The sequence below is a fragment of the Cajanus cajan genome, chromosome 8 (assembly GCF_000230855.2).
Source record: "Cajanus cajan strain Asha chromosome 8, NIPB_CcT2T_4, whole genome shotgun sequence".
Classification (NCBI taxonomy): Eukaryota; Viridiplantae; Streptophyta; class Magnoliopsida; order Fabales; family Fabaceae; genus Cajanus; species Cajanus cajan.
The window spans coordinates 43,499,234-43,571,322 of NC_138524.1; positions in this window are offsets into that span (position 1 = coordinate 43,499,234).

Consider the following 72,089-nt stretch of genomic DNA (forward strand, 5'->3'; position numbering starts at 1 on the left):
AATCAACTTTGGCCATTACAACCAGAGTCGGGTAAGGGAGTCGGTTACGCGTGGGGAAGGTGTTAGCACCCCACAGCGCCCCTTTCGGGTTCCCTATGACAGATTATTTCTAAAATAACAGTGTAAAATTACTAAATTACCCCTATTTATTATAAGCGATTATAAATTAACTATCTACATGATGACAGTTAAATATACACACAGAAAGCAGTAAAAGGAAGGATTTTGAAGAAGAAACCTTTGAAGCGTGCTTTTTATATATTTCGTAAAACTGGGAAGCTTTGTGGCGTTCCCTCGCTCTACAAGCCCGCTCGCTCCCTTCCTATAAAATTTTAACTATGGAAATCCGGAGGATTTCCCTTCGACTAGGTTCGATCCTCAAGCAAAAAGGCTCGGGGCTCAAGAACTTCGTCGGATCAACTCTCCAAGTGATTTCTAGGGAGAGCACTGCTCAAAAAACCCCAGAATACTCAAGGAGAGGGTTAAAACTGTGTGTGAAAGTGTCAAATGACGTCCAATTGACGTCATATTTATAGGGAACAGGCGCAATACGGGCCCTGGAGCCAATACGGCCGTATTGAAATTTTTGAACTTCAATACGGCCGTATTGAGTTCAATACGGCCGTATTGAAATTCATAAATTTCAATACGGCCGTATTGAGTTCGCCGCGGCTGTATTGAAGCTTCAATACGGCCGTATTGATTTCAGTACGGCCGTATTGAAGTTTCAGAAACTTCAATACGGCCGTATTGTGTTCACTGCGGCCGTATTGAAGCTTCAATACGGCCGTATTAAGTTTAGTACGGCCGTATTGGGCTTCATTCCCTCCACTTTCTTATTTTGAGCTATTCTAAGACCTCTAGACCTACAGAGAACCCTCCTAGGGCCTTCCAGGAGTCCTTCTGGCTGATCTTCCTTCAGTCTTCGAGAGTCTTCAAGCTTTATTTCCGACCCGGACAATTTTAGGGGTCTACAATGACACTGAAGCACACTTCTACAAAGAAGAAGGTAAGAAGGCTTTTCAACAATTAGGGTTTGTTTTAAAGTTTCTTGTTGAATTCCTTCTATAGAAAGAGATTTCTCTTCCTTCTTCTTTGAAGACTTATGCTTCTTTTCCTTTTTGTTTTTTTTTTAATCAAGTTTTTTTTTTCTTCTTCTCTTTTCAATTTCATTTGTACTTGATCCTCTATCACTTGTGAAGGAGAAAAGGATGAAGTATAAATTTCTTTTCTTTATGGGTGAAAGTGATTTCATTGGTAAGGCCATTATGCATGGTTTTCTTGTCAAATTGCCATGGCCTTCCCAACAAAATATGGCAAGCTTCCATTGGAACTATGTCACAAACCACTTGATCTTCATAGTTACCAATAGAGAACTTGACTTTCACTTGATTATTAACATTAATATCCCCATCTTCATTAATCCAATGAAGTTGATATGGTTTCGGATGGGGAATAATAGTAAGACCAAGCTTCTCCACCAACCTTGTACTACAACAATTACAACAAGACCCACTATCCACAATGAGAGAACAAGCATTATTAAGAATTTTACACCTTGTGTGAAAAATATTCTCTCTTTGTGAAAGGTAAGACTCATGAGGTTGGTTTCCTAGAAGCCTGCTAATCATTAGAAGTTGACCATCACAAGGATATGCACTTTCAATGGGATGGTCTTCCTCACTTGATTCACTGTCACTTGAAGTAGTGGAACTAGATTCATCAACACTACTATAAATGTCTTGCCCCTTCAAAATCATCACCTTTTTAGTTGGGCATTGAGAGGCTATGTGTCCTCTCCCAAGACACTTAAAGCATTTGATATCACTAGTTTTGCTACTAGAAGTGACAATATTTTTATTTTTCTCATTTTCTTTTTCTTTTTCTTTTTCTTTTTCTTTGCCAAATTTCTTAGAGGTATCAAATTGACCCTCCCTCTTGTAGTCTTTCTTAACATAAGAGCTAGATTGAGTTTTACCTTTAAAAGAAGATTTTCTCAAATTTTGTCGTTCCACCCTTATACAAAGTTGGACCAAATCATCAAGGTCCCTATAAGGGAGTAACTCAACTCTATCTCTTATGTCAAAATTAAGACCACTTAGAAATCTAGCAATGGTCAATCTTTCTTCTTCCCTTATCCCAGCCCTCATGAGATACAACTCCATTTTTTGCCTATACTCCTCAACACTCATACCCTTTTGTTGGAGTCTTTGGAGCTTATCCATAAGCTCCCTACTATAATAAGAAGGAATATGCCTTCTTCTCATAGCACTCCTCAACTCATTCCAATAAGTGATGGGAGGATCATTGTGAAGCCTTCTCTCTCTTTCCAAGGATGTCCACCAATACATGGCTTGTCCTTGAAAAGCTAGGGTGGCTAAAGGAACTTTTCTTTCCTCACCTACTTGATGACAAGTGAAGATTTGCTCCACTTTCATCTCCCAATCCAAGTAGGTGTCCACATTATCATTTCCATGAAAGTAAGGGAGATCAACCTTTGATTCCCTCACTTTGTGTTCTTTAATGACTCTCCTAGGTGGGGGTTGATAGTAAGCATTGTCGCCACCCGCCGAAACGGACCTTGGCATTCGCGACGATGGTCGGACTCTTTTTAAGAGTTTGAAAAAATGGTGGATTGTTAGAACGACTTATTCTCAAACTGAGACCTTGTCGAACTAACAATTTTATTAAATGATTCACCAATCCATGTTAATCTCAAGCGAGACCCTCCATGGATTAGTGGTTTTCGCAAAAGGTAGGGTTCTTGGAGTCGCCACCAATGTTTTACTCAAAACATTGGAAAAAGATATAAGGCAATTGATTTCATAAATCAACTTTGGCCATTACAACCAGAGTCGGGTAAGGGAGTCGGTTACGTGCGGGGAAGGTGTTAGCACCCCACAACGCCCCTTTCGGGTTCCTGTCGCCACCGGCCCGAAACGGGCTTTCGGCATTCGCGAAGGATGGTTGGACTCTTTTATTTGTTTAAAAATATGGATTGCCAGAATGACTTATTCTCAAACTGAGACCTTGTCAAACGAGCAATTTTATTAAAAGGCTCACCAATCCATGTTAATCCCAAGCGGGACCCTCCATGGATTAGCGGTTTTCGTAAAAGGAGGGTTCTTTGGAGTCGCCACCAATGTTTTACTCAAAACATTGGAAAAAGGGATAAGGCAATCGATTCAAAAATCGACTTCGCCCATTACAACCAGAGTCGGGTAAGGGAGTCGGTTACGCGTGAGGAAGGTGTTAGCACCCCACAGCGCCCCTTTCGGGTTCCCTATGACAGATTATTTCTAAAATAACAATATAAAATTACTAAATTACCCCTATTTATTATAAGCGATTATACTTTAGATATCTACATGATGACAATTTTTAATATGCACACAGAAAGCAGTAAAAGGAAGGATTTAAGAAGAAACCTTTGAAGCGTGCTTTTATATATTTCGAGTAAAACTGGGAAGCTTTTTGGCGTTCCCTCGCTCTACAAGCCCGCTCGCTCCCTCCTATAAAATTTTAACTATGGAAATCCGGAGGATTTCCCTTCGACTAGGTTCGATCCTCAAGCAAAATGGCTCGGGGCTCAAGAACTTCGTCGGATCAACTCTCCGAGTGATTTCTAGGGCAGAACACTGCTCAAAAACCCCAGAATACTCAAGGAGAGGGTTAAAACTCTGTTCCAAAAGTGTCGAATGACGTCCAATTGACGTCATATTTATAGGGAACAGGCCCAATACGGGCTACAGAATCAATACGGCCGTATTGAAATTTTTGAACTTCAATACGGTCGTATTGAGTTCAATACGGCCGTATTGAAATTCAGAAATTTCAATGCGCCCGTATTGAGTTCACTGCGGCTGTATTGAAGCTTCAATACGGCCGTATTGGTTTCAGTACGGCCGTATTGAAGTTTCAGAAACTTCAATACGCCGTATTGAGTTCACTGCGGCCGTGTTGAAGCTTCAATACGGCCGTATTAAGTTTAGTACGGCCGTATTGGGCTTCATTCCCTCCACTTCCTTATTTTAAGCTACTCTAAGACCTCTAAACCTACAGATAGCCATCCTATGGTCTTCTAGGAGTCCTTCTGGCTGGCTTTCCTTCGATCTTTGAGGGTCTTCGAGTTTTATTTCCGACCCGGACAATTTTAGGGGTCTACAGCTGCCCCCCCTTTACTTAGTCAAACGGTCTTTTGGTGTACCGGCTGACAAGTAAAGGAGTTGACCCAATTGTCCGGGTGATGTGCCAACCTTCTGACTTGTAGCGTCTTCCGGTGGAAAATTGTCGAGTAGCCTCTCCAGGTTTTGCTTTGCTTGCTGCCCAAGCTGGAAGCTGTGAGTACCGCCTCTCCAGGCTTAGCTTCACTCTTTGTTCGAGCCGGAAGCTAAGTACCCTTGTGACAACGGTAGCAGTGTGAGTTTCGCCTCTCCAGGCTTAGTCTCGCTCTTTGTTCGAGCCGGAAACTAAGCACCTTTGTGACGACGGTGAGCAGTGTGAGTTTCGCCTCTCCAGGCTTAGTCTCGCTCTTTGTTCGAGCCGGAAACTAAGCACCTTTGTGACGACGGTGAGCAGTGTGAGTTTCGCCTCTCCAGGCTTAGTCTCGCTCTTTGTTCGAGCCGGAAACTAAGCACCTTTGTGACGACGGTGAGCAGTGTGAGTTTCGCCTCTCCAGGCTTAGTCTCGCTCTTTGTTCGAGCCGGAAACTAAGCACCTTTGTGACGACGGTGAGCAGTGTGAGTTTCGCCTCTCCAGGCTTTGCTTTGCTTGCTGCCCAAGCTGGAAGCTGTGAGTACCGCCTCTCCAGGCTTAGCTTCGCTCTTTGCTCGAGCCGGAAGCTAAGTACCTTTGTGACGACGGTGAGCAGTGAGTACCTCCTTTCCAGAGATAGCTTCGCTCATTGCTCGAGCCGGAAGCTGCATACCTCCGTGTTTGTGACGACGGGGTAGCGTGAATATCTCCTTTCCAGGGATTTGTGATGATTTTGTCTCCACAGTCCACGATGCTGCTTCGACGGTTGTTTTTTGATTTTTGTGCCACTGAGGGCTGGATAACGCAGGGATCCGTCTAGGGGATGTGCAGTTACTCATAGGTTCTTGTGTCCCAACTTTTCATTGCGTAGTTGGTGCCCACTGGGGAATTTCTGATTCCTTTGGGGTGCAGACACAAAGATGCTCTTTCTGATGTGAGCGATGCCTTATGATTGGCTGACGTCCTTTCGACGTTGGTGGAGTATCCCGGTTATCCTTATTCGGGTGTCTCTTTTGGTTTTCTGATTTTGCTGCCTCTGTGTAGGCTGTTATCCGCCAGGGGATTTTGTCATTGGTTGTGATTGGCCTCTTCTGTTAGGCAGATCATCTTGATGTTCAATGATAGGCTGAGAGCCAGATTCCACTTGGGGAATGATTATTGATCTTTTTATGATTTTTCCTTTTGAAGGAGTGCCTCTTAAGTAGGCGATTGGGGAATGGGGTTCAGTGTTCGGCTGAGTGCCAGATTCCGCTTGGGGAATATTTATTGATATTTTTGATTTTTTCTCTTCTTGCAAGGATGCCTCTTGAGTAGGCGACTGGGGTTTTGGGTATCTTATGTATCCCAGAGTATTTTTTAGGAAGCCTCTGCAGGCTTAGCCTCACTCAACGCCTGAGTTGAAGAGCTATCTTCCACTGAGGAAGTTTTAAGTCCTTTGACTAGATATTTTGCTTGGATGATCGCGCTTCCATTGGGGATTTTGACGATCTTGCTTTGATAGCTCTCGCTGGGGATTTGTTCCATGAGCTTAAGCTGAGGTTTCTCTGGGGAGTATTATTTCTGCGAGCCTCTCCAGGCTCAATTATTCTGAGAGAGTATTATTTCGGCGAGCCTCTCCAGGCTCAATTATTCTGTAAGAGTATTATTTCGGCAAGCCTCTCCAGGCTCAGTTATTCTGAGAGAGTATTATTTCGGCAAGCCTCTCCAGGCTCGGTTATTCTTGTACGTTTTATTGATTTTTTGTTCAGCCCAAGAGTGCAAGCGGAGATGTCTCTTGGGGAGTATTATTTCGACAAGCCTCTCCAGGCTCAATTATTCTGTGTGATGAGGGAGTATTATTTCCGCAAGCCTCTCCAGGCTCAATTATTCTGTGGGAGTATTATTTCGGCAAGCCTCTCCAGGCTCAGTTATTCTGTATGATTTTTGGATTTTCTGTTCAGCCCAAGAGTGCAAGTTGAGATGTCTCTTGGGGAGTATTATTTCGGCAAGCCTCTCCAGGCTCAATTATTCTGTATGAGTATTATTTCGGCAAGCCTCTCCAGGCTCAATTATTCTGTACGAGTATTATTTCGGCAAGCCTCTCCAGGCTCAGTTATTCTGAGAGAGTATTATTTTAGCAAGCCTCTCCAGGCTCAATTATTTTGTGAGAGTATTATTTTGGCAAGCCTCTCCAGGCTCAGTTATTCTGAGAGAGTATTATTTCAGCAAGCCTCTCCAGGCTCAATTATTTTGTGAGAGTATTATTTTGGCAAGCCTCTCCAGGCTCAGTTATTCTGTATGGTCAGAGAGTATTGTTTCGGCGAGCCTCTCCAGGCTCAGTTATTCTGAGAGTATTATTTCGGCAAGCCTCTCCAGGCTCAGTTATTCTGTGGGAGTATTATTTCAGCAAGCCTCTCCAGGCTTAATTATTCTGTGGGAGTATTATTTCTGCAAGCCTCTCCAGGCTCAATTATTTTGTATAATTTGTTGGATTTTCTGTATTTTGCCTTTTTGTTGATTTTGGCTTTTTCTGTGTTTTTGCCTTTTTTGTTGATTTCAGCTTTTGCTGTATTTTTTGTTAATTTTGGCTTTTTCTGTATTTTTGCCTTTTTTGTTGGTTTTGGCTTTTTCTGTACAGAAATGTCTCTAAGGAGTATTATTTTGGCAAGCCTCTTCAGGCTCAGTTATTCTGAGAGAGTATTATTTCGGCGAGCCTCTCCAGGCTCGATTATTCTGAGAGAGTATTATTTCGGCGAGCCTCTCCAGGCTCAGTTATTCTGAGAGAGTATTATTTCGGCGAGCCTCTCCAGGCTCAATTATTCTGTATGATGCTGTTGATTTTCTGAACTTCTTCATTTTGTTTGCTGCTGTCATACACAATCAATTTTTCTATTTTTCTATTTTATGTAATTGCCTCATGAAGAGGTCTTTGAAAATTTCTTTGTGGCCAATACGGCCATATCCATTTCAGTACGCCTGTTTTGAATTGAAAATTTTGTTCATAACCCTGATTTTAGCACGGGTGTACTGAACGTGGTACGGGCGCATTGTTTTTTCTGAAGTTTATTTTTTTGTTTTTTTGTTTTTTTTTTTTTTGTTTTTTTGTTTTTTTTTTCTTTTTTTTTATTTTTTTTTTTTGTTTGTTTTTTCAATAAACAGAGAATAAGTGATCTTCCAGTACACCTATCATCTGTATGCATGTATGCGGTATGATGCACCTAATTCTATTTGATTTATTTTTTCAAAAGAATTAACCGATGCGTTTCTGTGTGGATTCTGCCATTCCTCAAGACGGACTGTGCGCTGCCGACTTTTATAACCGAGGAACGATGCGTATTAAGATTTGGTGTTATCGACCAAATGATTCTTTCCTTCCTTTAAAAGATGTGTCAACCCTCCTATTGACCACTATATCTCCATGTTTCTATTAGATTATTCTAAAATCGTTTGGGACAAGAGAGAAAAGAAAGGAAACGGTATATTTTTCAAAAGTTTGTGTTTTAGAGGGGATTATTTTATTTTTTGAAAAATGGATTTTGTAAGAATGGCTGGCCAATGGTAGGCTTAAATGTTTAGGTTTGTTCGATTAAACACTTATGAGGTTAAGCACATCTTTGTTATTAATGATTGTGCTTTGACAACTTGGATAGCTTTTCTTGAGCCCCTTGTTGAATTCAATTGATGGTACCATCATGGATTTATTTTGTTTTTTTTTCTTTTTTTTGACGGCCCTAACTTTTGCCTAAAACACCCTTTTGTGATGTCTTAGCGGGCTTTTGTATTCATTTTGTAACCCTAACTTTTGCCTAGGTCACCCTTTTGTGGGATTCCTAGCGGGTCTTTTGCTCTTATTTTTGCGCAGTCCTCTTTTTGGGTTTCCTGCCGAGCTTATTATCTTTAGGATTTCTTTTATCCATGATGGCACTTATTGATGCCAAGAAAAGGTGCTCCAAGCTGTCATGCACATTTCCACATAAAAATGATGCGGGTTTATTGTTATCAAGATGATTTTAACCTCATTTATGCTTATTCAAACAGGGTTAAAATAATGTGGTCTAGAATTTTATTGCAAGCAAGAAAAGAAGCAATAAAGAATTAATGAAGAATGATTTTATTATAATCGCAGCGGAAACATGTGCCCTATCGAGGCTCGGGGGTCGGGCTGTCCCCGAGGAGTGATCTCTAATAGTCACTGAGTCTATACATCCCTATCGGAAGGAGAAAAACATTTTGACGACGACGACCGGCCTTGACGCTTGTGAACCGGCCTTCCTAAAGATCTGGCTTAAAGAACGTCGAGAAGGATCTTGATTCCTCTTCGTTCTTTGATCTTTAACAGGGTTGTATCCTAACCCTTGTTTTCCCGGATTGTCCTTGATAATGGGTAGCTCCGGGATTCCTTGGGAGTCCTTGCCTAATCCTTGTCCTGGCAAGTATCCGTTCTTTGTGAGCATATGAGCTACCTTCTTCATTTCTCGGGGAAACGTTTCAACATTGGCAATTTCCAATGCTTGGAAGGCGGTTTCCAAAGCTTCCTCTGCTGCATCCACATAAGGTATGGTGGATGGCTTGCTGATGAGTATGTCATCTTCAGCTTGCACGGTCACCAGCTTGTCACCCATCTTGACTTTCTGGTGGAGCGTAGAAGGAACAGCTTTCGCATCATGAATCCAAGGTCGGCCGAGGAGACAGCTGTATGCGGGAGTGATGTCCATCACTTGAAATTCGACGTTGAAGATAGTGGGTCCAATTTGGATTGGAAGATTGATCTCTCCCACCACTTCTCTTTTAGATCCATCGAAGGCTCGAACGATCATGTTGCTCGGGCGCATTTGGATTCCCTTGATTGCCACTTGCTCGAGCGCTCTTTTTGGCATTACGTTCAAGGAAGATCCATTATCTACCAAGACTTTAGCGATGTGATACTCCTTGCACTTTATAGAGATGTGCAAGGGCTTGTTGTGGTTTGATCCCTCGGCGGGGATTTCTTCATCGATGAAGGTGAGGTGATCATTAGCCTTGATGTGACTAACAATCCCCTCAAACTCGTCTTGGGAGATAGTGTGCGACACGTATGCCTCGTTCAAGACTTTCAACAGAGCTTGCCGATGCGGTTCGGAGCATAGGATCAACGACAACAGCGTAATCTTTGCTGGCGTCCTATGAAGTTGATCCACGATGGAGTACTCGCTCTGTCGGATAAATTTTAACAGCTTGTCAGTCTCCTCCTCGGATTCTTTTTCCTCGGTTTTCTTTTCTTCTTTTTCTTTATTCTTGGGGGCTTTGTTATGAAGATCATCGGGAGTGTAGATCCTACCACTCCTAGTCATGCCCCCAAGTCCAGCGATGTTGGAGATATCGCTGTCGGCAGAAGAGTGGATGTCGTATATCCACGGCACAACCTTATTTGATTTGTAAGGGAAAGGCCTTGGAACTGTGATCCTTAATGGTGTTGGACCTTCCCCTTTGTTTGTCTTGATTACCAACAACGGAGTTGACGTGTGCTCGCTTGGCGCGGTTGTTGGCTTACACTTGATAACGAACGGCGTGTGATCCATTCTTTGAATATACGCATCGATTATTTCTTTCTTTTTATTAATGTTTATTAATGGATTACTAGGAGAGATGTATGAATGACTCCTAGATCTCTCCATGATCTATATGCATGATATGAGATGATGAGGTTGAATATGCATGCATAGTGTTTATTCAACTAAGCATTATCATGTTTTTAGGATGTTCCTAAGATGATGCATGATATTGCTTGGTTTGGATAAATAACCCTTTTTTCTCTTTTTTTTTTTTTTTTTTTTTTTTTTTTTTTTTCTTTGGGTATTTTGTATCTTTTTTGTATTTATTTTTTTGGGTGAAAAGGGAAACTACCTATATGAATGTGATGAAGGTAGATGTTAACACCATGTAACGGAAGATTCTTATTCCTATTTATTCTTATTTTAAAAAGGAATGTTGTATGTTTAAAGAATGCAATGTATGCTCAAACAATGTCACATAAACAATGCACAAACAATTCACTCATCCACGAACAGTCACGAGCGAATCACGAGGTAGGGGTCTCCTGCAGAAAAGTGCATATTCAAGGAGGTTCTAACTGTTCTCACTTGGTCAAAGGCCCCCAAGGTGCCCCCATTATAGGGACCCAATTCCTCTCGTCGTAAGTCGATGGAAAGTTCCAACGCACTGTCGGACTTGAGTTCATGGTTATCACCTTGAGTGATGCTTTCCGACAACGGTCTACGGGCACCTATAGACCCATTCGACAACCGGCCGTACTAACATCCACTCCCTATGGATTACCACTCATGCCCCCGGGTATAGAGGGAACTGTTGTGTGCAAAGGTTTGTGTGCAATTTATATTTCAAACAATTGCGGAAATTAAACATACAACAGTTATTTAAGCCAAATAGATAAACATGTTATCATACAAGTAAGGGGTAATGAAGTAATTTTTAACTACTATTTGTTAAAAATAATCTGTCACTAAATGGGACTGACTCTCGAGGCTTCCCCAGTGGAGTCGCCATCTGTCGCCACCGGCCCGAAACGGGCTTTCGGCATTCGCGAAGGATGGTTGGACTCTTTTATTTGTTTAAAAATATGGATTGCCAGAATGACTTATTCTCAAACTGAGACCTTGTCAAACGAGCAATTTTATTAAAAGGCTCACCAATCCATGTTAATCCCAAGCGGGACCCTCCATGGATTAGCGGTTTTCGTAAAAGGAGGGTTCTTTGGAGTCGCCACCAATGTTTTACTCAAAACATTGGAAAAAGGGATAAGGCAATCGATTCAAAAATCGACTTCGCCCATTACAACCAGAGTCGGGTAAGGGAGTCGGTTACGCGTGAGGAAGGTGTTAGCACCCCACAGCGCCCCTTTCGGGTTCCCTATGACAGATTATTTCTAAAATAACAATATAAAATTACTAAATTACCCCTATTTATTATAAGCGATTATACTTTAGATATCTACATGATGACAATTTTTAATATGCACACAGAAAGCAGTAAAAGGAAGGATTTAAGAAGAAACCTTTGAAGCGTGCTTTTATATATTTCAAGTAAAACTGGGAAGCTTTTTGGCGTTCCCTCGCTCTACAAGCCCGCTCGCTCCCTCCTATAAAATTTTAACTATGGAAATCCGGAGGATTTCCCTTCGACTAGGTTCGATCCTCAAGCAAAATGGCTCGGGGCTCAAGAACTTCGTCGGATCAACTCTCCGAGTGATTTCTAGGGCAGAACACTGCTCAAAAACCCCAGAATACTCAAGGAGAGGGTTAAAACTCTGTTCCAAAAGTGTCGAATGACGTCCAATTGACGTCATATTTATAGGGAACAGGCCCAATACGGGCTATAGAATCAATACGGCCGTATTGAAATTTTTGAACTTCAATACGGTCGTATTGAGTTCAATACGGCCGTATTGAAATTCAGAAATTTCAATGCGCCCGTATTGAGTTCACTGCGGCTGTATTGAAGCTTCAATACGGCCGTATTGGTTTCAGTACGGCCGTATTGAAGTTTCAGAAACTTCAATACGCCGTATTGAGTTCACTGCGGCCGTGTTGAAGCTTCAATACGGCCGTATTAAGTTTAGTACGGCCGTATTGGGCTTCATTCCCTCCACTTCCTTATTTTAAGCTACTCTAAGACCTCTAAACCTACAGATAGCCATCCTATGGTCTTCTAGGAGTCCTTCTGGCTGGCTTTCCTTCGATCTTTGAGGGTCTTCGAGTTTTATTTCCGACCCGGACAATTTTAGGGGTCTACAGTTCCCTATGACGGATTATTTCATAAATAACAGTGTAAAATTACTAAATTACCCCTATTTATTATAAGCGATTATAAATTAAATATCTACATGATGACAATTTTAAATATGCAACAATCAGAAAGCAGTAAAAGAAGGGATTTTAAGAAAGAAACCTTTGAAGCGTGCTTTTATATATTTCAATGAAGTTTAGGAGGCTTTTTGGCGCTCCCTCCCTCTACAAGCTCGCTCGCTCCTTCCTAAAAATTAATCTTTACTATGGAAATCAAAAAGATTTCCCTTCGACTAGTTCGAATTCTCAAGCTAAATGCTCAGAACTCAAGAACTTCGTCGGATCGGCTCTCGGAGAGAATTCTAGGGCAGAACACTGCTCAAAAACCCCAGAATACTCAAGAAGAGAGTCCAAGAAGTGTGGAAAAGTGTGGAATGACGTCCAAATGACGTCCTATTTATAGGGGTGAGGCGCAGTACGGCCTCTGACATCAATACGGCCCGTACTGAAGATTTGAACTACAGTACGGCCGTATTGAATTCAGTACGGCCGTATTGAAGTTCAAAAACTTCAATACGGCCGTATTGGTTTCAATACGGCCGTATTGTAGTTCAAATTGTTCAGTACGGCCGTACTGAACTTCTAGGAGGCCGTATTGAGCTTCAATCCTCCCACATCCTTATTTTAAGCTACTCTAAGACCTCTAAACCTACAGATAGTCATCCTATGGTCTTCTAGGAGTCCTTCTGGCTGACTTTCCTTCGATCTTTGAGAGTCTTCGAGTCTTATTTCCGACCCGGACAATTTTAGGGGTCTACAAGCATCCATTTGTATACTACCATCATTATTTTGACTTTGAGAATCATTGGAGCTCTTGGTTGAGCTCCTAGAAGAACCTTTTGGACTTTTATTTTTATTTAATCTTTTCAAAAGTTTTTCTTCTCTTTGCTTAATCTTTTGAATCTCTTGTTCTAAAGCCATGATTTGTACTTCTTTTTCAAGTTTTTCTTTTTGTTTTTGAAGTATTTCATCATGCTTCCAAAGTTTTAGTGCCTCAACCTCCTTGACAATTCTTTTAAAACTTTTAGGAGATTTAAAGTCACTACTACTTTGAGAATGTTGACTCATGATTAAGTAATAAGATTTTATATGCTATGCAAAAAAGTTATAAAATGTTTTTGGTATTTTCTAGGAATGAAAATAACACTTGGAAGTCTAAGTGTACAAGTTGCACTATCAAGGGAGGTGAGCTACAAAGAGCCACTTAATAACCAAGCCTTTTCAAGTGGAAATCACTAAACTCCTTTGTGGTACTTCCAATTCCCCAAAACTTTTCACAAAAATTTTGAATGCTTTTTCACAATTTGTTTGTTTTTGAGACTAAACTAAACGTGAACAAGTAAAACTACACAAGTCTAGACGTTTCAAGGCAGCAAAATAAAACAATTAAAAGACAAAGAACTTAAAGGAAGCAAGATAAGTAACTAGTCGGGTTCCCTAAGTGGAAGCTTGAAACATATGAAATTGCCAAGCCACTTCCACTAGCACTACACGTGAGGATGCTAACAAGGATTTAGATATACCTGACCAGCTTCTTAATACTCCCTCCAAGCTTTACAAATTGATTTTAAAATACAAGAGAGATTGCAAAATTTAAACTAGCCTAGAAAGCAATAAATGGCGGTTTTGGTGACCAATTAGTGACGGTTTTGTGTTCACTTTTCTAACACTTGTTTAAGTGTCTTAATCCGCCACTAATCCTTCAAATTTAATGCTCCTGGACCTGCAAAGAAACACAACAAAAGAGGTTAATGGTGGCTGCCTCACAAAGTGAAAGGAATGGTCACTCAAGTGAAGGAAGTTTAGGAGAAGTTTTGGTCACTAATTTAGGTCAAATTTTTAGGTCTTAGTGTCCAAACTTTTCCTACTCTTTGTTGAGCAATGCTTGATCCTTGAGCAAGTATTTGAGGCCACTTCCAGCACAGGGAAATTATTGAAAGAAAACTAGACAAGCAATAAAGCACAATTTGGAAAGCTTATACCAAAAGTTAAGAGTAATATGTATATATGACAAGACTCAAAGAGGTTCAACAAGTAAAACTGGAAAATAAGACTCCAAATAAAGCTATCACTCAGTTAGGAATGTTCCTAGATAGGTACTAGAGTAGATGAACAAAACAAAAAAAAATGAAAGCAATTGGATAAGTATAGAACAAATAGTAGTCAAAACAAAAACAAGGAATCAAATGAATTTTTATCAATGAACACCTCTCGGCTTTTTCACTTTAAAATGCTTTCTCTATTTTTTTTTAATTCTTTCTTTTTCTATATTCAAGTTAAGAGTCCAGAGAGTATATTTGCCTTTTGTTTCAAATTTTTCTAAGATTCCAAGCTATAGAAACCGAGACTACAAGTTAGCCAAAAATTAGGTCAAAATTCAAGTAAACTTGAGAAACTAGTGCACTAGTCTTTAGGTTTTGGTTTGGATTCCTTTTGAACTCTTTTTCTTTTGAACTCTAGGTCTTTTCTTTTGTTTTAGGCTCTGTTTTATCTCTGTTTTCAGCCTCTAATTTTTTTTAAAATTGAATCCACAAGAAAGAGTGCACTAGAAGTAGAATTAAGCACTTGAAATTTTGAGTCAAAATTTTTTATAAGATTTTCAATGGAAAGTGATTCGAAAACTTAAGAACACAATGGAAACCTAACTCTAAAGAAACTTGCTAGGACTAATAGCAAATTATGAACACAATAAGGTAAAAGAAAAAGCACATATAGGTAGGCAAAAGAGAAGCAAAACCGAGAGCAATATGTAGACACAAATTCAAAATAAAACTAGGTTAAACATGCTATTCAAGGAATTTGCAACATATAAAGACTAAACACAAACTTCTAAGACAAAACATAGATTCAAAACCAAAATCTAAATGCAATGCATGAGGTCCAATCACGGACACATACAAGGAATGGAGAGACTTAAAAATAAACTCAAAATAAGCACAAGCAAAAAGTTCCTAAAACATTGATTGTGGAAGAAAATCAAGAACAATCAACAATGGATCTATGGAACAAATTTGATTCAAAACACTTAGATCCGAATAGAAACTCAAAGAAGACAAGAAGAACACAATGAACAACACAAATTCGGACACAAAAAGATGAAGCACTTATCTCCTTGAAGAACCTTGCTCTTGATACCAAAATTGATAGAAAGAGTAGGAGAAGTGAAGAACTAGCTCCTCCTAAGCTCCTCCTAGGCACGGATCCTCTTCAATGGAGATGGAACTCAGATGTTGAACTCCTTGGACGAAGTTCTCCAGCTGAAGACAAGGTCAAGACCTTGAAGGAAGTATCCAAGCTCAAGCCTCAAGGGATTGCACACTTCAAAGTGTAGGAAACTAGGGTTTTCCTAAGAAACTATGAAGGCACTCTCTATAGCTCTCTCTTGGGGAATTCGGTGACTTAAGAACTGGCTGAAGCAAATTCAGATTATCATATATTCAAAAGTGTTTTAACATGGTAGGAAAAGTTACATTTATAATAAGGAATTAGGTTAAACTTGGCGGCACCTTTAGCAAACCTAGTTGGCGCCAAGTTTGAATTTCAAATTTGAATTTGAAATTCAAACTTTGGCCAACTCACAAGCTCACACCGGATGCTACCATCATTTAGGTGTCATTTAGGAGTGATTTGAGGTGAATTTGGAGCTCACATGGCCGGAACCACTCCATGCCATCCATGTGACTCAAATTCAACTCAAATTACTTCTAAATGATGCATAAATGAAGCCTAATTCTCCTATTAATGTATTCTTCCTATAACCCTAATCTAATGACCGAAATACATTGGTCTAATGAATACAATGAATAGGAAAAAATATAAGAAGAAGAATGAGCCCAATACTGGGTATCAAAAGCCGAAAGCCCAAGAAGCCCAAAATTAAGCCCAAGATACCTAAACCCTAATCTATGGTCAAAATACAAGACCAACAACAAAGTAAATTCCTATACTAAGAAAATACAATTAAACATGGTGTTCAATCAATCAAAGCCCAAGTGAGAAGCACCCTAGGCCCACCAAGCCCATTGGGCCCACTAAGCTCTGAAGCAGTCAAATCTTCAAGTAACCTCCTGGCCATTGCTCTAGTGGTTGGGCCTTTAGCCCGTGCTCTTCCATCAGTTAGATTCCTTGCACTCAAGCTAATCGTCCTAGTTACTTGGAAGCTTGTGGAACAAGTTTAGCTTCAAAGCTTAGGGAGCAAGCCAAGCTAGAAGCTTGTAGCACAATCTAACCAAGTGTATGGGAGAAGCTTGGAGAAGGAATCCGACCATAGTGAGCTTAGGCGGCTAAGCTAGTTTTCCCCACTTAAACCAATTCAAAAATGTTGGAATTGGCTTAGTTAGGTTCACCTAATGAAGGTGAGACCTAGCTAAGTTAATTCCTTGGATTAAATGGAGCAAAACAAGCCCAATTGCAAAAAATTAGCCTAGGCATACTACAGGCCCAATTTCTAGCTTCACCTACACACTTTACTATTTGTCACCCCACTTCTACTATTAAAATAATGAAAAACAATGACCCTTAATACAAGGTCAAATGGAGAAAAAGTCTCCAAAAAATATACCCTAAAATCCTAAAGGGATGACCTATAATAAAGGGAAAAGGTGCCTTACAAATACAAAGGAAAAATAACCTATACAAGTACTTCTATGTACAAATATTTACAATGTATATACAATGGAAACTAAGGGACTAATAAGAGGAATCATACTTAATGCTCATGAATAGCATAGGTCTATGAAGCACCTCCTCTATAGGTCACCACCACATGGTACTTCCTCACTAGAAATAAGGCTTGCATCTTCTTCATTTGAGGATGATGAAGAATATGAAGTGTTTTCCTCACTTAGGATTTCATTGCCTCTAAAGATCATTGTTTTCTTTATGGGGCATTGGGAAGCTATGTGTCCCCTTCCTAAGCACTTAAAGCACTTAATGGAGCTAGTCTTAGGTTCATTGGAAAATTTTTCTTTTTGTTTTTCTAGTGGTCTTTCCTTTGAAAAGGAGGAGTGATCCTTCTTCTTGAAGTCCTTCTTAGGGTAGGGGGTAGATTCCTTCCTAAATCTAGGCTTTCTCCTCAGTTGTTGTTCTACCCTCATACAAAGTTGAATTAGTTCATTAAGGTCTCTATAAGGAAATAGTTTAACCTTGTCCCTAATCTCTAAGTTAAGACCACTTTGGAACCTTGTAATGGTGGTCTTTTCCTCTTCTCTTATTCTAGCCCTCATCATAAGCAACTCCATTTGTTGCCTATATTCCTCCACACTTTGGTTTCTTTGTTGGAGTCTTTGGAACTTGTCCATCAACTCCCTCTCATAATAAGGAGGAATGTGCCTTCTCCTTAAGGCACTCCTAAGCTCATTCCAATATTGAATTGAAGGCTCATGATGAGTTCTTTTTTCCCTTTCAAGGGAAGTTCACCAATACTGATGTTAGAGGAAAAACACATAGAAGGGGGGTTGAATATGTGTGTGTGAACAAAGGTATTTTTAAAATCATTTTTGCAAGACTAATGTTCTTTGTCCAATATACTTTTTGATGTCAGACAGTTGTGCAGAATTTTCTTAACACAAGGTCATTGCATCTGAAAGATTTATCATTTGCTGAGGAAAATAGTTTATAATAATAATTAAAGTTCTTGCATTTTCCTTTTCAAGATAGTTTCATTTAAGGATAAGCAGTAGATAAAACTTTTCAATATAATATGTTTGTTAAACAAAATTTGTGTCTTCGTCTAAAAAATGGTTTTAATGAGGAATAGACATTAGACGAAATTTTCAACATGATTTGCCAATTAAGAAGAGTTTGCATCTGAAATATAAATAAAACAGTGTAATCATTTTTATATTGGTTCGCTCAATTGAGCTACATCCAGTCTTCTTCAGCTGAAGGATTCCACTAAATATGCAAATAACTACAAAAGTATTGTTGACCACTTATGGCCCGTTGACTTCACTCATCAATGCTAGTATCTTCTTATCAGCCTCTTCAGGCTAGCATTGAGTATTATGGACCATCGAGGTCAGAACCACTCTTGGTCCAAGTATTCTCGACCTCTCCAAGCCTTGAGTATTCTAGACCATCCTGGTCACGGCCACTCCTGGTCACGAGTATTCTTAACCACTACTGGTTGGCTAGCTTCACTCACTAGCTCTAGTATTCTTAAACCACTTCTAGTTCCCCAAGTATTCTCAACCACTCCCGGCCCACCAGCTTCAGTCACCAGCACTAGTATTCTTAAACCACTTCTGGTTCCCCAAGTATTCTCGACCACTCCTGACCTGCTAGCTTCACTCACCAGCGCTAGTATTCTTAAACCACTTTTGGTTCCCCAAGTATTCTCGACCACTCCTGGCCCGCCAGCTTCACTCACCAGTGTTAGTATATTCTTATCAGCCACTTCTGGCTAGTAGTGAGTATTCTTTGACAAGCCCCTCCAGGCTTTACAAGTATTCTTTTCCTAGCCTCTTCAGGCTTTGCATATGATAGACGTACAGTCATCTTTGAGTGTTTGGGTTACTCTCACATAGAGGATACATATATGATCTAAACTCACTAAGGTTTGCATCCTTAGTTTTTACAATGATTGAGTGTTTGGTTTACTCTCATGGAGAGGATATATAAGTTGGTACACTCCCTAAGGTTATGTTCCTAAGATACATTTGTTTTGAACTCCTTAGTTTACCGAGATGAATACACTATGGCATATTTGACTCTATACGCTCTTTCTCTGGTTTCGTTGCATCATGGGCTGGATATCACTCTTTTTCTTGCTTGAACCGTTTCGGGCCAAACAGCCAACCTTTTAAGGTTTGATGTTGAGAACTATATATAGTCTTGTGAAATCTTCTCGTTGCAAGTGTCCGTTGAAGCAGATATATTCGTTCACGACTAGTTTTATTTTTTTATTTAATGCTCAGATTCTTGCATTAAATGTTATTTCTTGTGATAGACCTTGCGTGAAGTATTCTTTGTCTTGGTAGTAGCAGTGTCTAAGTTTAGTAGAGACTTAGTGATGGAAATCTAATCCCCAAGGATCCCTTTGGAAGAGGTAAGACCAAGAAGGGTGAAGGTTGATCCAAGGAGGCTCACCCATGAAGACCATTGGGCCTTTAACTAGGTCCATGGTTAGGAGGCTAGAGGAGGCTTCTACAGAGGAGGTGTTTCTTAGACGTATGCTCAATATGAGTATTGAGTATGATTCCTCTTATTAGTCTCTTGAGTTTCCATTGTACATACATTGTATAGTTTGTTTTCTTGTATCTTATATATAGTAGATACTTGTATAGGTGTATTTTTGCCTTTGTATTTGAGAGGCACTTTATTTCCTTTTAGTAGCTATTGTATATTGTTTCTAGGGTAGGTTACTTGGGCACTTTGACTCGATTTAACCTAATCTAGAAATACACTCTTTCCTTATTTTTCTAGTAGTAGGATTGGGAGTGGCATTAGCAAGCTAGAGAGTGTAACTAGCAAGCTAGAGAGTGTTACTAGCAATTGGGCCTAGAGATGGGCCTAGGCAAAATTTTACATATTAGACTCATTTTACTCCTAATTTTTCATAGATTTGATTTCGCTAGGTTTCCTTCACATTGGATGAACCTAACTAAACCAAATCAACATTTTTTTAAAACCGGTTAGAGTATAATAAAGTCCATGAGCCGCCCACCTTGATTTGTGTTCACATTGCTTGTTCACACTCAAGCTTAGAAGCTTGAAGCACAAGCTTCTCCTTAGCTTGCTTACCAAGCAAGCTAAGTGAGTAGCTTGCTCTCCAAGCCTCTAGACCATGGATGGTTAGCTAGACCTTACCATGGTTCCTAGTGAACCATGGTTAAGGCTAGCTTACTCTCCAAGCTTCCTACTCCTATATTTTCATTTTTCCTTCATTGTAAAACATTTTTGGATGATATTTTTGAGTGAGATCAGAATTTGCACGAAAATTCTCTCTTCCAAAAGTCTTTAACCTCTTTGATATTCATCCAATTCTCTTATCCCTTCAATAGAAGAGTGTGGTGAGAATTGAAGAGACTTATCTCTTCACCAAGCATCTCTTGAGAGAGTTACCCACCAAACCGTGGTGGTTCTAAGGTCTCTTCCTCCATTGGAGACCTTAGAGAAGCTTAAGAAGAATCAAGGAGCCAAAGGTCTAGGGAGGAACTTGAAGAGGATTCACATCAATCCGGATTCTCCATCAAGATTTCCATCATTTGGTATCAAGAGCTAGGTCTCCTTGGTAAATTCGTTCTTAAGCTTTCTTGTCTTGTTTTGTTCGGTTCAAATCATGTTAAAATGTGTCTAAACTGTTCCTACATGTATTTTCTTTTATTGTCTTGTGTTTGTGTGCCTTGAGTGGTTCTTGTGTCACATCTATAAATCTATAGAACACACTCACTTTGTCTTGCTTGTTTTTGGTTCATGTTCTAAATTCTTGTGAATCAATCTTTGTGTGTGCCTTAGGTATTCTTTGTATGTCTTTTTAAATGTTTTAGGACTGTTTTTATCTTCCATTGGACTCCTATTAATTTCGGACTAAAAAGAAACTCCTAAAAAGAAACAAGAATACAAGCATTTTTCATTTCTTAATCTTCAAGTTTTGTCTTAGAGTCATGTGTAGTTGTTTTACTTGTCATTAAATCCTTGTTGTGCCTTTTTATTTTTGAATCTATATGAATTGATATATGTTCTTGTATGGTGTCATTGCTGGCTGAACATTAATAATTCTTAGAGTGCTCATAAAATGATTCCAATGCATGTTGTTAGACCTAACATGTTCTAGAGTCAATTTTTTCTGAACTTCAATTGCTATTTGTTTCTTAGCAATTTGTGACCAGCAATTCCTTGTGTGTCTTGTGCTTGTTTTGAAAAAAAAAAGAAAACAGAGTTAGAAGTGTATTAAAAACGAAAATCAAAGTGTACAAAAGATAAGAACAAACTAGTATCAAAACTAGTAACATTTTGTGGTTGAAATTTTTGACTAGTACACTTACACTTCTACTCTTCTTACTTCTCTTTTCTCCACTACTTGGAAACCTCTTTATTAATTGTGTGGCCTCTGTTTTAAGTGCTTACACTCTGTATTCAAAGAAAATAAAGAAAGAAAAGAGACAAAAATACAAGAAAAATAAAAGAAAACAAAAGAGAAAAAACCTAGAAAAAGAAAGGTGAAAACAAAACATTACTAGTAGCACTTGGCCTTGAAATTTTTGTGTGATTTTTCTTGAGGTTTGCTTGCTGTCCAGTGGTTGGAAAAAGAATTTTAAACACTCAAAACAATTGCACAAATTTTGTTTTGGTTTTTGTAATCCATTCTAGTACCATTCCTAGGACTAATCTTTTGTGTGTTAGCTTTTGAAATTAGCCTTTAATTGTTGCTTTGTGTCTTCTTGGCTCTCTTTGTTTTGTCACATTAATTCCTATATGAGTGTAGCCTATTCTAATTGTGCTTTTAAGTTTTAATTTCTTGGCCTCTACTCTCTCTTGATTGATTGTTAATCCTTGGTGAGATATAATTCTTTTCAAGCCATTACACTTGGAAGGAAGGGCTAATTGAGACATGTTGGGTTAATCTCAAAGGGGTCAACACTTGAAGGAGATTGAGGTACAGATTACTTGAGTGAAACACCTTGGAAAGGCTCACTTGTTTGTTCATTTTGCAGCCAAGACATTTTTTCTAATTTTAGGTCAAAGTTAGAGACGGATTTTGGAAGCAATTTAGAGACGGATTTGAAGAACTTAGTGACGGATTTGGACACTTAAAGAAGGATTGGTGGAAACCAATTTGGGACGTTTCACTTGAATCCAAGGCTGTCCAAGCTTGCTTCCAAGCACCCTTGGTGGAAGTTCTTCAAGCATTCTTGTTTAGTGTTGTTTCCATTGTTTGTAACTCCTTAACCTACCTTGGGTTAACCTTTTAGTTTCCTTTTGTTAAAACAAACTTACATTTAGGAGTGGTTGTTTGGGAATTTGATTAAGTCCCACCACTTCCTAAATAGTTTTAAATAAATATTCCTAGATACGTTTAGTACTTGTGGAAGGGTCCCCAAAGGCTTCAAGTGCCATTTGGGCTTCCACTAGGATACGCCTAGTTTACTTGCTTTCATATGTAGACCCCTAAAATTGTCCGGGTCGGAAATAAGACTCGAAGACTCTTGAAGACCGAAGGAAAGTCAGCCAGAAGGACTCCTGGAAGACCCTAGGATGATTATCTGTAGGTTTAGAGGTCTCAGAGTAGCTTAAAATAAGGATGTGGGAGGATTGAAGCTCAATACGGCCTCCTAGAAGTTCAGTACGGCCGTACTGAACAATTTGAACTACAATACGGCCGTACTGAAACCAATACGGCCATACTGAAGTTTTTGAACTTCAGTACGGCCGTACTGAAACCAATACGGCCGTACTGAAGTTTTTGAAACTTCAGTACGGCCGTACTGAATTCAATACGGCCGTACTGTAGTTCAAATCTTCAGTACGGGCCGTATTGATGTCAGAGGCCGTACTGTGCCTCACTCCTATATATAGGACGTCATTTGGATGTCATTCCACACTTTTCCAGACTTCTTGCCCCTCTTGCTGAGTATTCTGGGGTTTTTGAGCAGTGTTCTGCCCTAGAATTCTCTCCGAGAGCCGATCTGACGAAGTTCTTGAGTTTTGAGCATTTAGCTTGAGAATTCGAACTAGTCGAAGGGAAATCTTTTTGATTTCCATAGTAAAGATTAATTTTTAGGGAAGGAGCGAGCGAGCGTGTAGTGGGAGGGAGTGCCAAAAAGCCTCCTATTATTTGAATATATAAAAGCACGCTTCAAAGGTTTCTTCTTCAAAATCCTTCCTTTTACTGCTTTCTGATTGTTGCACCGCATGTTTAAATTATTCATCATGTAAATATTTCGCTTATAATCGTTTCTAATAAATAGGGGTAATTTAGTAATTTTACACTGTTATTTATGAAATAATCCGTCATAGGGAACCCGAAAGGGGCGTTGTGGGGTGCTAACACCTTCCCCGCACGTAACCAACTCCCTTACCCAACTCTGGTTGTAATGGCCAAGGTTGATTTGCGAAAATCAATTGCCTTATCCCTTTTTCCAATGTTTTGAGTAAAACATTGGTGGCGACTCCAAGAACCCTTCTTTTTGCGAAAACCACTAATCCATGGAGGGTCCCGCTTGGGATTAACATGGATTGGTGACTCATTCAATAAAATTGTTAGTTCGATGAGGTCTCAGTTTGAGAATAAGTCGTTCTAACAATCCATCATTTTCCAAAACATTAAAAAGAGTCCAACCATCGTCGCGAATGCCAAGGTCCGTTTCGGCGGGTGGCGACAGATGGCGACTCCACTGGGGAAGCCTCGAGAGTCAGTCCCATTTAGTGATGGATTATTTCTAAAATAATAGTTTAAAATTACTTCATTACCCCTCACTTGTATGATAGCATGTTTTATCTATTTGGCTTTAATAACTGTTGTATGTTTAAATTTCCGCAATTGTTTGAAATACAAACTGCACACGAACCTTTGCACACAACAGTTCCCTCTATACCCGGGGGCATGAGTGGTAAGCCATAGGGAGTGGATGTTAGTACGGCCGGTTGTCGAATGGGTCCAGGTGCCCGTAGACCGTTGTCGGAAAACATCACTCAAGGTGATAACCATGAACTCGAGTCCGACAGTGCGTTGGAGCTTTCCATCAACTTACGACGAGAGGAATTGGGTCCCTATAATGGGGGCACCTTGGGGGCCTCAGACCGGTGAGAACAATTAGAACCACCTTGAATATGCACTTTTCTGCAGGATACCCCTACCTCGTGATTCGCTCGTGACTGTTCGTGGATGAGTGAATTGTTTGTGCATTGTTTATGTGACATTGTTTGAGCATACATTGCATTCTTTAAACATACAACATTCCTTTTTAAAATAAGAATAAATAGGAATAAGAATCTTCCATTACATGGTGTTAACATCTACCTTCATCACATTCATATAGGTAGTTTCCATTTTCACCCAAAAAATACAAAAAACAAAATACTCAAAGAAAAATATCCAAAAAAAGATATTTATCCAAACCAAGCAATATCATGCATCATCTTAGGAGCATCCCGAAAACATGATAATGCTTAGTTGAATAAACACAATGCATGCATATTCAACGTCATCATCTCATATCATGCATTCTTATCAAAGATCATGGAGGGATCTAGGTTTGCATTTCATACATCCCTCCTAGTAATTCATTAATAAACATTAATAAAAAGAAAGAATTAAATCGATGCGTATGTTCAAAGAATGGATCGCACGCCGTTCGTTATCAAGTGTAAGCCAACAACCGCGCCAAGCGAACACACGTCAACTCCGTTGTTGGTAATCAAGACGAACAAAGGGGAAGGTCCAACACCGTTAAGGATCACTGCTCCAAGACCTTTTCCCTACGAATCGAATAAGGCTGTGCCATGGATATACGACATCCATTCTTCTGCCGACAGCGATATCTCTAACATCGCTGGACTTGGGGGCATGACTAGGAGTGGCAAGATCTACACTCCCGAAGATCTTCATGACAAAGCTCCCAAGAATAAAGGGAAAGAAAAAGAAGAAAAAACCGAGGAAAATAAAGAATCCGAGGAGGAGACTGATGAGCTGTTAAAATATATCCGACAGAGCGAGTACTCCATCATGGATCAACTTCATAAGACGCCAGCAAAGATTTCTCTGTTGTCGTTGATCCTATGCTCCGAACCGCATCGGCAAGCTCTGTTGAAAGTCTTGAACGAGGCATACGTGTCGCACACTATCTCCCATGACAAATTTGAGGGGATTGTTAGTCACATCACGGCTAATGATCACCTCACTTTCACCGATGAAGAAATCCCCGCTGAGGGACCAAACCACAATAAGCCCTTGCACATCTCTGTAAAGTGCAAGGAATATCACATCGCTAAAGTCTTGGTGGATAACGGATCTTCCTTGAATGTGATGCCAAAAAGAACGTTTGATCAAATGGCAATCAAGGGAATCCAAATGCGCCCGAGCAACATGATCGTTCGAGCTTTCGACGGTTCTAAAAGAGAAGTGGTGGGAGAAGTCAATCTTCCAATCCAAATTGGACCCACCATCTTCAACGTCGAATTTCAAGTGATGGACATTACTCCCGCGTACAGCTGTCTCCTCGGCCGACCTTGGATTCATGATGCAAAAGTTGTTCCTTCTACGCTCCACCAGAAAATCAAATTCATAGTGGGTGACAAGATGGTGACTGTACAAGCTGAAGATGACATACTCATCAGCAAGCCATCCACCATACCTTACGTGGATGCAGCAGAGGAAGCTCTAGAAACCGCCTTCCAAGCATTGGAGATTGCCAATGTCGAAACGTTTCCCCGAGAAATAAAGAAGGTAGCCTACATGCTCACCAAGAATGGATACTTGCCTGGACAAGGACTTGGCAAGGATTCCCAAGGGATTCCCGAGCTACCCGTTATCAAGGATAATCCGGGGAAACAAGGGTTAGGATACGACCCTAATAAAGATCAAAGGACGAAGAGGAACCAAGATCCTTCTCGACGTTCTTTAAGCCAGATCTTTAGGAAGGCCGGTTCACAAGCGTCAAGGCCGGTCGTCGTCATCAAGTGCTCTTCTCCTTCCGATAGGGATATATAGACCTGATGACTGTTAGAGATTACTCCTCGGGGACAGCCCGACCCCCGAGCCTCGATAGGGCACATGTTTCCACTATGATTATAATAAAATCATTCTTTATTATTTCTTATTGCTTCTTTTCTTGCTTGCAATAAAATTCTAGACCACATTATTTTAACCCTGTTTGAATAAGCATGAATGAGGTTAAAATTGTCTTAATAATAATAAACCCGCATCATTTTTATGTGGAAGTGTGTGTGACAACTTGGAGCACCTTCCCTTGGCCTCGACAAGTGCCATCATGGATAAAAAGAAATCCTTTAAAATAAAAGAAGCTCGGCAGGAAACCCAAAAAGGGGGCTGCGCAAAAATAAGAGCAAAAGACCCGCTAGGAATCCCACGAAAGGGTGACCTAGGCAAAAGTTAGGGTTGCAAAAATGAACAAAAACAAAAGTCCGCTAAAACGCCACAAAAGGGTGTTTTAGGCAAAAATAAGGACAATCAAAAAACAAAAGAAATCCATGATGGTACTGTAGACCCCTAAAATTGCCCGGGTCGGAAATAAAGCTTGAAGACTCTCGAAGACTGAAGGAAGATCAGCCAGAAGGACTCCTGGAAGGCCCTAGGAGGGTTCTCTGTAGGTCTAGAGGTCTTAGAATAGCTCAAAATAAAAAAATGGAGGGAATGAAGCCCAATACGGCCGTACTGAACTTAATACGGCCGTATTGAAGCTTCAATACGGCCGCAGTGAACTCAATACGGCGTATTGAAGTTTCTGAAACTTCAATACGGCCGTACTGAAATCAATACGGCCGTATTGAAGCTTCAATACAGCCGCAGTGAACTCAATACGGCCGTATTGAAATTTCTGAATTTCAATACGGCCGTATTGAACTCAATACGGCCGTATTGAAGTTCAAAAATTTCAATACGGCCGTATTGGCTCCAGGGCCCGTATTGGGCCTGTTCCCTATAAATATGACGTCAATTGGACGTCATTGGACACTTTTACACACAGTTTTAACCCTCTTCTTGAGTATTCTGGGTTTTTTTGAGCAGTGCTCTGCCTAGAAATCACTCGGAGAGTTGATCCGACGAAGTTCTTGAGCCCCGAGCCATTTTGCTTGAGGATCGAACCTAGTCGAAGGGAAATCCTCCGGATTTCCATAGTCAAAATTTTATAGGAGGGAGCGAGCGGGCTTGTAGAGCGAGGGAACGCCAAAAAGCTTCCCAGTTTTACTTTAATATATAAAAGCACGCTTCAAAGGTTTCTTCTTAAATCCTTCCTTTTACTGCTTTCTGTGTGCATATTTAACTGTCATCATGTAGATAGTTAATTTATAATTGCTTAGAATAAATAGGGGTAATTTAGTAATTTTACGCTATTATTTTAGAAATAATCTGTCATAGGGAACCCGAAAGGGGCGTTGTGGGGTGCTAACACCTTCCCCACGCGTAACCGACTCCCTTACCCGACTCTGGTTGTAATGGCCGAAGTCGATTTTTGAATCGATTGCCTTATCCCTTTTTCCAATGTTTTGAGTAAAACATTGGTGGCGACTCCAAAGAACCCTCCTTTTACGAAAACCGCTAATCCATGGAGGGTCCCGCTTGGGATTAACATGGATTGGTGAGACTTTTAATAAATAAATTGGATAAGATCGACAAGGTCTCAGTTTGAGAACAAGTCGTTCTAATAATCCAATACATTTTCAAAACTAAAATAAAAACGAGTTCGACCGTCTTCGCGACCGCCGAGGCCCGTTCGGGCCGGTGGCGACAGATGGCGACTTCACTGGGGAAGCTTCGAGAGTCAGTCCCATTTAGTGACAGATTGTTTTTAACAAATAATAGTTAAAAATTACTTCGTTACCCCTTGCTTGTATGATAACATGATTTATTATATGGCTTTAAATAACTGTTGTATGTTTAAATTCCGCAATTGTTTGAAATAAAAACTGTACACAAACCTTTGCACACAACAGTTCCCTCTATACCCGAGGGCATGAGTGATTAACCATAGGGAGTGGATGTTAGTACGGCCGGTTGTCGAATGGGTCTATAGGTGCCCGTAGACCGTTGTCGGAAAGCATCACTCAAGGTGATAACCATGAACTCGAGTCCGACAGTGCGTTGGAACTTTCCATCGACTTACGACGAGAGGAATTGGGTCCCTATAATGGGGGCACCTTGGGGGCCTTTGACCAAGTGAGAACAGTTAGAACCTCCTTGAATATGCACTTTTCTGCAGGAGACCCCTACCTCGTGATTCGCTCGTGACTGTTCGTGGATGAGTGAATTGTTTGTGCATTTTTATGTGACATTGTATGAGCATACATTGCACCTTTTAAACATACAACATTCTTTTAAATAAAAAGAATAAATAGAAATAAAGATCTTCTAGTACATGGTGTTAACATCTACCTTCATTGCATTCATATAGGTAGTTTCCCTTTTCACCCAAAAATACAAAAAGATACAAAATATCCAAAAGGAAAAAATATGTATGTACCCAAACCAAGCAATATCATGCATCATCTTAGGAAAATCCCAAAACATGATAATGCTTAGTTGAATAAACACTATGCATGCATATTCAACATCATCATCTCATATCATGCATATAGATCATGGAGGGATCTAGGAGTCATTCATTTCATACATCCCTCCTAGTAATTCATTAATAAACATAAATAAAAAGAAAGGATTAAATCGATGCGTATGTTCAAAGAGTGGATCGCACGCCGTTCGTTATCAAGTGTAAGCCAACAACCGCGCCAAGCGAACACACGTCAACTCCGTTGTTGGTAATCAAGACGAACAAAAGGGAAGGTCCAACACCATTAAGGATCACTGCTCCAAGGCCTTTCCCTTACGAATCGAATAAGGCTGTGCCATGGATATACGACATCCATTCTTCTGCCGACAGCGATATCTCTAACATCGCTGGACTTGGGGGCATGACTAGGAGTGGAAGGATCTACACTCCCGAAGATCTTCACGATGAAGCTCCCAAGAATAAAGGAAAAGAAAAGGAGAAAACCGAGGAAAAAGAATCCGAGGAGGAGACAGACGAGCTGTTAAAGTTTATCCGACAGAGCGAGTACTCCATCGTGGATCAACTTCATAGGACGCCAGCAAAGATTACGCTGTTGTCGTTGATCCTATGCTCCGAACCGCATCGGCAAGCTCTGTTGAAAGTCTTGAACGAGGCATACGTGTCGCACACTATCTCCCAAGACGAGTTTGAGGGGATTGTTAGTCACATCAAGGCTAATGATCACCTCACCTTCATCGATGAAGAAATCCCCGCCGAGGGATCAAACCACAACAAGCCCTTGCACATCTCTATAAAGTGCAAGGAGTATCACATCGCAAAAGTCTTGGTGGATAATGGATCTTCCTTGAATGTGATGCCAAAAAGAACGTTCGATCAAATGGCAATCAAGGGAGTCCAAATGCGCCCGAGCAACATGATCGTTCGAGCTTTCGACGGCTCTAAAAGAGAAGTGGTGGGAGAAGTCAATCTTCCAATCCAAATTGGGCCCACTATCTTTAATGTCGAATTCCAAGTGATGGACATTACTCCCGCATACAGCTGTCTCCTCGGCCGACCTTGGATTCATGATGCGAAAGCTGTTCCTTCTACGCTCCACCAGAAAGTCAAGTTCATAGTGGGTGACAAACTGGTGACCGTACAAGCTGAAGATGACATACTCATCAGCAAGCCATCCACCATACCTTATGTGGATGCAACGGAGGAAGCTTTATAAACCGTCTTCCAAGCATTGGAAATTGCCAATGTTGAGACGTTTCCCCGAGAAATGAAGAAGGTAGCCTACATACTCACGAAGCACGGATACTTGCCTGGACAAGGACTTGGCAAGGATTCCCAAGGAATTCCGGAGCTACCCGTTATCAAAGATAATCCGGGGAAACAAGGGTTAGGATACAACCCTAACAAAGATCAAAGAACGAAGAAGAATCAAGATCCTTCTCGACGTTCTTTAAGCCAGATCTTTAGGAAGGCCGGTTCACAAGCGTCAAGGCCGGTCGTCGTCGTCAAAATGTTTTTTTCCTTCCGATAGGGATGTATAGACTCAGTGACTATTAGAGATCACTCCTCGGGGACAGCCCGACCCCCGAGCCTCGATAGGGCACATGTTTCCATTAAGATTATAATAAAATCATTCTTCATTATTTCTTATTGCTTCTTTTCTTGCTTGCAATAAAATTCTAAACCACATTATGTAACCCTGTTTGAATAAACATAAATGAGGTTAAAATCATCTTAATAATCAATAAACCCGCATCATTTTTATGTGGAAGTGTGTGACAACTTGGAGCACCTTTCCTTGGCCTCAATAAGTGCCGTCATGGATAAAAAGAAATCCATTCAGGACAAAAATCCTAAAAAACAAAAAGCTCGGCAGGAAACCCAAAAAGGGGACTGCACAAAATAAGAGCAAAAGACCCGCTAGGAATCCCACAAAAGGGTGACCTAGGCAAAAATTAGGGTTACAAAATAATGAACAAAAACAAAAGCCCGCTAAAACTCCACAAATGGGGGTTTTAGGCAAAAGTTAGGGCCGTCAAAAAAGAAAAAACAAAATAAATCCATGATGGTACCATCAATTGAATTCAACAAGGGGCTCAAGAAAAGCTATCCAAGTTGTCAAAGCACAATCATTAATAACAAAGATGTGCTTAATCTCATAAGTGTTTAATCGAACAAACCTAAACACAATAAGCCTACCATGGCCAGCCATTCTTACAAAATCCATTTTTCAAAAATAAAATAATCCCCTCTAAAACACAAACTTTTGAAAATATATCCTTTCCTTCTTTTCTCTCTTGTCCCAACGAATTTTGAATAATCTAGTGGAAACATGGAGATATAGTGGTCAATAGGAGGGTTGACATATCTTTTAAAGGAAAGGAAGGATCATTTGGTTGATGACACCAAATCCCAATATAACACGCATCATTCCTCGGTTACAGAAATCGGCAGCGCACAGCCCGTCTGGAGGAATGGCAAAATCCAAAAAACGCATCGGTTAATTCTTTTGAAAAATGAATCAAATAGAATTAGGTGCATCATACTGCATACATGCATACAGATGATAGGTGTACTGGAAGATCACTTATTCTCTGTTTATTGGAAAAAACAAACAAAAAACAAAAATATATAAACTTCAGAAAAAACAATGCGCCCGCACCATGTTCAGTACACCCGTACCAAAATGGGGGTTATGAACAAAATTTCAACTCAATACGGGCGTACTGAAATGGATACGGCCGTATTGGCTATAAAGAAATTTTCAAAGACCTCGTCATGAGGCAATCACATAAAATAGAAAAAATAGAAAATTGCTTGTGTATGACAGCAGCAAACAAAATGCAAAGATTCAGAAAATCAACAGCGTCATACAGAATAACTGAGCCTGGAGAGGCTTGCCGAAAGAATACTCACAGAATAACTGAGCCTGGAGAGGCTTGCCGAAATAATACTCCCGCAGAATAACCGAGCCTGGAGAGGCTTGCCGAAACAATACTCAACAGTTTGTACAGAATAACTGAGCCTGGAGAGGCTTGCCGAAATAATACTCTTTCAGAATAACTGAGCCTGGAGAGGCTCGCCGAAATAATACTCTCTAAATAACTGAGCCTGGAGAGGCTCGCCGAAATAATACTCTCTCAGAATAATTGAGCCTGGAGAGGCTCGCCGAAATAATACTCTCTCAGAATAAATGAGCCTGTAGAGGCTCATAGAAATAATACTCCCCAGAGAAATCTCAACTCAAGCTCACGGAACAAATCCCCAGCGAGAGCTATCAAAGCAAGATCGACAAAATTCCCAATGGAAGCACGATCGCCCAAGCAGTATATCTAGTCAAAGGACTTAAAACTTCCTCAGTGGAAGATAGCTCTCCAACTCAGGCGTTGAGTGAGTCTAAGCCTGTAGAGGCTTCCTAAATAATACTCTGGGATACATAAGATCCCCAAATCCCCAGTCGCCTACTCAAGAGGCACTCCTTCAAAAGAAAAAAAAAATAAAAATAAAAAAAAAAATAAAAAAAAAATAAAAAAAATAAAAAATCAAAAAGATTAATAACCATTCCCCAAGAGGAATTCGGCATTCAGCCAATCATCAAGCATCAAGATAATTCGCCTATTCAGAGGCACTCTTTCAAAAAATCGAAAAGATCAATAATCATTCCCCAAGCGGAATCTGGCTCTCAGCCAATCATTGAACGTCAAGCTGATACGCCTAACAGAAGAGGCCAGCCAAGAAATAAATAACAAAATCCCCAGTGGATAAACAGCCTACATAGAGGCTACAAAAATCAAAAATCGAAAAGAGACACCCGAACAAGGATAACCGGGATACTCCACCAACGTCAAAGGACGTCAGCCAAACATAAGGCATCGCTCAATTCAAGAAGAGCATCTGTGTCTACACCCCAAGGAAACAGAAATTCCTCAATGGGTACCAACAATGCAATGCAAGTTGGGGCACAGGAACCTATGAATGACTGCACATCCCCTAGACGGATCCCTGCGTTATCCAGCCCTCAGCGGCACAAAATCAGAAAAACCGTCGAAGCAGCATCGTGGACTGTGAAGACAAAATCATCTCAAAGCCTAAGAGGCAATACTTAGCTACCCAGTTGTCGAGAGCACCGAGGTATGCACAAGCCTGGAGAGGCAATACTCAGCTACCCAGTTGTCGAGAGCACCGAGGTATGCACCAGCCTGGAGAGGCAATACTCAGCTGCCCAGTTGTCGAGAGCACCGAGGTATGCACCAGCCTGGAGAGGCAATACTCAGCTGCCCAGTTGTCGAGAGCACCGAGGTATGCACCAGCCTGGAGAGGCAATACTCAGCTGCCCAGTTGTCGAGAGCACCGAGGTATGCACCAGCCTGGAGAGGCAATACTCAGCTGCCCAGTTGTCGAGAGCACCGAGGTATGCACCAGCCTGGAGAGGCAATACTCAGCTGCCCAGTTGTCGAGAGCACCGAGGTATGCACCAGCCTGGAGAGGCAATACTCAGCTGCCCAGTTGTCGAGAGCACCGAGGTATGCACAAGCCTGAGAGGCAATACTCTGCTACCCAGTTGTCGAGAGCACCGAGGTATGCACCAGCCTGGAGAGGCAATACTCAGCTACCCAGTTGTCGAGAGCACCGAGGTATGCACCAGCCTGGAGAGGCAATACTCAGCTGCCCAGTTGTCGAGAGCACCGAGGTATGCACCAGCCTGGAGAGGCAATACTCAGCTGCCCAGTTGTCGAGAGCACCGAGGTATGCACAAGCCTGAGAGGTAATACCCAGCTACCCAGTTGTCGAGAGCACCGAGGTATGCACCAGCCTGGAGAGGCAATACTCAGCTGCCCAGTTGTCGAGAGCACCGAGGTATGCACAAGCCTGAGAGGCAATACCCAGCTACCCAGTTGTCGAGAGCACCGAGGTATGCACAAGCCTGAGAGGCAATACTCTGCTACCCAGTTGTCGAGAGCACCGAGGTATGCACAAGCCTGAGAGGCAATACTCAGCTACCCAGTTGTCGAGAGCACCGAGGTATGCACAAGCCTGGAGAGGCAATACTCAGCTGCCCAGTTGTCGAGAGCACCGAGGTATGCACAGGCCTGGAGAGGCAGTACTCAGCTACCCAGTTGTCGAGAGCACCGAGGTATGCATGAGCCTGGAGAGGCGACGACTAATACTCACCCTGGAGAGGGCAAACTCACCCTGGAGAGGGCAAGACTCACGCTACCAAAGTGACTAGAAGCGCGGAGGTATGCACCAACCTGGAGAGGCTACTCAACAATTTTCCCACCTGAAGACACTACAAGTCGGAAGGATGGCACATTACCCGGACAATTGGGTCAACTCCTTTACTTGTCAATCGGTACACCAAAAGACCGTCTGACTAAGTAAAGGGGGGGCAGCTGTAGACCCCTAAAATTGCCCGGGTCGGAAATAAAGCTTGAAGACTCTCGAAGACTGAAGGAAGATCAGCCAGAAGGACTCCTGGAAGGCCCTAGGAGGGTTCTCTGTAGGTCTAGAGGTCTTAGAATAGCTCAAAATAAAAAAATGGAGGGAATGAAGCCCAATACGGCCGTACTGAACTTAATACGGCCGTATTGAAGCTTCAATACGGCCGCAGTGAACTCAATACGGCGTATTGAAGTTTCTGAAACTTCAATACGGCCGTACTGAAATCAATACGGCCGTATTGAAGCTTCAATACAGCCGCAGTGAACTCAATACGGCCGTATTGAAATTTCTGAATTTCAATACGGCCGTATTGAACTCAATACGGCCGTATTGAAGTTCAAAAATTTCAATACGGCCGTATTGGCTCCAGGGCCCGTATTGGGCCTGTTCCCTATAAATATGACGTCAATTGGACGTCATTGGACACTTTTACACACAGTTTTAACCCTCTTCTTGAGTATTCTGGGTTTTTTTGAGCAGTGCTCTGCCTAGAAATCACTCGGAGAGTTGATCCGACGAAGTTCTTGAGCCCCGAGCCATTTTGCTTGAGGATCGAACCTAGTCGAAGGGAAATCCTCCGGATTTCCATAGTCAAAATTTTATAGGAGGGAGCGAGCGGGCTTGTAGAGCGAGGGAACGCCAAAAAGCTTCCCAGTTTTACTTTAATATATAAAAGCACGCTTCAAAGGTTTCTTCTTAAATCCTTCCTTTTACTGCTTTCTGTGTGCATATTTAACTGTCATCATGTAGATAGTTAATTTATAATTGCTTAGAATAAATAGGGGTAATTTAGTAATTTTACGCTATTATTTTAGAAATAATCTGTCATAGGGAACCCGAAAGGGGCGTTGTGGGGTGCTAACACCTTCCCCACGCGTAACCGACTCCCTTACCCGACTCTGGTTGTAATGGCCGAAGTCGATTTTTGAATCGATTGCCTTATCCCTTTTTCCAATGTTTTGAGTAAAACATTGGTGGCGACTCCAAAGAACCCTCCTTTTACGAAAACCGCTAATCCATGGAGGGTCCCGCTTGGGATTAACATGGATTGGTGAGACTTTTAATAAATAAATTGGATAAGATCGACAAGGTCTCAGTTTGAGAACAAGTCGTTCTAATAATCCAATACATTTTCAAAACTAAAATAAAAACGAGTTCGACCGTCTTCGCAACCGCCGAGGCCCGTTCGGGCCGGTGGCGACAGGTACCATGAGCCGAATTCAAAAAAGGTTCAAGGGAAGCTATCTAAGTTGTCAAAATCACAACGTCAATAACAAGATTTTCTTAACTTCATAAGTGTTTAATCAAACAAGCCTAAACACATAAGCCTACCTTGGCCAACCATTCTTACAAAAACCATTTTTGAAAAAATAAATCCCCTCTAAAACACAAATTTCAGAACAAAAATATCTTTCCTTTCTTTTCTCTTGTCCCAAACGATTTTAGAATAATCTAGTGGAAACATGGAGAAATAGTGGTCAATAGGAGGGTTGACATGTCTTCTAAAGGAAGGGAAGGATCACTTGGTTGATGACACCAATCTCGATATAACACGCATCATTCCTCGGTTACAGAAATCGGCAGCGCACAGCCCGTCTAGAGGAATGGCAAGATCCAAACAAAGAAATGCATCGGTTAATTCTTTTGAAAAAATAAATCAAATAGAATTAGGTGCATCATACCGCATACATGCATACAGATGATAGGCGTACTGGAAGATCACTTATTCTCTGTTTATCAAAAAAAAAAAAAAAACAAAAAACAAAAAACAAAAAAAAACAACAAAAAACAAAAAATATAAACTTCAGAAAAAAACAATGCGCCCGTACCATGTTCAGTACGCCCGTACTAAAATTAGGGTTATGAACAAATTTTTAACTCAATACAGGCGTACTGAAATGGATACAGCCGTATTGGCCTTTAGTTGCACATTTAAAGACCTTATCATGAGGCAATCGCATAAAATAGAAAAATAGAAAAAAATTGCTTGTGTATGACAGCAGTCAACAGAAAAAGCCAAAAAAGACAAAAAAGGCAAAAAATTCAGAAAATCAACCGCATCATACAGAATAACTGAGCCTGGAGAGGCTTGCCGAAATAATACTCCCTCACCGTACAGAATAACTGAGCCTGGAGAGGCTTGCCGAAATAATACTCCTTCATCGTACAGAATAACTGAGCCTGGAGAGGCTTGCCGAAATAATACTCCTTCATCATACAGAATAACTGAGCCTGGAGAGGCTTGCCGAAATAATACTCCCCAAGAGACATCTCAGCTTGCACTCTTGGGCTGAACAGAAAATCAACAATCAAAGAATAACTGAGCCTGGAGAGGCTTGCCGAAATAATACTCCCCAATTGCACAGAATAACTGAGCCTGGAGAGGCTTGTCGAAATAATACTCCCCAGAGACTTCTCAGCTAACTCTCGTGGATCAAATCCCCAGTGAAAGCTATCAAAGCAAGATCAGTAAGATTCCCCAATGGAAGCAATGATCATCCAAACTCAATATCTGAGTCAAAGGACTCAAACTTCCTCAGTGGAAGATAGCTTTCCAACTCAAGCGACGAGTGAAGCTAAGCCTGCAGAGGCTTTCTAAATAATACTCTGGGATACATAAAGTCCTCAAATCCCCATTCGCCTACTTAGAGGCACCCCTTCAAAAAGAGAAAAATCAAAAAGATCAATAACCATTCCCCAAGCGGAATCCGGCACTCAGCCGAACACCAAACATCAAGATAATTCGCCTACTCAGAGGCACTCCTTCAAAAAGAGAAAATCCAAAAAAGATCAATAACCATTCCCCAAGCGGAATCCGGCACTCAGCCGAACACCAAACATCAAGATAATTCGCCTACTCAGAGGCACTCCTCCAAAAAAAAGGAAAATCCAAAAAGATCAATACCCATTCCCCAAGCGGAATTCGGTATTCAACCTAAACACCGAACGTCAAGATAATCCGCCTAACAGAAGAGGCCAATCAAGATCAACACGACAGAATCCCCCAGCGGATAACAGCCTACACAGAGGCAACAAAACCAAAAAATCAAAAAGTCACCCGAATAAGGATAACCGGGATACTCCACCAACGTCGAAAGGACGTCAGCCAATCATAAGGCATCGCTCACCTCAGGAAGAGCATCTTTGTGTCTGCATCCCCACGGAATCAGAATTTCCCAGTGGGCACCAACTATGCAATGGAAAGTTGGGACACAAGAACCTATGAGTAACTGCACATTCCCGAGACGGATCCCTGCGTTATCCAGCCCTCAGTGGCACAAAAATCAAAAACAATCGTTGAAGCAGCATCGTGGACTGTGGAGACAAAATCATCACAAATCCCTGGAGAGGGCAAACTCACACTGCCAAAGTCGTCAGAAACGCGGAGGCAGACCCTGGGGAGGGCAAACCGCAGACCCTGGAGAGGGCAAACTCACGCTACCAAAGTGACTAGAAGCACGGAGGTACGCAACCCTGGGGAGGGCAAACCGCAGACCCTGGAGAGGGCAAACTCACGCTACCAAAGTGGCTAGAAGCACGGAGGTACGCAACCCTGGGGAGGGCAAACCGCAGACCCTGGAGAGGGCAAACTCACGCTACCAAAGTGACTAGAAGCACAGAGGTACGCAACCCTGGGGAGGGCAAACCGCAGACCCTGGAGAGGGCAAACTCACGCTACCAAAGTGACTAGTGTAGACCCCTAAAATTGTCCGGGTCGGAAATAAGACTCGAAGACTCTCAAAGACCGAAGGAAAGTCAGCCAGAAGGACTCCTGGAAGACCCTAGGATGATTATCTGTAGGTTTAGAGGTCTTAGAGTAGCTTAAAATAAGGATGTGGGAGGATTGAAGCTCAATACGGCCTCCTAGAAGTTCAGTACGGCCGTACTGAACAATTTGAACTACAATACGGCCGTACTGAAACCAATACGGCCGTACTGAAGTTTTTGAACTTCAGTGCGGCCGTACTGAAACCAATACAGCCGTACTGAATTCAATACGGCCGTACTGTAGTTCAAATCTTCAGTACGGGCCGTATTGATGTCAGAGGTCGTACTGCGCCTCACTCCTATATATAGGACGTCATTTGGACATCATTCCACACTTTTCCACACTTCTTGGACTCTCTTCTTGAGTATTCTGGGGTTTTTGAGCAGTGTTCTGCCCTAGAATTCTCTCCGAGAGCCGATCCGACGAAGTTCTTGAGTTCTGAGCATTTAGCTTGAGAATTCGAACTAGTCGAAGGGAAATCTTTTTGATTTCCATAGTAAAAATTATTTTTTAGGAAGGAGCGAGCGAGCTTGTAGAGGGAGGGAGCGCCAAAAAGCCTCCTAAACTTCATTGATATATAAAAAGCACGCTTCAAGAGGTTTCTTCTCTAAAAATCCCTTCTTTTACCGCTTTCTGATTGTTGCATATTTAAATTCGTCATCATGTAGATATTTAATATATAATCGTTTATAATAAATAGGGGTAATTTAGTAATTTTACACTGTTATTTATGAAATAATCCGTCATAGGGAACCCGAAAGGGGCGTTGTGGGGTGCTAACACCTTCCCCGCACGTAACCGACTCCCTTACCCAACTCTGGTTGTAATGGCCAAGGTTGATTTGCGAAAATCAATTGCCTTATCCCTTTTTCCAATGTTTTGAGTAAAACATTGGTGGCGACTCCAAGAACCCTACCTTTTGCGAAAACCACTAATCCATGGAGGGTCCCGCTTGGGATTAACATGGATTGGTGAATCATTTAATAAAATTGTTAGTTCGATAAGGTCTCAGTTTGAGAATAAGTCGTTCTAACAATCCACCATTTTTCCAAAACTTAAAACGAGTCCGACCATCGTCGCGAATGCCAAGGTCCGTTTCGGCGGGTGGCGACAACTAGAAGCACGGAGGTACGCAACCCTGGGGAGGGCAAACCGCAGACCCTGGAGAGGGCAAACTCACGCTACCCCGTCGTCACAAACACGGAGGTATGCAGCTTCCGGCTCGAAGGACGAGCGAAGCTAAGCCTGGAGAGGCGGTACTCACGCTACCCCGTCGTCACAAACACGGAGGTATGCAGCTTCCGGCTCGAAGGACGAGCGAAGCTAAGCCTGGAGAGGCGGTACTCAGCTACCGAGGTTGTAAGAAGCACCGAGGTATGCACGAGCCTGGAGAGGCGACGACTAATACTCAACCTGGAGAGGCTACTCAACAATTTTCCATCGGAAGACACTACAAGTCAGAAGGATGGCCTACTCCCCGGACAATTGGGTCAACTCCTTTACTTCACAACCGGTACACTAAAAAGCCGTTTGACTAAGTAAAAGGGGGGCAGCTGTAGACCCCTAAAATTGTCCGGGTCGGAAATAAGACTCGAAGACTCTCGAAGACCGAAGGAAAGTCAGCCAGAAGGACTCCTAGAAGACCCTAGGATGATTATCTGTAGGTTTAGAGGTCTCAGAGTAGCTTAAAATAAGGATGTGGGAGGATTGAAGCTCAATACGGCCTCCTAGAAGTTCAGTACGGCCGTACTGAACAATTTGAACTACAATACGGCCGTACTGAAACCAATACGGCCATACTGAAGTTTTTGAACTTCAGTACGGCCATACTGAAACCAATACGGCCGTACTGAAGTTTTTGAAACTTCAGTACGGCCGTACTGTAGTTCAAATCTTCAGTACGGGCCGTATTGATGTCAGAGGTCGTACTGCGCCTCACTCCTATATATAGGACGTCATTTGGACGTCATTCCACACTTTTCCAGACTTCTGGACCCTCTTGCTGAGTATTCTGGGGTTTTTGAGCAGTGTTCTGCCCTAGAATTCTCTCCGAGAGCCGATCCGACGAAGTTCTTGAGTTCTGAGCATTTAGCTTGAGAATTCGAACTAGTCGAAGGGAAATCTTTTTGATTTCCATAGTAAAGATTAATTTTTAGGGAAGGAGCGAGCGAGCGTGTAGTGGGAGGGAGTGCCAAAAAGCCTCCTATTATTTGAATATATAAAAGCACGCTTCAAAGGTTTCTTCTTCAAAATCCTTCCTTTTACTGCTTTCTGATTGTTGCACCGCATGTTTAAATTATTCATCATGTAAATATTCCGCTTATAATCGTTTCTAATAAATAGGGGTAATTTAGTAATTTTACACTGTTATTTATGAAATAATCCGTCATAGGGAACCCGAAAGGGGCGTTGTGGGGTGCTAACACCTTTCCCCGCACGTAACCGACTCCCTTACCCAACTCTGGTTGTAATGGCCAAGGTTGATTTGCGAAAATCAATTGCCTTATCCCTTTTTCCAATGTTTTGAGTAAAACATTGGTGGCGACTCCAAGAACCCTTCTTTTTGCGAAAACCACTAATCCATGGAGGGTCCCGCTTGGGATTAACATGGATTGGTGACTCATTCAATAAAATTGTTAGTTCGATGAGGTCTCAGTTTGAGAATAAGTCGTTCTAACAATCCATCATTTTCCAAAACATTAAAAAGAGTCCAACCATCGTCGCGAATGCCAAGGTCCGTTTCGGCGGGTGGCGACATCATAATACGTTTAGGACTAGTGGAAGTGTCCCAAAAGGCTTCAAGTGTCACTTGGACTTCCACCCTAGGACCCTACGACTAGTGTATGCTTTACTTTCTTTCCTTTACTTGTTTTAATTTCTAAGTTCGTTTAGAAGGCTTCCTTTGCCTACTAGGGGTTTCGTGCACACACACACAACTACTTGACTTGTTTGTGTGAAAATTTTGTTTTGTAAGAAAGGTATAAGGGGGTTTAGTAATTTCCACTTCAAAAGGCTTGGTTATTAAGTGGCTCCTTGTAGCTCACCTCCCTTGATAGTGCAACTTGTATACTTAGACCTCCAAGTACTTAGTATTGCACCAAAAAGAAAAAATCTTTTGTGAAAATCTTTATCACTCACTTTGCAAAATTCTTTAAGATTTGTGAAAACCTTTCTCTTGCAAAAATGAGTGATCATTCTCATGAAAGTAGTGTTCATGGTCATCATTCTCCTAGGATTCATAAAAGCACTAAAGATGAACTTAGAAAACTTAGGAATTATATTAGGAAAAAAGAGAGAGAAAATGAAAAAAATAATGAAACTATAAGAGAGTTGTTGAATAAGCTTGTGGTGGGGGGTGAGGCTAGCAAACCCCATGCAAATGAAGGTCATAGGCCTACTAAGCCCAAAAGACATTATGGTGAAGGGCCTTCTAGGTCCCATAGACATAAACATGAAGAAGAACCATCTAGGTCCAATAGTCACCATTCACACACTCACTCATCCTAAAGTGAAGGGTTTTATAGTAGTCACCATGATGATGGCTACTATCAAAGACCACCTAGGCAACATAGGCCTAGGCATGAAACAACATCTCTTAGAGAACCTAGGTTTGACCTTCCTCCCTTTCATGGAAAAGACAATGTTGATGATTACTTGGATTGGGAGATAAAGGTTGAACAACTCTTCACTTGCCACAATGTGAGTGAAGAGAAAAGAGTTCCTATGACCACCCTTAGTTTTCAAGGGAGTGCCATGCATTGGTGGACTTCCCTAATGAGAGAAAAACAAATTATGAGAGAGCCCTCCATTAAATATTGGAATGAACTTAGGAGTGCCTTAAGGAGAAGGCACATTCCTCCTTATTTTGAGAGGGAGTTAATGGACAAGCTCCAAAGACTCCAACAAAGGAACCTTAGTGTGGAGGAATATAGGCAACAAATGGAGTTGCTTATGCTAAGGGCTGGAATTAGGGAAGAAGAGAGAACCACCATTGTTAGGTTCCAAAGTGGTCTTAACCTAGAAATTAGGGACAAGGTTGAACTATTACCCTATAGAGACCTTAATGAACTAGTTCAACTTTGTGTGAGGGTAGAGCAACAACTTAGAAGAAAGCCTAGCTTTAGGAAAGAAACTACCCCCTACCCTAAAAAGGACTTCAAGAAGGAGTGTTACTCCTCTTATTCAAAGGATAGACCACTAGAAAAGCAAAAACAAAAATAAAAACCTTCCGATGAACCTAGAACTAGTTCCATTAAGTGCTTTAAATGCTTAGGGAGGAGAAACATAGCTTCCCAATGCCCAATAAAAAAGACCATGATCATTAGGGGCAATGAGATCCTAAGTGAGGAAAGCACTTCATCTTCTTCATCATCCTCAAGTGAAAAAGATGCTAGTCTTAGTTCTAGTGAGGAAGCACCATGTGAAGGTGACCTATTCATTGCTCAAAGGTTACTTACCAACCAACCCAATGACCAATCACAAAGAGAGAACCTTTTCCATTCTAGATGCAAAATTTTTAAGAAAACTTATTCTCTTATTGTTGATAGTGGATCTTGTAATAACTTTGTAAGCCAAAGGTTGGTTGATAAGCTTAACCTAACTACTATAGCCCATCCTAAATCTTATAAACTTCAATGGCTTAATGAGGATGGACCTATAGAAGTTAAGGACCAAGTAAATGTTCCTTTCTCCATTGGAAAATATAAAGATGAAATTTTATGTGATATAATTCCAATGGATGCAAGCTACATTTTTCTTGGAAGGCCTTGGTAACATGATAGGAAGGCCATTCATGATGGTGTTACAAACAAAATTCGCCTAGTCCACCTAGGCAAGAAACACACTTGACTCCTCTTTCACCTTCACAAGTGTTGGAGGATCAAGTATTTATGAAATCGAAAAAAAAGAAAAGAGGAGAAAGAGAAGGTTCTAGAGTTGGAGGGTAATGTCTCCTCCAAGGAAGTTGTTCCTAGAAGTCAATTTTTAATAAAACATTCTATCAAGAAATGTATTCTAGTTGAACAACCTCTTCACCTTCTTAATACTTGTAGACCCCTAAAATTGTCCGGGTCGGAAATAAAACTCGAAGACCCTCAAAGATCGAAGGAAAGTCAACCAGAAGGACTCCTAGAAGACCATAGGATGGCTATCTGTAGGTTTAGAGGTCTTAGAGTAGCTTAAAGTAAGAAAGTGGAGGGAATGAAGCCCAATACGGCCGTACTGAACTTAATACGGCCGTATTGAAGCTTCAATACGGCTGCAGTGAACTCAATACGGTCGTATTGAAGTTTCTGAAACTTCAATACGGCCGTACTGAAATCAATACGGCCGTATTGAAGCTTCAATACAGCCGCAGTGAACTCAATACGGCCGTATTGAAATTTCTGAATTTCAATACGGCCGCATTGAACTCAATACGGCCGTATTGAAGTTCAAAAATTTCAATACGGCTGTATTGGCTCCAGGGCCCGTATTGGGCCTGTTCCCTATAAATATGACGTCAATTGGACGTCATTTGACACTTTCACACACAGTTTTAACCCTCTCCTTGAGTATTCTGGGGTTTTTTGAGCAGTGCTCTCCCTAGAAATCACTTGGAGAGTTGATCCGACGAAGTTCTTGAGCCCCGAGCCATTTTTGCTTGAGGATCGAACCTAGTCGAAGGGAAATCCTCCGGATTTCCATAGTTAAAATTTTATAGGAGGGAGCGAGCGGGCTTGTAGAGCGAGGGAACGCCAAAAAGTTTCCCAGTTTTACTTTAATATATAAAAGCACGCTTCAAAGGTTTCTTCTTAAATCCTTCCTTTTACTGCTTTCTGTGTGCATATTTAACTGTCATCATGTAGATAGTTAATTTATAATCGCTTATAATAAATAGGGGTAATTTAGTAATTTTATATTGTTATTTTAGAAATAATCTGTCATAGGGAACCCGAAAGGGGCGCTGTGGGGTGCTAACACCTTCCTCACGCGTAACCGACTCCCTTACCCGACTCTGGTTGTAATGGCCGAAGTCGATTTTTGAATCGATTGCCTTATCCCTTTTTCCAATGTTTTGAGTAAAACATTGGTGGCGACTCCACGAACCCTCCTTTTACGAAAACCGCTAATCCATGGAGGGTCCCGCTTGGGATTAATATGGATTGGTGAGACTTTTAATAAATAAATTGGATAAGATCGACAAGGTCTCAGTTTGAGAACAAGTCGTTCTAATAATCCAATACATTTTCAAAACCAAAATAAAAAGCGAGCTCGACCGTCTTCGCGACCGCCGAGGCCCGTTTTGGGCCGGTGGCGACAGATGGCGACTTCACTGGGGAAGCCTCGAGAGTCAGTCCCATTTAGTGACAGATTATTTTTAACAAATAATAGTCAAAATTACTTTATTACCCCTTGCTTGTATGATAACATGATTTATTATTGGTTTTAATAACTGTTGTTTGTTTAAATTTTCGCAATTGTTTGAAATAAAAACTGCACACAAACCTTTGCACACAACAGTTCCCTCTATACCCGGGGGCATGAGTGATTAACCATAGGGAGTGGATGTTAGTACGGCCGGTTGTCGAATGGGTCTATAGGTGCCCGTAGACCGTTGTCGGAAAACATCACTCAAGGTGATAACCATGAACTTGAGTCCGACGGTGCGTTGGAACTTTCCATCGACCTACGATGAGAGGAATTGGGTCCCTATAATGGGGGCACCTTGGGGGCCTTTGACCAAGTGAGAACAGTTAGAACCTCCTTGAATATGCACTTTTCTGCAGGAGACCCCTACCTCGTGATTCGCTCGTGACTGTTCGTGGATGAGTGAATTGTTTGTGCATTTTTATGTGACATTGTATGAGCATACATTGCACCTTTTAAACATACAACATTCTTTTAAATAAAAAGAATAAATAGAAATAAAGATCTTCTAGTACATGGTGTTAACATCTACCTTCATTGCATTCATATAGGTAGTTTCCCTTTTCACCCAAAAAAAATAATAATGATAATAATAAAAAATACCCAAAAGAGAAAAAAGGGTTATTTATCCAAACCAAGCAATATCATGCATCATTTTAGGGACATCCTAAAAACATGATAATTCTTAGTTGAATAAACACTATGCATGCATATTCATCTCCATCATCTCATATCATGCATATAGATCATGGAGGGATCTAGGAGTCATTCATTTCATACATCCCTCCTAGTAATTCATTAATAAACATTAATAAAAAGAAAGAAATAATCGATGCGTATGTTCAAATGGATCGCACGCCATTTGTTATTAAGTGTAAGCCAACAACCGCGCCAAGCGAGCGCACGTCAACTCCGTTGTTGGTAATCAAGACGAACAAAGGGGAAGGTCCGACACCATTAAGGATCATCGCTCCAAGGCCTTTCCCCTACGAATCAAATAAGGCTGTGCCGTGGATATACGACATCCACTCTTCTGCCGACAGCGATATCTCCAACATCGCTGGACTTGGGGGCATGACTAGGAGTGGTAGGATCTACACTCCCGATGATCTTCATAACAAAGCCCCCAAGAATAAAGAAAAAGAAGAAAAGAAAACCGAGGAAAAAGAATCCGAGGAGGAGACTGACAAGCTGTTAAAATTTATCCGACAGAGCGAGTACTCCATCATGGATCAACTTCATAGGACGCCAGCAAAGATTACGCTGTTGTCGTTGATCCTATGCTCCGAACCGCATCGGCAAGCTCTGTTGAAAGTCTTGAACGAGGCATACGTGTCGCACACTATCTCCCAAGACGAGTTTGAGGGGATTGTTAGTCACATCAAGGCTAATGATCACCTCACCTTCATCGATGAAGAAATCCCCGCCGAGGGATCAAATCACAACAAGCCCTTGCACATCTCTGTAAAGTGCAAGGAGTATCACATCGCAAAAGTCTTGGTAGACAACGGATCTTCCTTGAATGTGATGCCAAAAAGAACGTTCGATCAAATGACAATCAAGGGAGTCCAAATGCGCCCGAGCAACATGATCGTTCGAGCTTTCGACGGCTCTAAAAGAGAAGTGGTGGGAGAAGTCAATCTTCCAATCCAAATTGGGCCCACTATCTTTAATGTCGAATTCCAAGTAATGGATATTACTCCTGCATACAGCTGTCTCCTCGGCCGACCTTGGATTCATGATGCGAAAGCTGTACCCTCTACGCTCCACCAGAAAGTCAAGTTCATCGTGGGTGACAAACTGGTGACCGTACAAGCTGAAGATGACATACTCATCAGCAAGCCATCCACCATACCTTATGTGGATGCAACGGAGGAAGCTTTATAAACCGCCTTCCAAGCATTGGAAATTGCCAATGTTGAGACGTTTCCCCGAGAAATGAAGAAGGTAGCCTACATACTCACGAAGCACGGATACTTGCCTGGACAAGGACTTGGCAAGGATTCCCAAGGAATTCCAGAGCTACCCGTTATCAAAGATAATCCGGGGAAACAAGGGTTAAGATACAACCCTAACAAAGATCAAAGAACGAAGAAGAATCAATATCCTTCTCGACGTTCTTCAAGCCAGATCTTTAGGAAGGCCGGTTCACAAGCGTCAAGGCCGGTCGTCGTCGTCAAAATGTTTTTTTTCCTTCCGATAGGGATGTATAGACTCAGTGACTATTAGAGATCACTCCTCGGGGACAGCCCGACCCCCGAGCCTCGATAGGGCACATGTTTCCACTATGATTATAATAAAATCATTCTTCATTATTTCTTATTGCTTCTTTTCTTGCTTGCAATAAAATTCTAAACCACATTATTTAACCCTGTTTGAATGAACATAAGTGAGGTTAAAATCGTCTTAATAATCAATAAACCCACATCATTTTTATGTGGAAGTGTGTGTGTCAACTTGGAGCACCTTTTCTTGGCCTCAATAAGTGCCATCATGGATAAAGAAATCCTAAAGATAATAAGCTCGGCAGGAAACCCAAAAAGGGGACCGCGCAAAAATAAGAGCAAAAAGACCCGCTAGGAATCCCACAAAAGGGTGACCTAGGCAAAAATTAGGGTTACAAAATAATGAACAAAAACAAAAGCCCGCTAAAACTCCACAAATGGGTGTTTTAGGCAAAAGTTAGGGCCGTCAAAAAAGAAAAAGAACAAAAATAAATCCATGATGGTACCATCAATTGAATTCAACAAGGGGCTCAAGAAAAGCTATCCAAGTTGTCAAAACACAATCATTAATAACAAAGATGTGCTTAACCTCATAAGTGTTTAATCAAACTAACCTAAACACTTGAGCCTACCATTGGCCAGCCATTCTTTCAAAATCCATTTTTTTAAAAAAAAAAAAAAAAATAATAATAAATCCCCTCTAAAACACAAACTTTTGAAAATATATCCTTTCCTTCTTTTCTCTCTTGTCCCAACGATTTTTGAATAATCTAGTGGAAACATGGAGATATAGTGGTCAATAGGAGGGTTGACATATCTTCTAAAGGAAGGGAAGAATCATTTGGTTGATGACACCAAAATCAAAATACGCATCATTCCTCGGTTATAGAAGTCGGCAGCGCACAGTCCGTCTTGAGGAATGGCAGAATCCACACAGAAACGCATCGGTTAATTCTTTTGAAAAAATAAATCAAATAGAATTAGGTGCATCATACTGCATACATGCATACAGATGATAGGTGTACTGGAAGATCACTTATTCTCTGTTTATTGAAAAAACAAACAAAAAAACAAACAAACAAAAAAACAAAAAACAAAAATATATAAATTTCAGAAAAAACAATGCGCCCGCACCATGTTCAGTACACCCGTACCAAAATGGGGGTTATGAACAAAAATTTCAACTCAATACGGGCGTACTGAAATGGATACGGCCGTATTGGCTATAAAGAAATTTTCAAAGACCTCGTCATGAGGCAATCACATAAAATAGAAAAAATAGAAAAATTGCTTGTGTATGACAGCAGAAAATTCGACAAAAAAGACAGAGATTCCGCATCATACAGAATAACTGAGCCTGGAGAGGCTTGCCGAAATAATACTCATACGAAATAACTGAGCCTGGAGAGGCTTGCCGAAATAATACTCCCCAAGAGACATCTCGGCTTGCACTCTTGGGCTGAACAGAAACCATACAGAATAATTGAGCCTGGAGAGGCTTGCCGAAATAATACTCTCTCATCATAACAGAATAATTGAGCCTGGAGAGGCTTGCCGAAAGAATACTCTCACAAAATAACTGAGCCTGGAGAGGCTTGCTGAAATAATACTCTCACAGAATAACTGAGCCTGGAGAGGCTCGCCGAAATAATACTCTCGCAGAATAATTGAGCCTGGAGAGGCTCGCCGAAATAATACTCTCGCAGAATAATTGAGCCTGGAGAGGCTCGCTGAAATAATACTCTTCTTCATCAAAGAATAATTGAGCCTGGAGAGGCTCGCCAAAATAATACTCCTCAAGGACATTTCTGTACAGAAAAAGCCGAAACTAACAAAAAAGGCAAAAATACAGAAAAAGCCAAAATCAACAAAAAAGGCGAAATACAGAAAAAGCCGAAACTAACAAAAGAGGCAAAAATACAGAAAAAGCCAAAAAACGACAAAAAGGCAAAAGATTTACAAAATCAATCGCCTCATACAGAATAATTGAGCCTGGAGAGGCTTGCTAAAATAATACTCCCACAGAATAATTGAGCCTGGAGAGGCTTGCCGAAATAATACTCTCAGAATAACTGAGCCTGGAGAGGCTCGCCGAAACAATACTCTCTGACCATACAAAATAATTGAGCCTGGAGAGGCTTGCCAAAATAATACTCTCACAAAATAATTGAGCCTGGAGAGGCTTGCTAAAATAATACTCCCACAAGATAATTGAGCCTGAAGAGGCTTGCTAAAATAATACTCCCACAGAATAATTAAGCCTGGAGAGGCTTGCCGAAATAATACTCTCCAAAAGACGCCTCAGCTCGCATTCTTGGGCTGAACAAAAAACCAATTCATCGTACAGAATAATTGAGCCTGGAGAGGCTCGCCGAAATAATACTCTCCCAGAATAATTGAGCCTGGAGAGGCTCGCCGAAACAATACTCTCCCAAATAATTGAGCCTGGAGAGGCTCGCCGAAACAATACTCCCCCATAATAATTGAGCCTGGAGAGGCTCGCCGAAACAATACTCCCTCAGAATAATTGAGCCTGAAGAGGCTCGCCGAAACAATACTCCTACAGAATAACTGAGCCTGGAGAGGCTTGTCGAAATAATACTCTTACAGAATAAATGAGCCTGGAGAGGCTCGCAGAAATAATACTCCCCAGAGGGAACCTCAACTCATGCTCTTGGATTCAAAATCCCCAACGAGAGCTACCAAGGCAAAGATCGTCAAAATCTCCAATGGAAGTACGATCATTTAAGCAGTATATCCAAGTCAAAGGATTTCAAACTTCCTCAGTGGAAAATAGCTCTCCGACTCAGGCGTTGAGTGAGGTTAAGCCTGCAGAGGCTTCCTAAATAATACTCTGGGATAAATAAGATCCCCAAATTCCCAATTGCCTACTCAAGAGGCACCCCTTCAAAAAGCAAAAATCAAAAGATCAATAAACTATTCCCCAAGTGGAATTCGGCTATCAGCCAGACAATGAACATTGAGAAAATCCGCCTAACAGAAGAGGCCAATCAAAATCAATCCCCAGTGGACGATCGCCTACTCAAGAGGCATCCCTACAAAAGGAGAAGAAAATCAAAAAGATTAATAAAATTCCCCAAGCGGAATTTGGCGCCCAGCCAAACATCGAACATCAAGATTATCTGCCTAACAGAAGAGGCCAGTCAAGAAATGAATGACAGGATCCCCTAGTGGATAACAGCCTATACAGAGGCTACAAAGATCAGAAAATCAAAAGAGACACCCGAATAAGGACAACCGGGATACTCCACTTATGTCGAAAGGACGACAGCCAAGCATAAGGCATCGCTCAACTCAAAGAGAGAGCATCTGTGTCTACACCCCAAGGAGTCAGAAATACCCCATGGGAACCAACTAAGCAAAGCAAGTTGGGGCACAAGAACCTATGAATGACTGCACATCCCCTAGACGGATCCCTGCGTTATCCAGCCCTCAGTGGCACAAAATCAGAAAAGCAAACCGTCGAAGCAGCATCGTGGACTGTGGAGACAAACTCAATTCAACCGCTTCATGTTAAGAGGCAGCCACATGATTGAGTGGCAAACCCTGGAGAGGGTAAACTCAACCGCCTCATGTTGAGAGGCAGCCACATGTTGAGTGGCAAAGTCTGGAGAGACGGTACTCACCTGCCGCATGTTAAGTGGCAAAGTCTGGAGAGACGGTACTCATCAGCCACATGTTGAGTGGCAAAGTCTGGAGAGACGGTACTCACCTGCCGCATGTTAAGTGGCAAAGTCTGGAGAGACGGTACTCATCAGCCACATGTTGAGTGGCAAAGTCTGGAGAGACGGTACTCACCTGCCGCATGTTAAGTGGCAAAGTCTGGAGAGACGGTACTCAACCATCAGCGTCATCAGAGGTGCGTTGGTGTTCAACTTCCGGCTCGGGCGTCGAGTGAAGTTGACCCTGGAGAGGGTAAACTCAGCTACCGAGGATGTCAGAAGCGCCGAGGTATGCATCAACCTGGAGAGGCTACTCAACGATTTTCCACCGGAAGACGCTACAAGTCGGAAGGATGGTATTCCCCGGACAATTAGGTCAACTCCTTTACTGGTCAATCGGTAAACTAAAAGGCCGTTTGACCAAGTAAAGGGGGGGCAGCTGTAGACCCCTAAAATTGTCCGGGTCGGAAATAAAACTCGAAGACCCTCAAAGATCGAAGGAAAGTCAACCAGAAGGACTCCTAGAAGACCATAGGATGGCTATCTGTAGGTTTAGAGGTCTTAGAGTAGCTTAAAGTAAGAAAGTGGAGGGAATGAAGCCCAATACGGCCGTACTGAACTTAATACGGCCGTATTGAAGCTTCAATACGGCTGCAGTGAACTCAATACGGTCGTATTGAAGTTTCTGAAACTTCAATACGGCCGTACTGAAATCAATACGGCCGTATTGAAGCTTCAATACAGCCGCAGTGAACTCAATACGGCCGTATTGAAATTTCTGAATTTCAATACGGCCGCATTGAACTCAATACGGCCGTATTGAAGTTCAAAAATTTCAATACGGCTGTATTGGCTCCAGGGCCCGTATTGGGCCTGTTCCCTATAAATATGACGTCAATTGGACGTCATTTGACACTTTCACACACAGTTTTAACCCTCTCCTTGAGTATTCTGGGGTTTTTTGAGCAGTGCTCTCCCTAGAAATCACTTGGAGAGTTGATCCGACGAAGTTCTTGAGCCCCGAGCCATTTTTGCTTGAGGATCGAACCTAGTCGAAGGGAAATCCTCCGGATTTCCATAGTTAAAATTTTATAGGAGGGAGCGAGCGGGCTTGTAGAGCGAGGGAACGCCAAAAAGTTTCCCAGTTTTACTTTAATATATAAAAGCACGCTTCAAAGGTTTCTTCTTAAATCCTTCCTTTTACTGCTTTCTGTGTGCATATTTAACTGTCATCATGTAGATAGTTAATTTATAATCGCTTATAATAAATAGGGGTAATTTAGTAATTTTATATTGTTATTTTAGAAATAATCTGTCATAGGGAACCCGAAAGGGGCGCTGTGGGGTGCTAACACCTTCCTCACGCGTAACCGACTCCCTTACCCGACTCTGGTTGTAATGGCCGAAGTCGATTTTTGAATCGATTGCCTTATCCCTTTTTCCAATGTTTTGAGTAAAACATTGGTGGCGACTCCACGAACCCTCCTTTTACGAAAACCGCTAATCCATGGAGGTTCCCGCTTGGGATTAATATGGATTGGTGAGACTTTTAATAAATAAATTGGATAAGATCGACAAGGTCTCAGTTTGAGAACAAGTCGTTCTAATAATCCAATACATTTTCAAAACCAAAATAAAAAGCGAGCTCGACCGTCTTCGCGACCGCCGAGGCCCGTTTTGGGCCGGTGGCGACAATACTAAAAAGACACTACTCTTGGAAAAGAGTAAGGAGGATAGTGTCTCCTCCAAAAATCTTGTGCAAAAAGAAAGTCACTTTTTAATTCAAAATGATTGCAAAAATACTTTTCTTCTTCACAAAGATTTTAACTCTTTTTCTACTGCTGCCACAACCTTAGAGCTTAAGACCCACAACCTAAACATTTTTAAAAATAAAGGATCTCAAGTTCTTAGTCTTGTGAAGAAGGAATGGACTTCACCTAGTTCTACTTCTTATGCTACTACTTTGGTGGTGCCCAAAGTAGACAGCCATTATCTATTTAGGACTTCTCTTTCTTTAGTTATTCTAATAAAGCACCCAACCTTTGGTTTATATTGTTTTGTTAGATACATCTTATGGTGTCTTATTTTCTATTTTTGATCTTAAGGGAAGTTCAAACTTCTTTGAACTTAATTTTACTACTTCCCTTCAAGACCAAATTAGATTCTATGACTTTTCTAAACTCTTTACACCCTCTTCCATGATGTATCTAACATATAATATGATCAAGGGTTGTCTAGGTAGTTTCCATATTATATTCACTTTGTTTTCTTGTAGAAGCCTAGGTTACTACATAGGGTACTTTATGCAAGATACCTTAGTATATAAGAGTATTTCACTAGTTTCTTATAGTTTTAGTACTTTAACATTTATAGGATTTAGTTATACACTTAGAGTACACTATAGTGAGGATCCTATTCTTATACTTAGAGAACCCATCCTTCCTAGTCTAAGGACCCTTGTTAGGGCTATTGAAGGAATTCATCATAGGGTGCACTTTCCACATATGTTATATGAATATGTCATCCCTAATGCTTTGTTTCTTGTTTTCATTATAGGTGATGCTATCTTTGTGGAAGGGCCACTGGATTTGAGGAAAAATCCTTTCGGAGGGGGAGGGTATGATGGAAATCTAATCCCCAAGGATCCCTTTGGAAAAGGTAAGACCAAGAAGGGTGAAGGTTGATCCAAGGAGGCTCACCCATGAAGACCATTGGGCCTTTAACTAGGTCCATGGTTAGGAGGCTAGAGGAGGCTTCTACAGAGGAGGTGCTTCTTAGACGTATGCTCAATATGAGTATTGAGTATGATTCCTCTTATTACTCTCTTGAGTTTCCATTGTACATACATTGTATAGTTTGTTTTCTTGTATCTTGTATATAGTAGATACTTGTATAGGTATATTTTTGCCTTTGTATTTGAGAGACACTTTATTTCCTTTTAGTAGCTATTGTATATTGTTTCTAGGGTAGGTTACTTGGGCACTTTGACTCCATTTAACCTAATCTAGAAATACACTCTTTCCTTATTTTTCTAGTAGTAGGATTGGGAGTGGCATTAGCAAGCTAGAGAGTGTAACTAGCAAGCTAGAGAGTGTTACTAGCAATTGGGCCTAGAGATGGGCCTAGGCAAAATTTTACATATTAGACTCATTTTACTCCTAATTTTTCATAGATTTGATTTAGCTAGGTTTCATTCACATTGGATGAACCTAACTAAACCAAATCAACATTTTTTCAAAACCGGTTGGAGTAAAATAAAGTCCATGAGCCGCCCACCTTGATTTGTTTCACATTGCTTGTTCACACTCAAGCTTAGAAGCTTGAAGCACAAGCTTCTCCTTAGCTTGCTTACCAAGCAAGCTAAGTGAGTAGCTTGCTCTCCAAGCCTCTAGACCATGGATGGTTAGCTAGACCTTACCATGGTTCCTAGTGAACCATGGTTAAGGCTAGCTTGCTCTCCAAGCTTCCTACTCCTATATTTTCATTTTTCCTTCATTGTAAAACATTTTTGGATGATATTTTTGAGTGAGATCAGAATTTGCACGAAAATTCTCTCTTCCAAAAGTCTTTAACCTCTTTGATATTCATTCAATTCTCTTTTCCCTTCCATAGAAGAGTGTGGTGAGAATTGAAGAGACTTATCTCTTCACCAAGCGTCTCTTGAGAGAGTTACCCACCAAACCGTGGTGGTTCTAAGGTCTCTTCCTCCATTGGAGACCTTAGAGAAGCTTAAGAAAAATCAAGGAGCCAAAGGTCTAGGGAGGAACTTGAAGAGGATTCACATCAATCCGGATTCTCCATCAAGATTTCCATCACTTAGGAACCTTTTTTTCCTTTTCTAGTGATGGAAGAGGTTAGGAGGAGTGAATGTTGTTCTTCTCCTTAGCTCTCCTTATGCACGGATCTCCTTCAAGGAAATCGAAACCAACGAAATGAGCACTTGATGGAGGATGATTCTTGGTTGGAATAGGCTTAAGCCTTGGATGGAAGCATCCAAGCTTAAGAAGCAAAAGATTCCTCACTTCAAAGAGAAGGAAAAGATGAACTCTCCTAAGGCTTTTGATGTGAGAAATTTCGGTGACTCTCAAGAGAAAATTGGGCTGAATAAGCTCTCCAATTTTATTAATCTCAAAAGTGTATACAATGAGCAGAAAAATCACTTAAGTAGGGTTTCACATGTGCAACTTTGGGCGCCTAAATCCAAGGCTACATGTGGTGCCCAAAATTTGAATTCAAACTTGAAATTTGAATTCAAATTTTGGCTCCCAAGTGCTAGTCCGAAAATTTAGGTGCCTAGATGCATTTAGGTCTGATTTGAGAGTCATTTAGGGTTAATTTGAGTGTCACATGTTCAGCCACCAATTGGTGCAAAACATGTGACTCAAATGTAACTTAAATGGCTTCCAAATTAAACCTAATTTAACCTAGTTAGCCTACTTTAGTATTTCTTGTATTTTCCTAATCTAATGACCTAAATACAATGGTCAAACAAATACAATGGAAAGGAAAAATTACAAGAATGAAAATGAGCCCAATATTGGGTACCAAAAGCCCAAAGGCCCATGAAGCCCAAAACTAGGCCCAACTAGCCTAAAACCTAAAATGCTATTCTATGTGGTCCAAAATACAAGACCAAAATATATGATACCTATACTAACATGATGTATACAAAACATATGAAATTAGCTATAACAAAATATGGCCCATGAAAAGTTCAACTTGGGCCTTCCCAGGCCCATCAGGCCCATTGGGCCCTGGCTGGCCCAAACCTTCATGTCTAGCCAACTCCTCTTGGATCTTTGAGTGTGTCACCTCTTGCATTCCCAAGTATGATTCCATCATCCCCTCCCTCTTGAAAAGGATTTGTCCTCAAATCTAGAGGATGCATGGAAGAAATATTAGCACCTACATGTAAAACATGCAAGGAATAAGAAGTGACATGGTAAGAAAAAAGATCATCGATCCTAAGAGGAGTCCTACTTTCTAACCTAACAAAGAAAGATAAAATATTAGACTCTCTAGAAATAGGCTCCTCTCCTAAGCATAACCTAGAAGTAAAACCTAAAAATGTGAAAACACTATGACTAAGACAATGGAAAGATTGATTTTTAAACACTACTATATCTTGCCTAAAGTACCCTAAATGGTAACCTAGGCTTTTCCTAAAAAATAAAGAAAAAACTACTAGAAAACATCCTAAACAATTTTGGATTTGATTGTTTGCTAGATACTTATAATCATATAAACTATATTTTTCTTGTAGGGAAGGAATCATATTAAGTTCAAAAGAATAAGATCTTCCCATAGAAGCAAACATAGAATATAGATTATTACAAGTTGTATCTACCAAACAATGTAAACCAAAAATTGGGTGCTTTATTAAATTTAAAGAAATACTTCCTTCCTTGTGCACCATCAAGGAAGTAGTATAAGGAGTAACACTAGGAATAGTCCACTCCTTCTTCACTATATCTCTAAGTTGAGAATTCTTGGTTTGAAATTTATTTTGTTTTTCATTCTCAACTCTAAGATAAGTGGCAGCATTAGGGCAAGAGTCAAAACTTTTATGAATAAAGAGAGTTCTTTTCAAGTCTTGTTTAGTCATAAAATAACTCTCCTTGGTCACAAAGGTTTTAGTGGAATCCCCTTCTTCCACACTCTTTCCTTCTTTTCTTTCTTTATTTATTTTTCTTTTCATTTGCTTTTGATCCTCAAACACTTGGGGTGGTGTTAAAGGATTAAAAACAATTTCCTTATTTTTATGAGTGAAGGTTATTTTGTTAGTAAGGCCATCATGTATAGTTTGTTTATCAAATTGCCATGGCCTACCAAGCAAAATATGACAAGCTTCCATAGGGATCACATCACATAAAACTTTGTCTTTATAATCCCTTATAGAAAACTTGACCTTCACTTGTTGATTCACCTCCAATTCCTCACCTTCATTGAGCCAATGAAGTTTATAAGGGTGAGGGTGAGGAATGGTGGTAAGGGCTAACTTGTTAACCAACCTTGTACTACAACAATTAGAACATGATCCACTGTCAACAATGAGAGAACAAGTTCTTTTAGAAACTAAACATCTTGTGTTAAAGATGTTCTCTCTTTGTGATAGTGAAGTGGGACAAGGTTGACTTCCAAGAAGCCTTTTGACCATAAGAAGATCACCATCAACAGGATATAGCTTTTCAATTTGATGATCTTCCTTACTAGTCTCACTATCACTTGAAGTGGTAGAACTAGATTCATCAAGGCTACTATAAATGTCTTGTCCTCTCAAAATCATGACCTTTTTAGTTGGACATTGAGAAGCTATATGGCCTCTCCCAAGACATTTAAAGCATTTGATGTCACTAGTTTTACTACTAGAAGTGACAACATTTTTATCATTTTCTTTTTCTTTTTCTTGACCCTTACTACAGCTTTTAGAAGAGTCATATTGACCCCCCCTCTTGTAGTCATTCTTGATATAAGAGTTAGCTTGAGTTTTTCCTTTTAAAGAATTTTTTCTTAAATTTTGTTGTTCCACCCTTATACAAAGTTGGACCAAATCATCAAGGTCCCTATAAGGGAGTAACTCAACTCTATCTCTTATATCAAAATTTAGACCACTTAAAAACCTAGCAATGGTCAATCTTTCCTCTTCCCTTATGCCAGCCCTCATGAGATACAACTCCATCTTTTGTCTATACTCCTCCACACTCATGTTCTTTTGTTGGAGTCTTTGGAGCTTATCCATAAGCTCCCTACTATAATAAGAAGGTATGTGCCTTCTTCTCATAGCACTCCTCAACTCATTCCAATAAGTGATTGGAGGGTCATTGTGAAGTCTTCTCTCTCTCTCCAAGGATGTCCACCAATACATAGCTTGTCCTTGGAAAGCTAGGGTGGCCAAGGGAACTTTTCTTTCCTCACCTACTTGATGACAAGTGAAGATTTGCTCCACTTTCATCTCCCAGTCCAAGTAGGCATCCACATCCTCCTTTCCATAAAAGTAAGGGAGATCAACCCTTGATTCCCTCACTTTAGGTTCCCTAATGACTTTTCTAGGTATGGGTTGGTAATAATCATCAATTTTCAAGCTACCCATATCTTCTTGGCTAGAAGAGGCATTGGAACCTTTGGTAGAACTCTTTGAGGAACTTTTTTGACTTTTATTTTTATTTATTTTTTTCAAAAGTTTTTCTTCTCGTTGCTTAATCTTTTGTATCTCTTCCTCTAAAGCAATAAGTTGTACTTCTCTTTGAATCTTTTCTTTTTGTTTTTGAAGTACCTCTTCATGCTTCCAAAGTTTTAGTGCTTCAACCTCCTTGATAATTCTTTTAAAACTTTTAGGAGTTTCAAAGTCACTACTACTTTGAGAATGATGACTCATGATTAAGCAATAAGAATTTATATGCTATGCAAAAAGATATAAAATGTTTTTGGGATTTTCTAGGAATGAAAATAGCACTTGGAAGTCTAAGTGTACAAGTTGCACTATCAAGGGAGGTGAGCTACAAAGAGCCACTTAATAACCAAGCCTTTTCAAGTGGAAATCACTAAACTCTTTTGTGGTACTTCCAATTCCCCAAAACTTTTCACAAAAATTTTGTATGCTTTTCACAATTTGTTTGTTTTGGCACTAAACTAAACGTGAGCAAATAAAACTACACAATTCTAGACGTTTCAAGGCAGCAAAGTAAACAAAATTAAAGTTCAAACACTTGAAGGAAGCAAGGATAATCAACTAGTCGGTTTGCCCTAGGTGGAAGCTTGAAACATATGAAATTTTCAAGTCACTTCCACTAGTACTACACGTGAGAATGCTAACAAGGAGTTAGATATACCTGACCAGCTTCTTAATACTCCCTCCAAGCTTTACAAATTGATTTTAAAATACAAGAGAGATTGCAAAATTTAAACTAGCCTAGAAAGCAATAAATGGCGGTTTTGGTGACCATTTAGTGACAGTTTTTGTGTTCAACTTTTCTAACACTTGTTTAAGTGTCTTAATCCGCCACTAATCCTTCAAATTTGATCCTCCTGGACCTGCAAAGAATCACAACAAAAGAGGTTAATGGTGGCTGCCTCACAAGGTGAAAGGAATGGTCACTCAAGTGAAGGAAGTTTAGGAGAAGTTTTGGTCACTAAATTAGGTCAAATTTTTAGGTCTTAGTGTCCAAACTTTTCCTACTCTTTGTTGAGAAATGCTTGATCCTTGAGCAAGGATTTGAGGCCACTTCTAGCACAGGGAAATTATTGAAAGAAAACTAGACAAACAATAGAAGCACAATTTGAAAAGCTTATACCAAAAGTTAAGAGTAATATGTATATATGACAAGACTCAAAGAGGTTCAACAAGTAAAACTGGAAAATAAGACTCCAAATAAAGCTAGCACTCAGTTATGAATGTTCCTAGATAGGTACTAGAGTAGATGAACAAAACAAAAAAAATTTGAAAGAAATTGGATAAGTATAGAACAAATAGTAGTCAAAACAATAACAAGGAATCAAGTGAATTTTTATCAATGAACACCTCTCGGCTTTTTCACTTTAACATGCTTTCTCTATTTTTTTTTTAATTATTTCTTTTTCTATATTCAAATTGAGATTCCAGAGAAGGTATTTGCCTTTTGTTTCAAATTTTTTTATGATTCCAAGCTATAGAAACCGAGACTACAAATTAGGTCAAATTTCAAGTGAAAACAAGGAAACTAGTGCACTAGTTTTAGGTTTTTGTATTGAATTCTTTTTGCACACTTTTCTTTTGAACTTTATAACTTTTTCTTTTGTTTTAGGCTCTGTTTTATCTCTGTTTTCAGCCTCTAATTTTTTTTTTAAAATTGAATCCACAAAATTAGTGCACTAGAATTAAGATTAAGCACTTGAGATTTTAGGTAACACAAATTTTCTTAAGAATTTTCAAAGGAAAGTGAATTGAAAACTTAAGTACACAATGGAAACCTAACTCTAAAGAAATTTTCTAGAACTAATAGCAAATTATGAACATAATAAGGTAAAAGAAAAAGCACATATAGGTAGGCACATATGAACAATGACCGAGAGCAAAAATTAATGAACAATGAACTCAAAACAAAAATTAGATCAACATGCTATTCAAGGAATTTTGTGACATATAAGGACTACACACAAACTCTAAGACAAAACAAGATTAAAAACCAAAAATCTAATGCAAATGCATGAAGTCCAATCACGGACACATACAAGAATGGAGAGACTCAATGAAAATTCAAAATAAGCACAAGCTAATAGGTCCTAAACAAGTTGATTGAAGAAGAAATTCAAAAACAATCAACAATGGATCTATGAACACAAGAACATCAACAATATAGATCCGAAAATTGAAAACTCAAACAAGACAAATACAAGAACACAAGACACAAACACGGACACAAAAACTTGAAGAACTTATCTCCTTGAAGAAACCTTGCTCTTGATACCAAAAATGATGGAAGAGGTTAGGAGGAGTGAATGTTGTTCTTCTCCTTATGATGTGATTCCTCTTGGAAGCACATGAACTCTTCAAGCCTTACGGAATTCCTTGGAAGATGCTTCAAGGAATGGAGTCTCCACAAGGCCCAAGGTGACCTAAGCTAGCGTGTAGCCAAGTCCCAAAGAAGAACAAGATCCTAGCTCTACAAGGAGAAGCACTCAAGGAGGGTAGAGTAGGATGCAAGATGACTTCGGAAGTGATGAAATTCAAAGAAGAATTTTCTCATCAATATATGATCCAAAGTAGTACATGATTCGGCCATAGATAGATTTATAGGATAAATTAGGTTAAGGGTTTAAGTTGGGTTTACCTAGAGTTAAGTAAAACCATGGTATGGTTTACTTAACTCTAGGCGCCAAAATTTGAATTTAAAAATTCAAATTTTGGTGCCAACCGGCCACCCCCTCCATGTGCACTCATTTGGATGTGATTTGGTGTCCATTTGAGTTGCATTTAGGTCACACCATGTGCATGAGTGCACATGGCCGAAATGCACCTTCAAATGATTCACAAATTACATTCAAATGAAAGTGTACAAGTTAACCTAAATTAACCCTAAATCTAAATGGCCATGAAATGAAATTACTAAGCTAATGGCCGGAACTACAAGGCCCAAAAGAAAGTACAAGGCACCAAGGCCCAATCCTACACTAACCCTAATCTAGTGGGCTTGAGACAAAGCCCAACAAAACAAAGTGGTGGGCTTCTCTTGGGCTTGGGCCCACTCTTCATGCATCATCCTTGCCATAGCCCTAGTAGTTGGGCCCTTAGCCCATGGGCCTCCTCCATCATCCCCTCCCTCTTGAAGAGGATTTGTCCTCAAATCCAAAGCATCCTCTTCTTGATGAGCTAGTCCTGTAAAAAGAGATAAGTCAGAAACATTGAAACTAGAACTAACTCCATACTCAGAAGGGAGATCTAGGACATATGCATTATTATTGATTTTCTTAAGGATTTGGAAAGGTCCATCCCCTCTAGGACTAAGTTTTGACTTTCTTTGGGAAGGAAACCTATCCTTCCTAAGGTGCAGCCAAACCCAGTCACATTCCTTGAAGATAACTTCTTTCCTACCCTTATTATTATATTTTTGATATTTTTCTGTTTGGGATTGAATATGATCTCGAACCCTCTCATGTAATTTCTTGACAAACTCAGCCCTAGATGTGCCTTCTTTATGAATAAAAGAAACAACATCGGGAAGAGGTAATAAATCCAATGGAGTAAGAGGATTAAAGCCATAAACAATCTCAAAAGGAGACATGTTAGTGGTTTTGTGAACCACTCTATTATAGGCAAACTCCACATGAGGGAGATAGTCATCCCATGACTTTTTATTGCCTTTGAGGATTGCCCTCAACATAGTCCCTAGAGATCTATTTACTACCTCAGTTTTCCCATCCGTTTGTGGATGACATGTGGTAGAAAATAGGAGTTTAGTTCCTAGCCTGGCCCAAAGAGTTTTCCAAAAATGGCTTAGGAACTTAACATCTCTATCGGAGACTATAGTTTTAGGTAACCCATGTAGTCTTACAATTTCTTGAAAGAATAATTTAGCAATGTGACTTGCATCAACCACTTTGTGGCATGGAATAAAGTGTGCCATTTTGCTAAAATGGTCCACAACCACAAAGATGGAATCCTTTCCTCTTTGGGTTCGAGGCAATCCAAGGATAAAATCCATGGAAATGTCGACCCAAGGAGAAGAAGATATAGGCAAGGGGGTGTAAAGCCCATGAGGTTTTGTGGTAGACTTTGCTTGTAAACAAGCAATGAAACTACTACAAAACCTTTGGACATCTCTTTTCATATGAGGCCAAAAGAATTTATCTCTCAAAAAGGAAAGAGTTTTCTCAATTCCAAAATGCCCCATGAGCCCACCCTCATGGCTCTCCTTAACCAAGAGTTTCCTAATAGATCCTTGGGGTATACACAGTTTATTTTCTTTAAAAAGATACCCCTCAGAAATATAGTACCCTTGATAAGGTTTTTGAATACATAAAGAATAAAAGTTAGCAAAGTGAAGGTCTTTCTCATACAATTCCTTGATGTCATCAAACCCTAGTATTTGAGAACTGTAGACCCCTAAAATTGTCCGGGTCGGAATTAAGACTCAAAGACTCTCGAAGACCGAAGGAAAGTCAGCCGGAAGGACTCCTGGAAGACCCTAGGATGACTCTTTGTAGTTCTAGAAGTCTTAGAGTAGCTTAGAATAACGGTGTGTGAGGATTGGAGCTCAATACGCCCTCCTAGAGGTTCAGTACGGCCGTACTGAGCCATTTGAACTACAATACGGCCATAATGAAATCAATACGGCCGTACTGAAGTTTTTGAACTTCAGTACGGCCGTACTGAATTCAGTACGGCCGTACTGTAGTTCAAAAACTCAGTACGGGCCGTATTGACTTCTTAAGCCGTACTGCGCCTCAATCCTATAAATAGGACGTCATTGGCTCGTCCTTACACACATTTGCATCATTTCTCCACCCTCTTGCTGAGTATTCTTGGGTTTTGGAGCTATTCTCTGCCCTAGAAATCTCTCCGAGAGCTAATCCGACTAAGTTCTTGAGTTCACGAGCCTTCAGCTTGAGACTCGAACAAGTCGAAGGGAAATCTCTTTGATTTCCATAGTTTATATTTATTTTAGGGAAAGGAGCGAGCGAACGTGTAGTGGGAAGGAACGCCAAAAAGCCTCCTAACTCCTTTTTAAATATATAAAAGCCCGCTTCGAAGGTTTCTTTCCAAATCCTTTCTTTTACCGCTTTCATTTATCGCTTTTTGATTGTTGCATTGCACGTTTAAAGCCTTCATCATGTAGATAGTTTACTTATAATCGTTCTAATAAATAGGGGTAGTTTAGTAATTTTACGCTATTATTTATGAAATGATCCGTCATAGGGAACCCGAAAGGGGCGTTGTGGGGTGCTAACACCTTCCCCACACGTAATCGACTCCCTTACCCAACTCTGGTTGTAATGGCCAAAGTTGATTTGCGAAAATCAATTGTCTTATTTCTTTTTCCAATGTTTTGAGTAAAACATTGGTGGCGACTCCAAGAACCCCTTTTTGCGAAAACCACTAATCCATGGAGGGTCCCGTTTGGGATTAACACGGATTGGTGAGAATCATTTAATAAAATTGTTAGTTCAATGAGGTCTCAGTTTGAGAATAAGTCGTTCTAACAATCCATCATTTTTCAAAACTAAAAAGAGTCCAACTATCGTCGCGAATGCCAATGTCCGTTTCGGCGGGTGGCGACAGATGGCGACTCCACTGGGGAAGCCTCGAGAGTCAGTCCCATTTAGTGATGGATTACTTCTAAAATGATAGTTTAAAATTGCTTCATTACCCCTCGCTTGTATGATAATATGTTTTACCTAATTGGCTTTAATAACTGTTGGATGTTTAAATTTTCGCAATTGTTTGAAATATAAACTGCACACGAACCTTTGCACACAACAGTTCCCTCTATACCCGGGGGCATGAGTGGAAAGCCATAGGGAGTGGATGTTAGTACGGCCGGTTGTCGAATGGGTCTATAGGTGCCCGTAGACCGTTGTCGGAAAGCATCACTCAAGGTGAAAACCATGAACTCAAGTCCGACAGTGCGTTGGAGCTTTCCATCGACTTACGACGAGAGGGATTGGGTCCCTATAATGAGGTCACCTTGGGGGCCTTAGACCGGTGAGAACAGTTAGAACCTCCTTGAATATGCACTTGTCTGCAGGATACCCCTACCTCGTGATTCGCTCGTGACTGTTCGTGGATGAGTGAATTGTTTGTGCATTGTTTATGTGACATTGTTTGAGCATACATTGCATTCTTTAAACATACAACATTCCCCTTTTAGAATAAGAATAAATAGGAATAAGAATCTTCCATTACATGGTGTTAACATCTACCCTCATCACATTCATATAGGTAGTTTCCCTTTTCACCCAAAAATTACAAAAAAACAAAATACCAAAAAAAAAAAAATAGTTATTTATCCAAACCAAGCAATATCATGCATCATCTTAGGAACACCCTGAAAACATGATAATGCTTAGTTGAATAAACACAATGCATGCATATTCAACACCATCATCTCATATCATGCATATTTATTATAGATCATGGAGGGATCTAGGGGAGTGCAAGGGCAGTTGAAGAAAGTGGACTTCTTGTTATACCGTGCCGAGAGGTTGGACCACCTCTGTTCTTTGATGCCACACGAGGCTCGTGTTGAGTTCGAGAAATCATATGGACGAGTCCTCGATTTGATGAAGATATGTGTGGATCCGGCCTCTCTGAGAGCATTGGTTCACTTTTGGAGTCTCGATCTGCATTGCTTCGAGTTCCCCCAGTTTGACTTAGTTCCTACTCTCGAGGAGTACGAGCTCATGCTGCGATGGCCCAAATCAGCAGGGGTCTATGTTTTTCATGGTAATTATGTGGCCGTGGAGAGGGTCACTACTCAAGTCAAACTATCATCACGATCATCTACCTTAGTGGGGAACGGCAGTATCAAAGGTTGGAAGCTCGCTATGATTGAGGATCACCTTTCTTCCTTAGCTGGTGAGGGAGATTGGTTAGCTTTCAACAAGACTCTAGCGTTAGCCGTGTTTGGGACGGTCCTATTCCCCTTTCACGCTAACACAGTGGACCATGCCGCTATGGACGCTTTCTTCGCATGGGACGTGCACATGAAGAGTCCCGTGCCTGCCATTCTTGCCGACACCTTGCTTTCTGTCAACATATCTCAGCAGAAGCAAGGGAAGATTATCCGATGCTGCACCTCCTTGTTATATGTGTGGAGAATCACACATTCTACGCCTCTAGTCACATGGGGACTTTGCCCAATCCGTTGAGGAGCTTTTCAAAGATCCCCGTATGCCGCCGTTATGCTTCCGAATGGAAGGAAGAGATGGAACAGTGGAGCATTGAGCACTTCACATGGGTTTGTCCTTGGTTCCGTCCGAGCAACGTATTGATGAGATGCGGCAGTTACCCAAGCGTACCGTTGATGGGCCTCAGAGGTTGCATAGCTTATTCACCTAGATTGGCTATGAGGCAACTTATGAGGACTCAGATTGTTCCTACTAAAGAGGAGCTTGGAGGATTGTGTTTCTCCTTTGATTCCAAGCATCAAAGGGACATGCACGCTGTCGTTAGAGCGTGGGAGAGACCAATCTACGAGGGAGATCGAGATCTTGGAAAGCCTCGGGTATCCGTCTCCACCGACTACGAGACTTGGAGGAGCGAGAGGGGAGTGCCCTAACCATCCACCGACTACGAGACTTGGAGGAGCGAGAGGGGAGTGCCCTAACCATCCACCTCTTGCGCGACCGCAGTTACGAGGAGGTTGCTGCAAGAACAAGTCGATGCCTTGACCAAGAAGCTGGAAATCATGGGAGCTCAGATGAGAGTTCTTGAGGAGAAAAGCGAAGAATCCAGTTTCGCCATTGACGGTCTACAAAGGCAGTGCAAGAAAAAAGATCATGAGATAGAGCGGCTCAAGGACGAGTGTGCTAACCTTAATGAGAAGGCTATTCGGGCATCCAAAATGCCAAAGGTCGAACCGAGTAGTCAACTTCGAGATGTCAGCGCAAAGATAGCACGCCTTGAAGCCGAGTACGCAAGGCAGGCACAGTTGATCAAGGATATGCAAGATGATCTACTCTTGACTCGATCCGATGTGCAGCAATGGCGGGAAGTTGCTCAACAACAAACCGCAAGCCTTTCCGATTTTCGCAAGAAGGAAAGGGAAGGACTAGCACATATGGCTAAGCTCCGAGAGGAGAAGGATCGAGCCGAAGATGAGCTTAATGAGCTGCAAGCCATGATCAACTACTATATTCAAAAGGCGAAGGACGCTCAAAAGATTAGTGATAATATGAGCCAAGCGGTCCATACGCAAGCCGAAGCAATGGCCCTTCATGTAGAGGAAGCCGAAGTTGAATGGAGAAGAAACATGAACCCGCCTGTGGGTTTCTATCGGTTTTTCTCATTTTGTAAAAATTTTCTTCGAAGCATTATATAAATGAGTTGTACACTTTCTTTGATTAATAAATCGAATTTTTGAGATCTATGAAATCTTTCAATTGCCTTTGCATTTCATAGTCATTCATTTGCATACATCTCACCTAGTAATTCATTAATAACATTAATAAAAAGAAAGGATTAATCGATGCGTATGTTCAGAATGGATCGCACGCCGTTTGTTATTAAGTGTAAGCCAACAACCGCGCCAAGCGAACGCACATCAACTATGTTGTTGGTAATCAAGACGAATAAAGGGGAAGGTCCGACACCGTTGAAGATCACTGCTCCAAGACCTTTTCCCTACGAATCGAATAAGGCTGTGCCATGGATATACGACATCCATTCTTCTGCCGACAGTGATATCTCTAACATCGCTGGACTTGAGGGCATGACTAGGAGTGGCAGGATCTACACTCCCGAAGATCTTCATGATGAAGCTCCCAAGAATAAAGGAAAGGAAAAAGAAAAAGAGAAAACCGAGGAAAATAAAGAATCCGAGGAGGAGACTGACGAGCTGTTAAAATATATCCGACAGAGCGAGTACTCCATCGTGGATCAACTTCATAGGACGCCAGCAAAGATTACTCTGTTGTCATTGATCCTAAGCTCCGAACCGCATCGGCAAGCTCTGTTGAAAGTCTTGAACGAGGCGTACGTGTCGCACACTATCTCCCAAGACAAGTTTGAGGGGATTGTTAGTCACATCACGGCTAATGATCACCTCACTTTCACCGATGAAGAAATCCCCGCTGAGGGACCGAATCACAACAAGCCCTTGCACATCTCTGTAAAGTGCAAGGAATATCACATCGCTAAAGTCTTGGTGGATAATGGATCTTCCTTGAATGTGATGCCAAAAAGAACGTTTGATCAAGTGGCAATCAAGGAAATCCAAATGCGCCCGAGCAACATGATCGTTCGAGCTTTCGACGGTTCTAAAAGAGAAGTGGTGGGAGAAATCAATCTTCCAATCCAAATTGGACCCACCGTCTTTAATGTCGAATTTCAAGTGATGGACATTACTCCCGCGTACAGCTGTCTCCTCGGCCGACCTTGGATTCATGATGCGAAAGCTGTTCCCTCTACGCTCCACCAGAAAGTCAAATTCATAGTGGGTGACAAGCTGGTGACCGTACAAGCCGAAGATGACATACTCATCAGCAAGCCATCTGCCATACCTTACGTGGATGCAGCAGAGAAAGCTCTAGAGACCGCCTTCCAAGCATTGGAGATTGCCAATGTCGAAACGCTTCCCCGAGAAATGAAGAAGGTAGCCTACATGCTCACCAAGAACGGATACTTGCCTAGACAAGGACTTGGCAAGGATTCCCAAGGAATTCCCGAGCTACCCATTATTAAGGATAATCCGGGGAAACAAGGGTTAGGATACAACCCTAATAAAGATCAAAGGACGAAGAGGAACCAAGATCCTTCTCGACGTTCTTTAAGCCAGATCTTTAGGAAGGTCGGTTCACAAGCGTCAAGGCCGGTCGTCGTCATCAAGTGCTCTTCTTCTTCCGATAGGGATGTATAGACTTGATGACTGTTAGAGATCACTCCTCGGGGACAGCCCGACCCCCGAGCCTCGATAGGGCACATGTTTCCGCTAGAATTATAATAAAATCGTTCTTTATTATTTCTTATTGCTTCTTTTCTTGCTTGCAATAAATTTCTAGACCACATTATTTTTAACCCTGTTTGAATAAGCATGAATGAGGTTAAAATCGTCTTAATAACAATAAACCCGCATCATTTTTATGTGGAAGTGTGTGTGACAACTTGGAGCACCTTTCCTTGGCCTCGACAAGTGTCATCATGGATAAAAAAGAAATCCTTTAAGGACAAAGTCCTAAAAACAAAAAGCTCGGCAGGAAACCCAAAAAGGGGGCTGCGCAAAAATAAGAGCAAATGAACCCGCTAGGAATCCCACAAAAGGGTGACCTAGGCAAAAATTAGGGTTGCAAAAATGAACAAAAACAAAGGTCCGCTGAGACACCACAAAGGGGTGTTTCAGGAAAAAATAAGGACAATCAAAAAAGCAAAAGAAATCCATGATGGTACCATGAGCTGAATTCAAAAATAAAGATTCAAGGGAAGCTATCTAAGTTGTCGAATCACAACGTCAATAACAAGACTTTCTTAACTTCATAAGTGTTTAATCAAACAAGCCTAAACACATGAGCCTACCTTGGCCAGCCATTCTTACAAAAACCGTTTTCAAAACAATAATAATCCCCTCTAAAACACAAACTTTTGAACAAAAATATCTTTCCTTTCTTTTCTCTTGTCCCAAACGATTTTAGAATAATCTAGTAGAAACATGGAGATATAGTGGTCAATAGGAGGGTTGACACGTCTTCTAAAGGAAGGGAAGGATCACTTGGTTAATGACACCAATCTCGATATAACACGCATCATTCCTTGGTTACAGAAATCGGCAGCGCACAGCCCGTCTAGAGGAATGGCAAAATCCAAGCAAAGAAACGCATCGGTTAATTCTTTTGAAAAATAAATCAAATAGAATTAGGTGCATCATACCGCATACATGCATACAGATGATAGGTGTACTAGAAGATCACTTATTCTCTGTTTATTGAAAAAAACAAAAAATCAAAAAAAAAATCAAAAAATCAAACTTCAGAAAAAACAATGCGCCCGTACCATGTTCAGTACGCCCGTACTAAAATTAGGGTCATGAACAAATTTTCAACTCAATACAGGCGTACTGGAATGGATACGGCCGTATTGGCCATAACGTCCACACCAATACGGGCGTATTGAATTCAATACGGCCCGTATTGGCCCATTCTTTTGTACATCAACAGTAAGGTCAGTACGGCCGTACTGACCTAATTTTTTTTATATAAATACGTCCCTCCTCCTCTCATTCATCACAACATCTTGATTCCTCTGCATACTTTATCTGTGAGTGTGTTTGAGATCCCTCCGATTCCGAAAAATGGCCGAGTCTTCAAGGAAGAGGTAGAGGGTCCCTGCGCAACTTGAAATGACCGCGCGGCACCAAGAGAGGTTGGATTTCCTCGAGTCGTTCGTCTTCCAGCCGTCGAGGGTGCTCGACTTCGGCATCCTTCGAGCAATGGAATGGGAAGATGAGGTCAGAGGCTACATCGATGCCATAGGATGGGGGCTCCTCCTTGATCCCCACCCTAAGATCTATCCGACCACGACAAAGGAATTTCTGGCTACCGTCGGCGTCACAGAGTCGACGAACAGCTACGGCGCAACGGTCTACTCTGTGGACTTCTGGATGAAGGGAGGATACCGCTCCCTGACACTGGATGAATTCAACGTCCAGGCTGGTTTCTTTCGGCGAGCCAATCAGTTGGAATATCGGGACGCCGTCTGTGAGTGCCCTGATAATCTGACCCCGACCAAGATGTGGAGAGAGGTCACGGGTCAGATGGATTATCACGCTGGAGTAAAGGGTACCCGGCTCCCGACTGCGCTCCGGATTTGCCACAAGCTGATCACCGGCTCTATCCACGCCAGGCTGAAGAGTCCAGAGTCAGTAACGCAGCAGGATCTGCTGGCTCTTTACTGCATGGCCACCGGGCAGAAGGCCAACCCCGGATTCTTTTTTCTCGAGCATATAAAGAATCTGGGGGCAAGAGAGGGCAGCGACGCTCGGCGAGGATACATTTTGGTCTCTACGCTTCTTTCACGACTCGCCGAGACTTGTGGGTGCCCTGATGGCGTAGATGCGGGGGAGTTGGCGCCCAAGCCTATCAATGCTGCCACCCTGCTCAATATGAAGATCATTGCTAAGGCAGGGAGGCAATATGTACGTGCGACCACCCACGACACCTTCAGTGAGCTTTTTGAGAACATCGAGCTCCCGGGTGAAGGGGACCCGCAGACAGAGGCCGGCACCTCGCAGCAAGACAGGGCCTACTTTGATGCTCGTTTCGACGCGTTGCAGCAGAGCATCGACGCCCGATTCGACACTGCGCAGCACAACATTGACACCCTGAGACAGGATTTTGACAACCTGTCAGTCTGGCTGCATCGTCGCTTCCCAGACCCTCCACAGGATTCGCCGGCAGAGGAATGAAGACCGGCCATTTGCTTTGTTTTCCTGCTTTTTGTTTATTTCGATTGATCGGGCTGTGCCCCACTCTTTTTATCATCATTGTACAAATTTCATTCCGTTTGATTAATGAAATTTTCCACTTTCAAGTTCAAAATTCTTTAGCACTTTAATTTCTGTACAGAAAAAGCCGAAATCGACAAAAAAGGCAAAAATCAGAAAATCAACCGCATCGTACAGAATAACTGAGCCTGGAGAGGCTTGCCGAAATAATACTCCCCAGAGACATCTCAGCTTGCACTCTTGGGCCGAACTCCCAGTGAAAGCTATCAGAGCAAGATCAGCAAGATTCCCCAATGGAAGCATGATCATCCAAACAAAATATCCGAGTCAAAGGACTTAGACTTCCTCAGTGGAAGATAGCTTTCCAACTCGAGCGACGAGTGAAGCTAAGCCTGAAGAGGCTTTCTAAATAATACTCTGGGATACATAAGATCCTCAATACCCATTCGCCCACTCAGAGGCACTCCTTCAAAAAGAGAAAATCCGAAGAAAGATCAATAACCATTCCCCAAGCGGAATTCGGCATTCAGCCAAACACTGAACGTCAAGATAATCCGCCTAACAGAAGAGACCATCAAGATCAATACGATAGAATCCCCCAGCGGAGAACAGCCTACGCAAAGGTGTAGACCCCTAAAATTGTCCGGGTCGGAAATAAGACTCGAAGACTCTCGAAGACCGAAGGAAAGTCAGCCGAAAGGACTCCTGGAAGACCTGGAAGACCCTAGGATGATTCTTCATAGGTTTAGAAGTCTTAGAGTAGCTTAAAATAAGGATGTGGGAGGATTGGAGCTCAATACGGCCTCCTAGAAGTTCAGTACGGCCGTACTGAACCATTTGAACTGCAATACGGCCGTAGTGAACTCAATACGGCCGTACTGAAGTTTTTGAACTTCAGTACGGCCGTACCAAATTCAATACGGCCGTACTGTAGTTCAAAAAACTTCAGTACGGGCCGTAGTGAAATCAATACGGTCGTACTGAAGTTTTTCAACTTCAGTACGGCCGTACCAAATTCAATACGGCCGTACTGTAGTTCAAAACTTCAGTACGGGCCGTATTGATGTCAGAGGCCGTACTGCGCCTCACTCCTATATATAGGACGTCATTTGGACGTCATTCCACACTTTTCCAAGCATTTTGGACCCCCTGGCTGAGTATTCTTGGGTTTTTTGAGCTATTCTCTGCCCTAGAAACCTCTCTGAAAGCCAATCCGACGAAGTTCTTGAGTCATAAGCCATTAGCTTGAGATTCGAACGAGTCGAAGGGAAATCTCTTTGATTTCCATAGTAAAAATTTTATTTTAGGGAAGGAGCGAGCGAGCGTGTAGAGGGAAGGAACGCCAAAAAAGCTTTCTAATTCTTCTTGATTATATAAAAGCCCGCTTCGGAGGTTTCTTTCCAAATCCCTTTCTTTTATCGCTTTTGATTGCTGCATCACATGTTTGAGGCTTTCATCATGTAAATAATTTATCGTTAATCGTTCAAATAAATAGGGGTAATTTAGTAATTTTATATTATTGTTTATGAAATAATCTATCATAGGGAACCCGAAAGGGGCGTTGTGAGGTGCTAACACCTTCCTCACGCGTAATCGACTCCCTTACTGATGGAAGAACTTGTTGGAGACCCGGATTGATGTTGAGTTTCCTTCAAGCTCCTCCCTAGATCTTGAACTCCTTGATTATTCGTATGCTTGGTTAAGGTCTCCTATGGAGGAGGAGGCCTTAAGACCACCATGGTTGGTGGAGAAACTCTCCCAAGAGGCGCCACTCCTTGTTGTAGAGATAAGCCCCTTCAATTCTCACCACACTCTTCTATGAAGGGATAAGAGAATTGGATGCACTCAAAGAGGTTTAGGGACTTTTGGAAGAGAGAAATCTGAACTCTATTCAGAATATACAATCTCAATTACATCAAAAGTGTTTTACAATGAAGGAAAAACGAAAATATAGGAGTAGGAAGCTTGGAGAGCAAGCTAGTCTTAACCATGGTTCACTAGGAACCATGGTAAGGTCTAGCTAACCATCCATGGTCTAGAGGCTTGGAGAGCAAGCTACTCACTTAGCTTGCTTAGTAAGCAAGCTAAGGGGAAGCTTGTGCTTCAAGCTTCTAAGCTTGAGAAGAACCAAGCAATTTAGCCAAGTGTGAACACAAGTGTGAACACATCTAGGTGGGTGGCTCTTTGGAATTAATTTACTCCAACCGGTTTTGAAAATTGTTAATTTGGTTTAGTTAGGTTCATCCAATGTGAATGGAACCTAGCTAAATCAAATCTATGAAAAATTAGGAGTAAAATGAGTCCAATATGTAAATTTTAGCCTAGGACCACCTCTTGGCTAAATTGCTAGTAACACTCTCTAGCTTGCTAATGCCACTCTCTAGCTTGCTAATGCCACTCCCAATCCTACTACTAGAAAACTAAGAAAAGAGTGTATTTCTAGGTTAGGTTAAATGGAGTCAAAGTGCCCAAGTAACCTACCCTAGAAACAATATACAATAGCTACTAAAAAGGAAATAAGGTGCCTCACAAATACAAAGGCAAAAATACACCTATACAAGTATCTACTATATACAAGGTACAAGAAATCAAACTATACAATATATTTACAGTAGAGACTATAAGACTAAAAAGAGGAATCATACTCAATACTCATATTGAGCATAGGTCTAA